A 70,831-nucleotide genomic window follows, 5' to 3' on the forward strand; every position below is an offset into this window, starting at 1 on the left:
TGCTGAAGCTTGGTCTCGGTCATCGTCCTGACCATGGTGCTTGAAATGAAGGGGGGAGTTGTACAAGAGTCAAAAGGACGAGAGCAGGATGAAACTGGCTGTGTGTTGTGTATGGCTGTGACGTTAGTCGGGAATGATGACGACTTTTTCACATGATTCCGAAGCGCGGCCAAGCATAAACTCATGTGGCTGGGGGAGTGAATTGGGCATGGCTTTTTTTGCCATCATCATCATCATCATGTTTCACAGCGAAGGATTATCTCGTGTGTTTGAAACTTTTTTCTCTCCTTTGCGCCCTTCACGCATCGTGTCTTCATCAATCAGGATCGCGTGACTCCGGGGGTAATACATCCGATTGATTCACGCGATGCACGTGTTTTCATGTAATGTCATTTGCTATTTGTTGATTGGCATTTATGGGTGGTCCGTCATGGTTTTAACGGCAAGCTGCTTGATATCATCTATTCGCTTCTATTTGTTTCATTTTGGGCATACAAGCTGTTTTGATTTGCGGCTATTTTATAAACTATTTCAACGGATTCCATCATTTAATTTTATATTAAACTGAAATATGTTTTATGTTTTTTAATTTCCTGTATTTTAATACTTATTTTGTTTTAATAATTTACCCCGAGACTGCTAAGGTATTGATAATGCCACTGTTTTTGATTCAACAAACTTTAATAATGTTGGTTTTGGCTGCAAAGGTTTCCATTGCATGCATATAAAGTCTAAATTTCTAAAATTCAGGAATGGGACTCCAAGCTAACATTGATCCTCCCTCCCTTTTGCGGATTGGATGCTAACAGCGCACAAGTGGATGAATTCACGCCCATCTCCAACATGCACAAGCTCTAAAGCACTCTTGATGACAAAACCAGCGGTCTCATTTATCATAAGCTCGTTGGCTGGCTGCACGGTCGAGAACCGTTCGAACGTTTTCTATGTGCTTGCTCGGTACCAGGATGATGGTTTACGAAATTGTGGTTAACCGTGTGCATAAATTATTCGCATGACGATGATGTATTGAGGCGTTTGGAGGCTTTTCGATTTTTGGTACTTTTTTGGTATGATTTACAAAGGATTTAACGCTAGAAATTTCAGAACATTGAGGTCTTTTGATTGGTGATTACATAATAACACAGTTTTGAAGAGTTCGTACATAATTTTAATGTTGGTTTGGAGTTTGTACAGTAGAAAATACATAAAAGGCATACATAATAACCACAAACAAACATCAAATATTCTAAAGAATTGTAGGAACCGTTCCAGTTAAAATGGCTTTACTGGTAGTTTAAATGTGAATTAAATTTTACTTGCAAATTTTGAATGAAAATCGTTGAACCCTTGTTTCCTTGTGGCTTATCTCATCTGGTTTTTATTGCCCTTTTGTTTTTTATTCATTTCAAATTATTTTTAGTGATTTATGGAGGTAATTATCTTGAATTTGTTTTTGTTTAGTTTTTTTTTTCGCTCTACAGAAAACAATTTTCTTCGAATGGAAATAATTGGCTTACAATGATTTAATCTTCTCTATTCTTTTACCTGCCTCATTTGTAATACGTTTCCATAAGGGAAGTAGTTCCATTTAGCCATCGTAGCGCGGACTAGTAAAAGGACCTTTATGCTTATACATTACATTTTTCTAACCGGTGTGTTTAATGGTTGAAGTTTTTTTTTGTTTCGTGTACGATTTTGAAAATATTTTCATATTCATAGACAGCGAATGCAAATCGGAGGAAGAACACATAAAATAAAAAGGAATCTTCCCTTAAAAAAAAGGCCTTCTGTAAAGGTATCCTTCGGTTCGGTTTTGGGGAGAATAGTATCGTTGTTATAGCAAGTGGAAACAATTTTCTGTCTGCTGCTGCCTTTACCAACCAATTTACACGCAGCAGGTGACATGTGGTACGGCATTTGTGAGTCCCGAGTACGTGACTACAACGCTTTCTCGTTGGCGCATAGTTGAGGGAAGCTGCTATTTACTTTCCTCATTTGGCGCTATTTTGTTTTTTACCACCGGGTGTTATTATGTTTGCTGTCGACTTACATTCGTCATCCCGCTCCACGTTTGCCTAGCCATCCTTTCCGGTATTTCAGAATTCCAGCGTCATCTGTTTTTTTCTCTCTCCTCCACCACCGACCAATAATATGCTGTTCGGTTTCCACAACCACAGATCAATCGTCTGCTGTTCGATGGAAAGTAAAAATGGTTGTAAAAAACGGAAACCGAAAGCATCTTCCGTCCTGTTGAATGGTGGCTGCGCTGGTGTTTCGTACGCGAAAGGCGGACCACAGTCACTGACATTGCCCGTGGCAGTGTGAATGAGTTCACATCCCTTGTTTTAACGTTCGCGCACGTTTCCTTCCCTGGTGGAACATCATCCCGCCGACAGATGGTTCACGAATTATCCTTCTTCGTTGAGTGCGGTACATGTGAGCGGACACATATGTTCCGTCGGATCCACCTGTCCTTGGCAGACAGACCGAAGGGGAAACGAGGACATCCTAGCCCCTGTCCTTATGTTCGTACCAACTGTGTGGCTACACACACTAGGAATGGCGGGTTTGTTGAAGCATTTGAAGTAGCACGCGTATCGTTTTCCTCCCAATGGACAACAGTGTTGTGTGCAGATGGTTTTGTAATGCAAGGATACGGAGGAGAAGAAGGATTGTAGTCACGTTAAGTTTTTAACACCAGGATGATAATTGAATAGAGTTTCTACTTTGTGAATTGTTTAATGTTTTATGGATGTTCAATTGTGTTAGGTATTCTCAAATTTTACAGTAATCAATTTGAAATTTATAAATATCCTTGAGGCTAAAATGGTAAATTCCCCAAAATTTCTTAAAAAATATGGTAAAACATAATAGATACCAAGAGATGACAATTAAATATTAAAATAAAATAGAACTAATGCTAAACTAACCGAAAAAAATACATAAACAAATCATTTTGAATCTTCATGACATCATATTTTTGAATTGTTGTCCACAAACTCCAAATTTCTATAAAATATTGAACTTCAACAGCTCATTTCCTGTCATATCTCATATCTCATAACAGCATATAAGCTGCTTCCAATACATCATTACATGTTTCACAACAAACCCCAAAGCCCCAGTGCCGATCGTCCATTAATGCGGTTTCGCTTCTTCCTTGTTTAATCGTTAATTTCAGGGCGATCAAATCATTCCAAAAGCTGCTGTACGTCTGTCCAGACTTTGCGCGTGCCAATGAAGTACACCTGCGGCTTGGGCTTATGCTCAAGGTGAATGGAGATTATGAGCAATCGCTAAAGCACCTGCAACTAGCGCTGAACGATTCGTCCACGTGCACCTTAGCGCAGCTTGAGAGTAAGTAAAAAGAAGAAAGGAAGCCGCCACAGAACCCGCCAGAAGCGCCGTTCCCGTACGAGCGACATTTTGCTGCTGTTCATGTGTTGTTTTTTTTTTTTGTTTTTGTTAGTATATAAGCAGTAATGTAAGGAAACGATAAGCAAAAAAGGCTTTGGTAGGATAATGTGAAGAAAATTCATAACTTACAGACGATTAACACCTTGTCTGTTGTGGTGCATGGTATCGCCATTATCGCCACAGCAGGACACACGTAATCTATGCAATCTTAACGATCATTAAACAAAGTTAATGACAAAATGGCATTGCTCCAAATAGAGTGTCCTTATTGCGCATACGTTATCAGACCTCACGTAATTCCCCACTCTCGAAGCGGGGTGGAACTTAATGAAAACTGGAGGTGTGCAATTCAATTAGGTGAGGAAAAGGGCGCATATCACTAGCGCCCCGTTATGTCGTAATTTAACGTACATGAACTCATCCCTTCAGCAAAGGTATTTCCCGAATTGGTTCTGCAAGATGCAAGATCCTACCTGTGAGCGTGCGTCTCGCTTTATTTTTCGTTTGAATTTCCGGAAGACGTTGTCATACCGAACAAAATGCCGTTTTGTACATGCCATTCGCTTCGAGAACACAGTGTGTGTGTGTGTGTCATCAGCTGTCAGCTGGATGTGCCGAAGGGCAAAAACGGTGAATTGTCTTGCCGAGGAAGAGCTTTTTTCCCCGGGTTAATGAGGTGAAAAATGTGTCTTCTTCAAGGAGCGGTGGTGCAAGGACAGGTATATAACCTCAACATTGGTCTTCGGTGTATGTGTGTGTGTGTGTGCGTCGGTGAGATAACACATGGTGCGAGAATCGTCAGAGAAATGCACCGGAATTCGCGAACGTGTAAATCCCTGATCCTTTGTCGGGTGGACGCAGAGGATGTCCCCCGGTGTAGGGGGGTATTCGCCCATCGCTGCTGTGATGATAAATCGCACAGTGAAGAAACCTCCACCGCTGACAGGTGGTCTGACCGCAAGCGCACAGCACACAAGGGCGATCGTGTGTGAGTGTGTAGAGACAAGACGAATGAAATAATGTGCTCCATTTTGGGTTGAAAAGGATCGGGGAAAGAAAGAAAAAATAAAACAATGGACACATGCTGTGTGCGTTCCTCTCCATGGAGTGTTTGGGTCTAGGTTGTGGTTTTGCAGACGATTTGAAATCGCATTTGCAAAAGCGGTTGTTGATGCCTGCCGGCAACACCAACACGTTTGCAGATGATGTTCATTGGCTCGTAGTTTTCTTTTTGTTGTATTTCTTTATATATGTTTATGTATTCTGTGAAGATCGTTTCTTCTAATTTTTTTTTTGTAAAATACAACTGTTAGTTGTAAAAGGTTAATAAACAAGTATTGTTTTATTGGTAAAATAAAAAAAAAAATTGGACATTGAAACTCCTTATCAACTATTCGGCAATGTGTAAGCCATGTCATTGCTTTGCTTTATGATGGAGTTCTTCATTTCTGCTACCCATAGAACAATAAACTATGGCCCCTAGGATGGATGCAATAAATGCGTACCTGTTCATCGCGAATCCCTCAATATTATAAGACCGTTTCTCGAAGGATACAGTATTTACAATGCAGGATCTTTCTTTTCCCGGGTACTGTCATGAGTTGCAACCACCCGAAATCTTGCCACAATGGATCCGTTGATGGTGTTGGTAAGAATTCGTAGGTCTGATTGCCTGCATTTCCCCTGTGCCTTAGGTATGGGATTAAATCGCACCCAATATTATATCATATTTGAACGATGGAAATGCTAAAAATTGTGTTGTTTTCCCATTTCTATCGCCCTATACCCTCTTGACTCACAAGAAGAAGAAGTTCTGTTTTCTTTTCACAATTAAATAGCAAAAAAATCCATTGAAAATAAACACACACACACCACCACCAACAAGTTGAGGGTCCTGGTTTTTTTCGTCCTAGAGATTTTTTTCCTTACCTTTAAGGATGGAATTCTCTTGCCAGCCTTTGAACACGATCTTGCCCACAGCTATGGAAACTCAAAGGTGAATAGACGAAATCCTTCTTTTACCTACCCTCACAAAGCTTAGCTAGACCCTTTGTGGGTTTTTTTTTCATATATTGGTTAAAGCAATGTGGAATGAAATCATCAGCTGCCTGTACGAGCAGCATGAAATCGGCTACAGTTGTACGTCTCGATCCTCTGTAAAGCAAGCTGGCATTGTGTTGGTGAGGAAGCCTCACCCGAAATCCCTCACAACCGGCCTCAGTTTCATTCCGTCCGGTGCATAAGCAGGTATGATTCGGTCGCATGTTGCCCAGAGTGTGTTGCGTTAGGTCGTTGATCGTTCGTCAATAAGGAATAAGGGTAGGACGGAATTCTTATACTACGAGTTCGTATAAGTTAGCAGCAGAATGGAGAAGTTTTAACCACCCCGTTTAAAGTGCACAAACAGTATGTGACTATCGGCACTAAGGGCAGCGATCCCTTCCGGTAATGGGGGTTGTTCTTGTGTCAGCAAACACCACGACCCACGGTGAAAGAACAGGGTGCACGAGTGAATGTTAAAGTAAACTTTCTCACGAAACTGCAATACAGGAGCGCCTGCCTAAAACACCTTTCGCAACCCCTTCAGAGCTAAACAACAGGACATAAAAATATGTACTGTTGCATGTTTTCTCATTGACACTGGGCGCGCGAGTGTATTTCCGTGAGGGTTGGTGTAAATTTATTCGTCCATTAAACGAGTGTTATTAGTTAAAGCCTTTCGCGTGTGTGCTGCACCACGCACAGAGGGAGAGAATGCATATTGGTACTGGTCCTTTCCTGTACGTTGTTGCACACTTGGGAGTGTGTGCGATAAAGCACGTGCGTGCGCTTGTATTCTTATACTTTTGAAACATAATCTTCTGTGCAGTCTCTATGTGTGTGTGTGTCGATCATAAACTGTGCGCTTATGCGATGTTGGGTATCCCCTTTTAAAGAAAAACTCCACTGCATAATGGGAAACAATTTGTAGTGCATAATTTCCGTTTTTGTTGCTATTTCTCCCCCTCCCCCTTCTCAAACACGGAAATGCTTTAAAAAACGGTCCTAAACGGATTATATGTTTACCAAACTCATAATCAACCTTTTCCCCCTTTCGTTTTGATGGAAATGGGTTTAAAATTCACACACGCTCAAAGTGCACTAATCAGTACACCATAAGCGGCAAAAGGGGGAAAGTGTTGTTTGGGAACAGCAACGAGAAACCCCTGTCCAAATGTGTCTACACATTGACATACCACCCGGTATGACATCACCTGTTGCACTTTTTTGCACAACTGCATTTAAATTTTAGTTGGGATTGTTTTGTTTTTTTTGGACACACGTGCACATTCGAGTTGAGGAACGAATCAACTAAAAAGTAACGATTGCACTGGTGTAAAACCCGGTGGAATCCCCCCCCAAGCAACAACACGGGGGAGATGAAGATGGTTCTGTTGATGGTCAATAAAAGAAATACATTTTACCCAAAAAATGGATACTTCTCCCCGGTGTGAGTTATATGGCTTGTGCGCACAAATTGGAATCGGCGGTGTATCTGTTTCTTGGTTTGCATGGTTAGAGTGCATCCACGGTGGAAGAGTTGAATGTCCGCTCGGTTACGTTCTTGCTTGTCATGGTTTTTGTTTTCGGCATGATATTGGAGATCTCTCTTGAACGTTGTTTTATGACGCGTGCCAGCGTTTAAAGATATTCGCGTTTACCTTCCTTGATCTTTCGCATATTTGTTAACGGCGATGTTTTGTTTTTGCTTTTTTTTCTACTCCGGTTTCTTCACCACAGTACGCTTCCACATTGCCCATCTGTATGAGGTGCAGAACAAGTACAAGTCAGCGAAGGAGGCATACGAGCGGCTACTGGCAAACAAGCAGCTGACGGCGTCACTGAAGGCCGACATCTACCGGCAGCTGGGATGGATGTACCACACTGTTGATCTGCCCGGCGACAAGGTACAACGGGAGCGGTTCGCTATCCACTGTCTGCAGAAGTCGATCGAGGCGGAACCACGTTCGGGTCAGACACTCTACCTGCTCGGTCGCTGCTTTGCCGGCATCAACAAAGTGCACGACGCGTTCATCGCCTACCGGAATTCGGTGGAGAAAAGCGAAGGAAACGCTGACACATGGTGCTCTATAGGGTGAGTGCACCAAATTGTGGAAATGGGGAAATGTAACATTAAGGTTTTTTTTTTTGTTCGCTAACATTCCAGAGTACTCTACCAGCAGCAGAACCAGCCTATGGATGCACTGCAGGCCTACATATGTGCCGTGCAGTTAGATAAATCACACTCAGCCGCCTGGACCAATTTGGGCATACTGTACGAAAGCTGCAATCAACCGCGGGACGCGTACGCCTGCTTTCGGAACGCCACTATCAACCAGGACCAACAGAAGGACCGCACTGTGAGTGCTGGTGAGAAGTCCACGACGGTACCGGCCACCACTGCCAGTGGTTCTACGAAAGCAAACGCATCTGCAGGCCAAAGCGGAACAACCGGATCTGGCGGAACTTCAGCAACATCAGTAAACGCTGTAACAGCTGGTGGTGCATCGGAAACCAGTGGCACCCCGCCGACGGGAGTACCGAACTCATTGTTAACGGTGTTGGGTGATTTAAGCAATAACAGCAACGGTGGCAACAACAGGTCACAAAACCTTACCCAGCGTATCAAATTCCTGCAGCAACATCTTGGCAACGCTCCTATGCCGAGCATAACGTCCAAACGGCGGCAGTTACCTTCAATTGAGGAGGCCTGGAATCTGCCCATTTCCAATGAGATGAGTTCGCGACAGCAACAGACAGCCCAGGCACAGCAACGCCAATTTCAGAAAGGATACGGACAGGTGAGCTTACTCTGTTTGCATGTTAATTCGCCAAGCCATTTTTAACTGCTGTGTGTAGGTTTACGATCGAGTTGTTGAAATGAACGACACCGATAGGTGGCGCGCAACGCGAAGAAGAGAATTGTCAAGGTGTGCTAAAATTGTGTACGGCGTGAACTAAAACGTTTTTTGAAATTGTGTTTTACCATATTTATTATTGGAATTTCTCAATGTGATAAACACAAAAAAACAAAGCCACGAAGTGTAAAATGTTTGCAATTCCGGATAACTTAAGGAAGTGTTTCAAAGTTGCAAAATATAAATGTTACTGCAGCATATTTTAGTACAGGTGGTTTTCGATTTCGAACTCTCATCTCACTTCATGGTCGCTTCGAACTCACTTGTTGGAGACTTCGGGTCTGCTTCTGAATTGCTAGAGAGCGGATGTGAGAAGAAGAAAGAAGGAACGATGAAGGAACCGTGTGGCTGGCTGGCTCTTTCTTTCAATGGTCATTCTCTCGCGAGAGTGGAGATGGAAGAGTTCTCGCACAATGGCTGCGATTCCACCACTGCTGTTTTTGGCAAGAGCGAGAATGCAAGAAGAGCAGTGGATCGAATGAAAGGGATGGGAATAAAATCTCAGAGAGAGAGAGCGTGGCAGTTTGTGTGTTCTGCCGGTGTGAAACGTAGCGACACTGGTGGTTGCAGGGTAAAAATTGTAGCTTGGGGAATTCTCATCGCCTCATTTTACTAGCCGTTCTTTTTGATTTCCGCGGCTTTAGGAGTCGGTCGTTCTTTGCGGTGTTCCGATTGGAAAGTGTAATATTTTTGATCAGTGATAGTTAATAGAGCTAGCAGCTGTATTGAGTTGTGTTCGCAGTACGAATTAGTAGCATTTCGATGGGTGTTTTGTATGAGATTGGTTTAAAATGTAGCTGAAACACGTTCGGAGACCACATGGCCACAGACCATGCGGTTTCCGTGAGGATTAAAGTGAGGTTAGGTGGCTAGCCGTGTGAAACGAAGGTAAGGTTCAATGAACTCTCCGGCACAAACGTCTCGCCGGTTGACCTTGAGAGCGGGCAAATGATGCCACGATGGGAGAGCGTGTCGAAATTGGTATTGCGCGGTTCCACATGCCAAAATTCTATCTCTCGATTCACTTTCGGGGTCAATGTACGCATTTCAAGGTGACGCAAAGTGCCACACTTTATCGATCGATTGAAGCGTGTGCCATTGTCACCCCAAATGCAAGATCAACCGGAGTCAGGTTTCGCTAACACCACCTCCAATTTTAATACGGTGGCGCTTTGATAGTAACCTGGCTACAAAATCATAACCTCAAAAAAAATCCCACGTGAGCCCCACGTGGTGTCTACTTCGTAGTGGCAAGGTTTAACTTACATGCGTGCAATTGTTACAGGGCGCCCAGTACCATCCGGGACAGCAGCAGGTCGGGAGCAACAATGGTCTTCCGAACAAGCGCTTCAAGCAGGAAGATGGAAGACCCGGTGCGGCCGCTGGTGTGGGACCGGTGGCGGGTCAACCGGTACCTCCGTTCTATCTAAACCAGCAACAACTGTTGCAGCTGCAATACCTGCAGAACCAGAGCAATCTGACCACACAGCAGCAGGCAATGCTGCAAACGCTGACCAACCAGTACCGGTTGATGCAACAACACCAGCTGCGTCTTCAGCAGCAGCAAAGGAACCAACAGCTTCAGCAACAGCAGCAGCCTTCGTTTCAGGGACAAGGACAACCTCAAGCGGGCGGCGGTTTTGTGGTGGCAGCAGGAAATAAAACACCCCAATCGGGTATTGTACCGCAGACGGCTACCGGGTTCGTGAACGATGGCCACTTTTCGCCTGCTACTGGACAATCCCAACAGACGGCTGGTATGCCGTACAAATCAGCGGGTGGCACGTATGCACCGTCCGGTTTCCCCGTCCCTCCGAGCAGTCAGCCATCATCGGGAGGTTTTACGCAAATCACGTCCACCTCGAATCAACAGTCCGATATAGGTAAGTTTGGGAAAACGCAATGGAAGAGGAAGGTGATACCGTATATCGATGCCAACGTTCTCGTTGTGGGGAATCCGCGAGTAGTATATTACCCCACTCCTTATAATGTTTGGTAGAGCGTTAACGATCGAAATGAGAGATCTTGCTTGATACTTGTCTGGCAGGTCTTTTGAACTGATTCGTACAGATGGTCAATTATCCCTCGGGGACGATTATCATATCAATTTTATAGTGTTAACCACTCTGTACCATTCGGTATTGGTCATGTATAAGTCAAGCGGTGGATTTTACTTTAATTTGAGCATCTGTAACGAAAAGGATTACAAAACAAGTTACTAATTTAAATTCATGTATTGCAAACTTACAACCAACACAAATATTGTCTATACATTCCTGGTTCTACTAATCCGTATCATTGTGTTCTTTACCCACAGACATTCAAGCTATTCTGGATGACAAAGCAACATTTGCTGAGTCCTTGCTCAAACAGCTTAGCTCGTCAGACAGCAAGGATTCGTCTGTCCCGTCGGAAGTCACCAACACTACGACTACGATGGCACCGAACAGCAGTACGAAGTCCCCACCGATAAAAGCGGAAGCGACCTCGACGACAACGGTACCCGGTGGTGCCGCTAGCGTCAAACGCCAGCTACTCAATGCCAAGCAGCAGGACATCAAATTGGAACCAGTCGTAAAGATCGAGAAACTTCCCTCGCCCTCATCGATCACGGACGCGTGTTCTGGCACGGTTGGGGGTGATTTTAAGATCTCGATGACGGCGAAAGATATTCAGCAGATGGTACGAAGGCAACGCAATGCTGGCGAGCTGAAAGATGTACCGGCCGTGTGTTCTGTACTAACAGTGGAGGCACCACCACCCAGCCCACCCGACTGTCCGTCGACGCGGTTAACGCGCGAACAGTTGCAACCCCCCACACCGTCCGTGTTTCTCGAGAACAAGAAAGACGCCTTTAGCCCACAGCTGCAGGAGTTCTGTCTCAAGCACCCGATTGCCGTGGTAAGGCAGCTGGGCGCAGCTCTCAAGCTTGATCTCGGGTTGTTCTCGACCAAGACGCTTGTGGAGGCAAATCCTGATCACACGGTCGAGGTACGGACACAGGTACACCAGTCGCCGGATGAGAACTGGGACGGCAACAAGAACTCGAAGGTTTGGGCCTGTATCTCACATCGATCACACACAACCATTGCGAAGTACGCGCAGTATCAGGCGTCTAGCTTTTCTGATAAGATAAAGGTGAGTTTGTGGAAGAAGTTAGGTTTAATTTTTAAAAATATTTCTTACTTATCATGATGATAAAAATTTCATTAACTTTCGTTCTTCTGAATGAAACCTTGGAGAGAAAAATGATTAAAAATTTACTGAAGATATTTATCCGCGACTTTTGTTTGTGGTTTTGTGTTGTGAAACTTCCTTCTAATGATATCTTTGTTGGTTTCCCTTCTTTCTACAGGAGGAGCGTGATAAAATTGCTGGAATCTCGACCGCATCCACTAACTCCGATTCCGATTCGAAGGACTCCATATCGAACAGCAGTGCGTGCGGTACGGCCGGTACCGGTGTTGGCGGTGGCAATAGCTCAGCAGCCGGCAATGGCAAACGGAAGAAGTGTAAAAATGGCAACAAGATGTTACGCTTCGGCACGAACGTCGATCTGTCCGATGAGCGCAAATGGAAGGCTCAGCTGCAGGAGCTGCAAAAGTTGCCACCGTTTGCACGTGTCGTATCGGCCGCGAATATGCTGTCGCACGTCGGTCACATGATACTGGGAATGAATACGGTGCAGCTGTACATGAAGGTGCCGGGTAGCCGGACGCCGGGCCACCAGGAGAACAACAATTTCTGCTCGATCAACATTAACATCGGGCCGGGTGATTGCGAATGGTTTGCGACGCCCGATTCGTACTGGGGCGGCATACAGGCGCTGTGCGAGAAGAACAACATCAACTATCTGCACGGTTCGTGGTGGCCAGCACTGGAGGATCTGTACGCGGCGAACATCCCCGTGTACCGGTTCACCCAGCGGCCGGGCGATTTGGTGTGGGTTAATGCTGGGTATGTATCGTGAATGGAAATGGAAACGAAAACAGCAAGTTATAGCGTTGCGCTTTATTTTTTGTCGTTACACAGCTGCGTCCATTGGGTACAGGCCATCGGATGGTGTAATAATATTGCCTGGAACGTGGGTCCACTGACGGCGCGACAGTACCAGCTGGCCGTCGAGCGGTATGAGTGGAACAAGCTGGAAAGTTACAAGAGCATCGTACCGATGGTTCACCTTAGCTGGAATCTCGCCCGCAACATCAAGGTGTCTGACCCGAAGATGTTCGAATCGATTAAGTAAGTGTTAGCATGATGAGATTTATCAGAATGTTATGTGTATTTATCAGAATGTGTATTATTTTTATTTAATACTTTATTTTTTCTATGATGATATATTTCACATTAACTTTCGTTCTTCTGAACCAAACTGTTGAGGCAAATGTAGCTGAATTATTTTGCTAATAATTTGGAGAGGCTACTAATGTATAAGAAGGTATTCGTCATAATTAAATGTTTCGTTCTTTCTTCCCTTGCAGGACCTGCCTCATGCAAACGATGAAACACTGTATGCAAGTGTTGGAGTACGTAAAATCACTTAACATAGAAGTTCGGTTTCATGGTCGCGGTAAAAATGAAGCGTCCCACTACTGCGGGCAATGTGAGGTAAGTGTGATGTGTTCGAAAGTCATGTTATGCAGCTTCATCTTGACGTAACTTGGTCATGCTTGGTTATCGTTTCTTAGCGTAATCTGGCTTCTAATTTATTAGTACCTCGAGAGGCGCCTGTCGTTTCTAGCTTTTTTTATATTTTATGCACTCGTCGTTGGATAGTCAGTACTGTGGAACCGGTCTACCAGACACTACAGGAACACCACCCCATTTCTGACTTAATATGATTACGTAACCGAATATTAAGTCCTTGCTACACGAGAATTTGGCTAGGATTTAGTACATGTTCTTCTCGTGAGGTCGTTTAATGGGCCGCTCTAGTCTAAGATTTTGCATCACAAATGGAATTGACACGTCCTAAGTGAACCCACTAGTTTGGGAAGTTACCGGGAGGTTCAATTTCTTCTGGTGCTAGAGAAATTCTTTTGCTCTCATAGGCGTTCCTGATCCTATCGTATTTTAGTGTAGGACTAGGGTGCATACAGGCCGAACATTTTTTTTTTATTTACGATTGATATTTACGAGCACCTTTCGGTTGTATTTGAGTACCTGTTAACCCGTCGCATGTTTTCTCATCTCCTCCAGGTGGAAGTGTTCAATGTGCTGTTCATTCGCGAACAGGAAAAGCGTCACATCGTACACTGTATGGGTTGTGCGCGTAAACAATCGCCCGGTCTGCAGGGTTTCGTGTGTCTCGAAGAGTACACGCTGGACGAGCTGATGCAGGTGTACGATGCGTTTGTGATGCACAGTCCACCGCCACCACCGCCGATTGCATCCGCCGTGCCATCGCAGTCTCCGCAACACCAGCAACAGCAGCCGGCTTCATCGCCGGCAGGTAATAGTGGTTCGCAAATAAATGTAAGCTCCTCTACTGCCACTTCTACTGCCACCGCCGCGTCGTGTTCATCGTCGTCGTCCGCTTCCGCAATGGGTGGAGCGGCCGGCGGCACCAGCGCTGGTGGATCGGTACCGGTGTCTTCGGTAGCTTCGTAAACCCTTCACTTCTCCCGTACTATCACCCAACAAGAGATGGGCACTGCAAATGCACTTCTCGGGCAATTTTCGGCCCCACCAAATCCATATGCAACACAGGCGTGTGTGCGCGTGCGCCCCTGAGACTGGCTGCAAAGCAAGGGAGTGTGAGCGCCCCGCGCCCACACGCTTGTAACGATTGTGTAGCATTGTTTTAATTCGGTAAGTTTAGTTTTAATTTAGTTCAAATGTACGCAAATTGTGTATCCCCTGCATATATAGTGGTTTGTGAAAAAGTATATAGGAATTCAGAAATAGGATAAACGGCGCAATTATGTTAGATACGCCGTTAAGAAACGGTCGTTAGGAAACGTAACGTTTGTGAATTTCCACACGGAAAAAGGTAAACAATATTGCATATATAGAAAGGAGCGAGTGTGAATCGTATATCTACAGGGTTAGATTTTTTTGTTGTTTGATTTTGCGAACCTAAAAGACTTTTAAAAGTACTAAATTACAAATTATACGCGCTGGTTGTAGTAAGCGCCTTTGTGCGCTGAGATGCGTTGTATTTCAGCGGCAAAATTAATGAATTCGTTAAAGGAAACACAAAACACCCACACAAACACATTTAATGAAAGTGATTGTACATATAACTAAACTCCCAATCCCGTTCAAGTGAGCTAATAGTCTGTCGAACGGCGGTGTGCATAGGTGGCTGCGCGTGTATCGGTTGGAATTGAACAATCTGTGACCGCCGCAGCACTGCACGCTGGTAGTGATAAGTTTTCAGTTAGATCCGAAAGAAAGGAAAACACACATGCAAACAAATATCCATCACAGAAAAGGGAGAACTTTAGCCAAAATGCCTGTATTTGAATAGTGCAAGGAATGATGATGACGATAGGGTTGAGAGGCACACGGACACGAAATGTTGGATATTTTTGTATGCCTAGGTTCTGTAATTGCAATTAACCACCACCACAGTCTGCATCTCTGAAATGGCAATATACATTTTTTTTAAACCTCCAAGCCTTTCGTAGACGAAGAGAGAGAAAGTTCACAGAGCGAGTATATGTTTTAGCGTTTAAGTAGTTAATTTATTTCATCCTAATTCCGTGTGTGTACGTGTGCGGCCCTGTGTATGTAATGCGCTAACGATTGGCAGAGATTTCATGAACTGCCATTTTATGTTTACTTTCGTCCTATTATTCTGTGTTCATGTAATATGTTTTGTGCGAATGCTCAACTAAATGATGGTGGTACCCTGTACCCTTTCACACTTTTTCGCCCAACTTGTTGTGAGCTTTTAACCCTGGTTTTGTGTGTGGTGGATTTATTTGTTATGTGTTGGCGTTGATTGTGCGGTGAACGATCATCCATCTTAGAAGAAAATAATTGCGTAATGGGTGATTTTGTCGAACCCGCACCATTATTGTACGATTGGAAGAATTTTCGTTATCGGTTGCCTTCACGTGAAACGATGCGTTTAGAAATAGTTTGTCTTAATCTGTACTGTGTCTGTTTTGTAAACGGTGTATTGTATGTTTCACTTCGTGCGATAATGACCCTGCTTTTACGATTCAATGCGTTTTCGGATCAATAGCCTTTCTTTTATAAAGCCCTGAATACAAATAGTGTAGCCTTCCATCAGTACTCCCAAAGCAAACGTTTCACAGATGTTACAGTGCGTTTGGAAGACATTGCAACAAAACAGAAAATAGTATTTGCACAAAAATCGATAAACAAGGCAGTAATATTTTATACCACGTTTACGTCACTTGTTTCATTGCACATCATTTGGGTGATGGATGGTAAAGTTAGTAAAACGAGCAAAAGAAAACCCAGAAATGCATCATTCTTTCGATGGAGATGGACACGCAAGAAAACTAGAAAAGACGAAGAAAAGTTTGAATAAAGAAAATAAAAAAACAAACAGCAACAACAAATTAAACTCAGGTAAAATTGTTGACGGAGCGGGATTAAGTGAGGGATACTAACGCGCATTGCAATAGTTTTTGCGTACACCATTTTCCCACTTTCTATTTCACTTTTACATAGATAGAGGACTTAGAGTAAAACAAACACGACCTACAACACCTCCACCCAGAAACGAGACCAATAGTGTGATTGGAAGAATGGTAGACAGAGAAGGAAAACCATACTGAGTGTAAATGGAAGGAAATTGTAGCCAAATCATTGAACAAAACTGAACAGCACATCGCAACTAATAAGTTAACATTTTTGATAACTCACTTATAAAGCGGTAGTGTAACATATTTGGTGAATGTGTGCGTAAATTCTCAAACCACATGTTGCAACAAGATTCAGGCCCGGATATTATGCACTGCTGAGGCGCGAGTTTTAGAGTTACGACGAATATTTGATACATATAGGGATACAGCAACAACGGATAAGGATATACTCAAGATTCTATATTTTGGAAGTGGAAGCATATCCGAGGGAATAGGTTTGTGCGAGGCGAAGCGAAAGCATGCTTTGCGTACGACTGAGTGCCTAACGAATGTGTGTGCCGACCAGAATGTTGAAGTTGATTTATCTAGGGTCCTGTTTTTCCTGCTTCATTTGGATTAGTTTTGTTTCAGCACCACCGACGACGACTATAGTTTGCGCTCTCGCCCCTTTGGGCTGTATTAGTATCCGTAGTTCACGATTTCTTCCATGCAAGCACATGCCAAGTATTCGATGGAGCATACTGCTTAGTGCTTTTTAACGGACAGTTGCTGCTTCTCTTCCCAACTATCCCGAACAACGGCGTAGATGGCCGTAGAATGTATTATATTGCGTAAGGAAGTTCGTTTTAGTTCGACGAGTTTGGAGTAAAGTTAGGGGGTTTTTTTATCCATCGCTTTGATGATGCGTGGTAAAAACAAAAAAAAAACACCCGACTTGTTTGATGATCTCAACAGCAAGAGGAGGGACATACACGAACAGCAGCAACCTTACGGATGGTGTGCGTTCTGTTCACTGTTCTTTGGTTTTGGTTCCTGCGACGCGCTCTGCCTAGGCCCGTCCAGGATGGGTTTGCGGCAGTGCTCAGCAATCCAAACACCAAAGTGGAATGATCGTCACAAAACAACGTTATTGTTGTCGTCAGTCTGCAATGTTACCCAAGACGTCTTTCATGTGTATAGTTTGAACGTTTCCTTTAATTGTATATCTTGAAAGCATGAGGAGGAAAGTGTTGAAAGTGTTTATCGTGAAAGATGTAAACTCTATTCGATTACGCTATTAGTAGATGGTAAAAATAAGAATGTAGTAAGATTTTAAAGTATCGGACGGTTTAAAGAGAGAGAGAGAGAGAGAGAGAGAGAGTGAGAGATACACAAATGCTTAGTTCAATGTTGGGGGTTTGTGTTGTCCAGGAAGGGGTGTAAAAGCTTCGTCTACAAACCAACACCAGCTTATTATTTCTATGATCACTGTTCTACTGTACAGAAAATCGATGTGGTGCTTGAATAATTGATTTCCTTCTTTTTAAACATCATTGTTGTCTTTATTGTCTGGTTCGTTTTTTTTTAAATAAACTTATAAAAAACTTTATTTTCCGACTATGTGTTCAAGCAATCAGAATCAGAAGTACCTACGGGAAATGAATTTTAAGTTCTGTTTAGTTCATGCAGTTAAATCCAAATCTTCGCGGTGAGGCGTACAATATTTATTGTATTTGGACACCGAAGACTAGCTACAGCAACAACCAACAAACGTTTTTTGAACATTGTTTTAAAACTCCGTAAATGAAAAGAGCTATATTTCGTGTGGCAATCCATCACACACCTCTTCCCAACATCGTTAAGCCGTGTTTTTGATGGTGATGATCCACAAAGGAAACCTATTTTATGCGCGTGAGCTTTACGGGAGGAAGGTCATGTGAACGTGCAAGCAAAATCGGGATAGCAGGTGGTTGGTGGAACAGATTTGTTAGGGCTACATTAATGAAACAGAACATGTTATCATCTCGAGTACATAAACATTGCAAGGTTCAGATTTTAACACTAGTTTCTATCGGGCTCAGATCAGTGCGCAGAACAGAACCATTCTACCGGCCGGATAGACAGGGGATGCTTTTGGATATTTACATTCTTTTACTTCTAGCTATGAAGAGAGACATTCTTCATACCACTTGGGATGACAACTATAAGCTGGGACGCTTCCATTTCAGAAGATCATCTAAAGAAAGCGAGAGCGATCGAGCCCCAGCAGTGAGCGCTAACGGTGTTTCGAATTTCACTTTTGAGCTCTCATACTTTGCATGTTTCTATTATCTTATCTTCTATCTCCCTCCTAACGTTTTGTAAAGCACACATCGCCGCAGTCCCCCTTTTGATGGGACAAAACAAACCAAGCAGAATGAAATGGAAAATACGAATCGAGTTGATGGATGGATTCGTTACACGCGTTTTTACTGGACTAAGTAAATGAAGGCATCATCATCATCACATCCCCTCCCCCCCACAAAGAATAACGAACTCCTTCAAATACAACCACGAAGGACGTACGATGAGATGATCACCTTTTCGTCACATTTCCGGTATCATTTTGTTCGTCCTTTTGTTTTGTTTTGCCCTGCTCATTTTTATTATAGATGGCGGCGGCGGCTAGCTCAAATGAGTTTGATAAGAATGGGGGTGGGGAGCACAAATGATCGAAATTGGTCGCATCAAATTGAACTGTCGAAATTTGCATCTTGACACACAACATTTCATATGAAAAAAGACTCTTCTCATTACTTTTTTTTATTAAATTAAATTTGAACCACACAAACTCATATTTGGTTTTACTTTATACACAATAGGCCAAGCTGAAGAATGGACATCGAATGACCAAGGAAACCCTTCAAGGAGGTTGCTAAGGAAGAGTTCTTATTGTTGAAAAAAAATATCGGGGGATTAAAACGATCTGTTGACAGTGTACTCACTCGCTCTCGGTATTGAAAAACGGATAGTTCTGATTCGAGATACGAATGATCTACTTCGTTGCGATGGTGGTGTGCAAAATGTTCTGCAATTTCATTGGATTGTAATTGGGCTGAATTGGTGTTTTTGTTTTCTTTTTAATAATTGACAAACGCGGTTCTGTTATTGCATAAGTTTAAAATATGGACCACAGCGCCATGCAAAATGTGTAAAACTCTGTACAAAGTGAAACAAAACAAACAAAAAAATCTTAAATAGAATTCCGCAAAAATTGCAAAATATATGGAATGAACCAGTAGATCACTGCCATTTTGTACCAGAACACGCGGACTAATGGTCCACCCGCTTTGGGCACGCGGGGTTTTTACCAATGCTGTGCTCGAAATAGTGTTTGTGTGAGGGGCGCCATTGCGGGTGGGAAAGGATACGAAACATCCAACTCCCTCCCTTTTGGGTCCAGCACTTTGCGCTGCTGATCCCTTTCCCTTAGTGGGCGACCACTAGTTCCCGTGTGTTTTGGTCAAAAAGTAATCAATCGTGTATGAACGTGAGAGAGTGAGAGAGAGCGCGTACGACGTGGAATGATTGTGCAGCAATATAGGAAAGGAAAAGAATCATTAGATCCCCGAGGACATTAGATTCGCGTTTTTTTTTTTACGATAAGCGTATTGAGCGCGAGCCAATGGGTTGCTGCAAGGAGTTTGGAATGAATGGGGTGCTGAATGGAAAATAAATGTAATGCAGGTTTATTGAATGTGTGTGTGTTTTGCGGGTGAGAACGGACGTGAAGATTGAGGCTTTCCCGCGACCCGTTTTTTGGAGGTCAAGGGGGTAGTATGTTTGTGTACAGATAGTATAGAAGGGAAGGATTAGGCATTAGGATATCGGACAAGGAAAAAAGGGGGGATAGTGGGAAGAGAAAGCACAAGAATCCAAAGCTCGTTTGAGTTCTTTCACGAGAAATGTATAAAGTAAAACAATTTAATCCGTTTATATTTTCTAACTTTTCTTCATACACCCACTCCCATACACACACGATCACTTTCTTCTCGAATATCGGGAACTTAGACATTTTTTATAGTGATCTGTGTGTGTGTCTTTTTTACAAAACCTATTGGCAAGAGCTCTCACCCTACCGCTTCACATACAATTCGCTTTAACCACCCACAATTGGCTGCTCCTTTACATGCCGGGGGTCGTTTCCAATTGGCTACACCACACTGCTTCTTCCACGGACTTCATCGACCACTTCAGACAAGAATTCAGACACAAACAAAACACACGGCATAAGCAAAAAAAGAGGTGCTATAAAACGCGCATATATTAAGCTCATTCGCCCGCATACTTAAGCATTGGCATTATCTCAATATCTGCAATACATAACATAGCTGACAAAACGTAATGTCGAACCTTGTACTGAAAATTAAAAGTTCATACACCCGCAAAGGGCTATATGGCTATGGGAGCTCCGGCAGAGGAGTTCCAGTACCGAAGTAGAACGAGATTGGAACATAATTGTCTTTCAAATGAGATTAGCACACGGATGAAATTAAAACCAAAAAGGATGGAGGGTACCAGATACGATCACATTTAACACTCACATTAGAACAATTTCTTTTATGGCACTTGTGGTATCGCAATACGTTTCGACAAAAACAAAGATGCAACTACAACTGGATTGGTTTGCAAGTTTAATTTCCTAACTTATGTGTTTTTGTTTTGGAACTCTTTTGATTCTCTTTGTAAACACACACCTCACACCAAAAACAGCAGTAACTTCGATATAAGAAAGCAAAAATATGATAAAATAATGAAAAATTACCTCAAATTTGCCGAAAACGCAGGAAGTAATGCAAACATAGACGCAAGCATTATACGATTATCACTCCACCAGTTCTGGGTACAAAAGGAAGTGAGCGAGGAATGAAATACGTACGTATAAGTATACTCATACGCGCGGCGTATGATTGACGTGAATAAAACTTTATTAAATTATTACCAAAAAAAAAGCTCTACATTACGAACAAACACACACGCAGAATCAGAAAGTTGTGAAATTTGCAAATCAATTAATTCGGCTAAAAGCGCCGTGTGGTGGCCCCCTTTACTTGGCTTAAGGGCGCTTGGTGGGGCTTACACTGAACTTACTGGAAAAAAAGAAGTCGAAAACAAACGAATAATCGGAAAATAACATATTCCAATAAAAAAAAATTAGCAAGTAGGAATGGCGTGCAAGGGAAGGATGGACGTGTAACACAAATGGTCTATTTAATAATTGAATGTGTCGAATGTCGTAGGCAACAGAGAGCGGAAATTCGAAAGGCAACACGAAACAAGCTAGCAGAACATTTTAAGACAATTATTGAAAATAAAAACAACCCGTTTCACGGGGTAAGTGCAAGGCAAGGATATGGACCGAAATGTATGCGCTCCATTGTACGGAGCATATAGAAGTGTAGGACGAGGAAAAACTAAGCCAACAAAACAGATATGAGTAGTGCGTAGCAGCAGTAAATTAGAACGAAACGGTAAGAAGAAAAAACACACCCACACATTAAGGCAAAAACAAAAGAATTACATAATCGTGGATCGATTAAAAACACAGTAACCTCATCCGTAAGTGTGTTGTGCGCACCCACGTGCCACAATTGTATTTGCACCCGGTGGTCACCCCGAACACATTGTGAGCAGTGCTCTCTTGTACAATTGATTACCGAAGAAGGGAGAGATTAATTGCGGTAAACTTAAATAAAACTTATACTAAAACAATTAATAAAAAAAACATTGGATGGAAAGTGCAAAATGTAAGCGCAACAGTGTGTTGTTGAAGCTGCGTGTACGGGAATGGATAGATGGCGTCGTTTTGCTCACAGTTTCAGTATCACAAGTGGAATATGTATGGAGGATATGTCACACGCAACACACACACACCTCACGCGATCGTGTCCATCGGTACTCGGACAGGGACGGATACTTCGGCTTCCGCGTGTGCGTGTGCAGAACCAAGTGTCATTCAAACACCATTTGCCGACTGTGCGTTGGGAGTATATATTGTTTAGAGGAAGAAAAGGAAGTATTTTCTACCATCAATCACACACCACCGACACACACGCACACACATACAATTCAATCATCACACCAAAACCGAATCGTCCTCAATAAGAATGAGTGTTTATAGGAGCAGAAAAGTTAGCGATATTGCAAAAAGGGTAAAGGCAAAATCGTGCAGATGCTGGTTGATCGGCTTCAATATATATATTTGTAATAGTGTCGCACATCGTCAACCACAATTCCATTACGTTGCACCCATTTTGTTAGCAAAAACGAACCTTTCTTTTATTGTAAAGGAAAACATTTCAGTCTAATAAACTTTGTTTCTTAAAATACATATATATTATATAAATTCAGGGAAAATGTTTCCCACTCCGGTTAGGATTCTGTCAGTGCGAGAGTCTTAACAAAAAAAAAGCAAAACAAATAAAACTCATGTATGTGTATAGTTTCAAAAGGATCGTGTATTACAACAAAATTTAGTTCTAGTTTAAATCAATTAAAACAACCACACTCACACAGCACCGGTTGCTGGTGATCATCTAGTAGGCTTACATCGGTAACTAAGATACACCTGAGTTCGATTTGTGTTTCCTTTAGCGAGCCAGCGACGAGAACCGTATAAGAGATCGGCAATATGTGTAATATATCGCTAAAATGTATTGGTAGTAAGTGCAAACAAAAGCGAAGCAAGGTAAACCGGACACACATACACACAAGAACTTTGAAACAGTGGAACTACGTAATGTAAAAATATTCTACGAAAGAGGAAAAAGAGAAGGAAAACAAACGAGATGAAACAAATGAAACACTTTGAAACATTACATCCCGCGCTGTGTGACGTTTATTGGTGGTTTGTGCAGTGAAAGAAACATAAGACTCCTTGTTGTTCCTTGTTTATCCTCTGGAGCGGGACGATCGTACACCGAGGAATGCAGAGGTAAATTGTTGGAATGGTTGCAACCAGAAGAGACCGGTCGCGTTTCGACAGTACCGGAACTGGATGCTTTCGATGTCGGATGGGCTCAGCGTATTGTTGCCAAAGTCTGGTTCGTCGTACGGTTTCTGTGTTTATGAGAAAGATCACGGTAAGGTAAGTGCTTTAGGCGACGGTTAACTGGCTGTGTAACGTTGATTCTATCGAGTACAGAAGTAGTATTTGTCAGTGTTGGGTAAATCTGATTTAGAGTCATGCATCTGAATGAATCATTCTTCAAATCTCTATTCCTAAGATTAATGAATCTTTTACGATCCCAGATTAATGAGCTGCAATGAGCTTGTCTGTAACGGGCCTCGGCAGGACATGATCCAGAACGTCATGACTCTTGAGATTCGATTTCTGTTTTGAATGACTCATCACCACAGATTCATATGAATGATTCTTCTCAAACGATTAATTTAGCAATACGCTAGTATTTATTGACAAAGTTTAGATCACCTGAGTCACCGGAGTATCCTGAGACAATTGTCGTTCATTAATATTAATCTTCGGCGAGGAGTCATTTCAATCATGGACCGCCTCAGAGTCAGATCAGATACATGCAACATTTGTTTTTTGAAATAGGAGTGTGGAGGCGCCCTATACTTTGTATATAATTGTAATGTAGTACACGCGGTCTCACAAAATAACTACAAAACCCCTTTGCATACTGAATTTACCTGAAGGGTGAGATCGCCCAATACATTTCTTAGATTAAGACTCACAGGAGATATCAAAATCTCGCCCATTCTTCCATACATATTGAGTCAGGCCGGATTAGAATTCGTACTCACCAAATGCATCAACACCGGGTATTTGCGATCCCTTGCGCCCGCATACCGCGTATAGTGCATGATGCTTCCATAGTTGTAGTCGATGTTGTACGTTTCAACATCTCGCTCGAACTTCGCAAAGTTGGTTTGGTAGAATGAGTCCGCTAGCAGGTGAAACAGTTCGTACCCTGGTTAGAACCTTCCCGTGAAACCCGCAATTCGCATTGCAAAGAGCTACTTACATTGATACCTTGGCTCGAGAGCACTGCGGTTAACGTAGATGTAGTCGTCCCGATCGGGACGGCTCACCTCGTGCAGATAGCCCAGAATGTGCATCATCTCGTGCATGGGTGTGCCACCCGACAGACAGCCGGGTGACTGGAGGTTCATCACATTCTGTCTGTTGTCCACGACGCGTCCGATCGTGGCGTAGCAGCCAGCCTTGCGATTAGTTATCTGCACATAGTAGCGAGTGTCCGGTGTCCGTGGAACGAACCTGACGCACGTTTTGGTGTGGAACACGTTCATGGACCTTTCGATGATGTTTATCTCTCGCGGGTCTTGCAGGAGAGAACGTTCAGGAGCCATTGTTAGCCATGGTTGGTGATGTCATCTAGCTAATAGACATATAGTTCCTTGATAGATACCTACTGAATTCACCGGGTGGGATGTAGTACGGCACGATCCCGTTCGGCCAAACGGTGGACGTATGCTCCTCGGCGATCGACAGTCGGTCCTGGCTCTGCGGCTCCGTTGGCAGCATGATGTCGCCCTGGTAGTAGTACCCGAAGCCAAGCTCATGTGCCGGCTGTTGCTGATACCGGGCGTCATAGTTTTGCACCCGTCGACCTGTCAAAGCATTTGGAACGATCAGCTCACCAGCGCAACGTCTGCGGGGCATTCGTAACGGTCATGCTGAGGCTCTTGTTGGCATTAAACTGCCCAACATTATCTCTTTCTCGCTTCACTTGGGACACGCTTGGAACGCGTCCTTGGAGGAGGACGTTTGGTAAATCTTCAGTGGACACCGGCGTTGTTCCACTTACCTACTTCAGCACTTTCCGATCGACGCAGCTGCCCGGAGCAATGTTTCGCACCGATCAGCAAACCGATCATTAGAATCGTTCTAAATAGCGCGTACGGTGCACTCGCGGCGCTCATTTTGTTTTTGTTGCTAAAACGCGTGTCGATCACTAAGTGTTTAAACTGTCAAAATGGGGGTTTTTATGACGCGCACCACTGTCACCACTGTAGCTGGTGTGTGCTGAAGCGTTGCAGACTATCTGGTGTTAGATTTAAAGCGTCGTTTGATATTTATATATGAACCCTGCCCTTTCTTGTTCTTGCTTATCGGAAAGGGCCACAGCAATAGGCCAGGCTGCGAATGTGTTTAGTGGTGGGAGGCTCTGCAGGGAGTTGTGCAGAGTTGTGCACTGTGGGTAGGCTGGAATATCAAATCAATAGGGTTCATTAGTATTCGAGGAAATGGTAAGGAAAATTCTCCACCAATCAGGAAAATTGAGTTACACGGTGTGGTATGAGGTTATGCAGCTCGTTTTAATGTAGAAAAAATAATGTGATTCAATTTTACAATTTCTATAATTCATTACATACTATCACAAAAGCTTGCAATGGCCGACAAACTAAGCAAAACAAATAAGAAAATAGTTGGTGTCGGACATGCTTACCTTTTTGTTCCGTACTGTACGCTCAACACTTTAAGCGTAACAAAAAGTGCGGTGATGCGGTGACACACATATTTTACGCATCGCCGTTCAGCCACATCCCATTTGAGACAACTACGGCAAACAGCGGAAACAGGTTGGTGGAGCTTGGGTGAGGGGAAAAGTTACGAAAAAGAAAGGAAAAGGAACAATTACGCTGCAAGGAGAAAAAAAATCTCTACGGAAACATTACCCAGCAAACATAATCAACGGTTAGCCCGCGCCGTTGGGTACTAATGAAGACGCTTTTTACTTTCATTGTCAACATTGCTGTATCGCTTAGACGTGGGGCGGACTGGTTGTAATTTTCACACGATTCTTAGGCCGCTCGGTGCCGATTCCGGCAGACTAGCGTTAATAATTGAATCAAGGAAGCAGGGTAATCGAATGTTACCGGCCATCGATTGAATAATTGCGATCAGTTGATCAACTGGCGCGTACTGTTCGACGCACGGATGCCCGAACCATGCCCGCTTCTTGCTTGACTGGTGCAATAGTGTAAGCATTGTTCGTAATAAGTGTGTTATCTAAGGCTCGAGCCATTTGACGGTCACCACTACCGCTAACACCTTACGCCATTATCGGAAACACTCATTCATTCAGTCTTTTTTTCATTTAATTATTATTTTCCACTTAACAAGTCGTTACGATAAGGCGTGCAAACCCGTACTGGTTAGGTATTTAATTAATAGAGTTAATGAAACATTATTTGCCTATCTTAAGTGGAATTAATGACGAATATATTATGTTGTGGGTACATTGTTCCTTCCTTTGTTGCTTCGTTTTATTGCTGTGCCGAGAAATTTGGCAAGTCGTTGTAATAGGTTTCAAAGGTTTGCTGGTCTATGGCTACTGTGGTAAGCATACGGTTCGACTTTCGACAGGTTCATATCTCTTTGATCCAGTGCTCTTCTTCGCTTAATGTCAAACGGATTGTTAGCGAGCACTGGACTGGTTGGGTATGAGTTCGGTATGCGCATCACCTATGCATGAAGGGACCGGAAAGGAATGTAATCTCGTAAGAGGGCTATGCAGAGATGCTATTACCTTTATCTTTACCTAGGTTGAGGCGGCTCAGTGGTGTATTGGTAGCGGCGCCGATCTTCACACGACAGGCCCAGTCCAAAATCCCATCCGGACCTATCCCTCGTACGCAGGAATTACTATTCAGCTACGGATAAATTAAGTCAAAGAAAATCAGAAATGGCAGGCCTAGAGATCCTCTTGAGGTTGTTGTGCCGATAAAGAAGAAGAAGAAGCAGACCGCGTTATCTCTATTCGTTATCTTTTCGAATAGGACACACAGAGAAAAGATAACCGATAGTCGCTCAAAGCTGTAAATAGCTAATACCACATGTATTGCGGTAGATCAACAGCTTTAAATCTTTTAATCAAACGGCTAAAGTTCGCCCTAATATGTGTAGGAATTGTTAATTTTGAGTGGAATTGCAGGGAGCTCTTGTAGAACTGAACTTGAAGGTATATCTTTATCTTCTTGACGTAACGACCTACTAGGTCATGCATGCCATTTTTGACTTTCTAGACTTATTTTCCCACGTAGCCAAAAAGGCAAGTCCTCGTTACGGGGTATTGGTCCGATTGGGATTGTGGTCCGGTCCGTTCGTGTGAAAACCAGCGCTGCTACCATCATGCCTCGGTCGAACTTGAAGGTATATAAGGTAAATAGTAGTTATAAGCTAACTACTAGAAAGTTTTACGGTACAAATTGTTACAATCAAAATTCAAAGAATTTCGCTACCTTTTCGTCAGTAAACTAAAGTTGTCCATAATTATTATAAAGTTGTCATAATTTCATTAATAATTTAAATTTATTCAACAAGAAATACAGATTGTTAATACTGGAAAAACCTGAAATATTTCTTGTACGCATACTTCACCAAAAGGATTTTTTTACTTTTTATATCAAACTTTACCAATTGCGCAAACAACACCTTATTGCCACGAAGAAGACGTTTCGTTTATTTAGCATAACGGGTTTGCCGTTTGGTGCATTGTTTCGTTAAGGTTGAGATAATGACTGACATGGGGGTCTGCAACACCCTGTCAAAATATATGGAAAGCAGTAGAGCGAGTAACCGAAACCGTCTTGAGATAGCACAGTATGCACTTCTGCATACACTGATCGTACAAGCGCAGATTAATGGTATGCACGACGGTGTTAGCTCGTTTGAATTCGTTGCAATTTTTGGCAAACTCTGTTTTTTTTTTAATGTTTGCGGATGGTTGGATTACGGTAATACGTTTCGTATATAAGCCGCAGGTAGATGGTCGAATAAGCATCAGCAACAGTTTAGCCTTCGTACTGGAACAAGCATCGCAATGGCATTCACACCGTTGAACTACCTCATAAACGTGGCGTTGGCTATTTGCCTTGTGCAACTCAGTGTCGGGCTAAGTGTCTCGAGCTACACCAAGCCTAGTCAGGAAGTTGGTAAGTACCTTGCATGCTTGCAATTGGAAGGATGAAACATTAATAAACGCCTTACAGGGCTGCGGCTGAAGGAGTATGCCGCGAAGAAGTATCCGGGATACCCGCATGAGTATGGATTCGGCCACTACTACCAGGGTGACATCCTGCTGAGACCGGCCAAGGATAACCGCATCGCCGTTACCAGTCCACTAAAAATTGATTATTGGACCGGCGGCATAGTGCCCTATGTGATCCAAGCCAACTTCAGTGAGTAGCAGAACCAACCGGCAGATCGCGAACGCCTATATGCAACAGTTCGTGTATTTTATTTGTAGCCGATGGAGAAATGCAAACTCTGCAGGCCGCTTTCGCACAGTATGCTGAGAAGACCTGCATTCGGTTTATACCGCGCACCACGGAATTACAGTACGTGACGATCTCGAATAGGCCCGAAGGATGCTATTCATACGTTGGACGTAGCCCCGATCCGGACTACAACCAGCTCAACCTCCAAACTCCCGCCTGTATGGAAAATGTCGGTACGCCAGTGCACGAAATGATGCATACGCTCGGATTCCTGCACGAACAGTCACGCCCTGATCGCGATCTTTACCTTGATTTCTACCCCGAAAACTTGCGCTCGGAGTACCAAGGTGAGAAGATGGAACACAGCGTGAGTGAACATTAGACCCACTTCGAATAATTCTTCATCATTCGTTTCCCAGATCCTATCTTCATTGAGGTTAACTTTGGCAAGTATGAAGGGCCTTATGGTACTAGCTACAATGTGCCATACAATTATAAAAGTGTGATGCATTATTCGCGTCTTGCCGGTGCTGCTTCGTTCATGAATCCGGTGCTGACCAACAAGAAGCCATTCTTCGGCGACTTTGGCAGTGACGCTGGACTGACGGAGGGTGATGTGAAACAGCTGTTGGCCCGCTATTGCAAGAAATAACGGAAAACAACTGCGCCTGATTTGATTTGTCCTGACATGAAATAAATTTTAGTACACGACTGCGTTTCAATTCAACTTCTTGGTTACATTTATTGATAAAGCCAGAATAGGTCAAGATCTCCGAAGTTCTAATGAAAATGAAGATCTTCAAGTTACCGATAGATAACTGAAGGAAACATTGTTATACGTTATTATGCAATATTAATATTTAATGTAGCAATTTTTCACCAAAGGTGGCCTCGATGCTACGACGACCTGTTACAGCCGCTGCTGTGCCAGGTTGGTGGTCTTCAACATTTCCCGGTGCGTTGATCTCAACCGCCACCTCAACTTCCTTCCGTTCGCGGCATGCACCTCGGCGGACAAGACCACTCGTTTGGGTCGACTCTCTTCGCGAGGTGTCCTGCGAGTCTTTCCCCAAGAACCGGAACAGATGACTGACCTCACGTTCCAGGACGGAACTTAAGCTGTGCCGGTGTCTCGGGTTACTGCGAGCGACTTTTCGCTTGGCTTCCTCCTCCGACATCAGCTGCCCGTCGAGGAACACGATGGTCGAATGTCGCCGATCGGGTCCATTGTACAGTTCCTGCATGGTATGCGCACTTACCTCCGAGAGGCATTCGGAGAGACTGTGACGGTGTACCGAAGATCCTTCGCTGGCAACATCCACCGGGACGTCGTACTCGTTTGGCTCTGGATCATTTTGAGGATCGTCCCCCGTAAGTCTTATGCGACGTACCTTAGCCGAACCATTATTACTCGCTGGCTGGGACCAGTCGGTGCCATTGATACCTGTTCGCTTACGGATCGTCTTCTCATTCGCAGATGATGGAGTGGATGCTGGAACGGAGGACGTTTCACTCCCCGTCGCGGTTGCAGCGACTTCCGCGGCGGCCGCTTTCAAACGTTCCGCGCGTTCCTTCAGCACCTCACGGCACTTGTTGGTACAACCGCCGACCCATTCGGAGATGAGCACCCCTAGTGCCACAATGTAACCGAACAGCATGAGCAGAAACATGCCTTCCGTGTCGGCTAGCGTAAGGCCACGCTCGGAAGGAGCGGTGGTTTTTAACACCTCACCTACTGAGGCTTCCATATAGCGTCCTTCCTTCGTTTTGACCATCTCCCACGTGACGTCGTTCTTGAGTTTGGTGATCAGACCCGCTTCCTGCATGTAAAGAATCGCATTGTTGATTGGATTGCGATGGACGGAGTTGGGCGGGAACACCATCGACACACCGTACAAGGCGAAGCACTCACGGCTGACGTGTAAGCCGTACCGCTTGTTTTGAAATCTGCGAAGGTGGGAAGTGTGTTTTATGAGAAGAGGAAAGAAATCCGCGGCTATTATGTTACGTACTGATGTGAAAGGTTTGACTTGATCAGGAACTGTAGTTCGTTCTTCGAGCCGATGAAGGCATACGAGATGAGGAACGCATCGGTCACGTTCCGGATGCCCTCGTCGACGCTGCTCACAAATCGTAGATCTTTCAGCAGTTTATTCGTCTCCTTGTGGCTGGAATTCAGAAACCAACGTTCCCAACCACCACGATCCAACGTACCTACACGGTAGAACCCTCGCTGGAGCTGATCCACACCATCGACGCGCTCCGGTTCGACGGGAAGCGTGATGAAGGCGATGATCGATCCCGTGTAGCAAGCCGTAATAATGATCGTAAACACCCAATAGATACCTTCAAGAGCATGATCGTATCGTATTAGTACGTGCGTAATGTCTTTTGCATATAGCCGAGTTACCGATCAGCATGCGAGTGGACGTCTTCTTCGTGTTGCTCCACGAGTTCTCGCCCTGGAAGGTGAGACTGTTGGTGAATGTACCGAACACATACCAAAACATGTTCTCGATCTCGCTCCAGTTACCGAGAAGATGTCGGAGTGTCATTTTGTCGGAGAATGCGAGTGGGAAAATTGCCAGCAGGTAGATGAGGATTACCGCTACCCACACAGGCCACTGAAAGGGTCCTAAGATGGCGCGGTATCTGAGTAGAAGGATTTGAACTGTAATGTGAGCAATGTCCAGATGTATGAAGCCTTCATGCTTGATATACCTTGGCAGGGCACTGGACATCAGCGTTAGGAAGGCAGCACAATCCGTTGAGTGTGCTACCGACATCTCAGTAGCAAGGTTCCGCTCGATCGTCACATATATGCCGGCCAGACCTAGATCGGCCTGTCGCCGTTGAATCTCATCCACAACGGCGTCACCAGGGCTTGATGGGAATAGAGTTAAGCGATTAGAATTTCTTGTCAGGATATCTGTGATCTAATTGACGAGCAGTTAGACAGGTACTCACCCCATCTGTAACTTGGCCGGTTCGACAATGTCAAAGGTAAAGTTGAGGTACAGCGCCATGGCACGCATCAACCTCATCTCGAGCCCTTCCCATTTTATATTCACATTCCCCACGCCATCCGTCGACAGGCGCTTGATCACAAACGGTGGCTGGTGGGCCGCCATCACCGTGAACCTGTGGCCCGAGAAACCTTTGCGCAGTTTCTTCGGAAACAGATTCACATTGTTGCGCGAGAATCTGTTCCCGATCCAGGAGGTTAGAACCTGCGGCCTATTAGCACCGAGCCCATCGATGTACAGCTCGTGCGTGTACAGTACGTACGGTTGCTCGTTGTTGATGCGTTTGTCCACCGAGTACGATTCGCCTATCACGAGCAGATTGATGATATCGCGCGATTGTTTCGCGGCCAGAAATTCCTGCAACTTCCATTGGCTCGAGCGGGGTATGAGCACGACGTGGCTGTTCAGCTGCGGGCCGATTACCTTCCGCGTCATCATGACGTCCGCCAGGAAGATGATGTAACTACGGCACTGCGGCCCGAAGGGTTCCAGAATTCCCGGATTGTCCAGCGTGTAGTTGGGACCGATGCGACCGGTTATGTAAGTCGTGGGAAACTCACTGAGCAGTGCCTCTAGGATGTAGTTCTCCGTGGTACCCACGTACGTGTCGTACAGGACGATCGGTATGCAGCTGAACAGGTACTTCAGGATGATCTTGTTGAGAAGTGTCACCAGTGAGAGCGTTTGCCTATTGTCCATGATGACGTGTGCGAAGTTGCGCTCCCATATTTGTTCCCGTGTTTTCGGGTGTCCGTAGAATGTGGGATCTACACGCCGCCGGTCTCGGGTGACGGTGGGCCTGCTGAATTCTTCGTAACAATCGGCCCACACACAGGTGGACGAATTTTTGCTATCCTCCTCAGCCGGATGGTCGTACGCACCGGTGTAATAAGCTTCACTGGCTAGCTCAAAGTATCTGTTCGATTGCTCTCGACCCTTGTAGCTGATGAGCTGTTCATTGAAACGTTCCGGATGCCGCTGGGAATTGAAGCCAGTTGTGCTCCGCACAGCGAAACACCACAGATAAATCACCGATGGAAGTTGCTGTAAGAACATGGCGGGATGTTACGCGCAATAAGACAGAACAAACTACTAAAAGATGCCCACAGCTGGAAGTGCCGCTTTTATACTCGTCCTGCAGGTGCGTGACTGTGTTTTGATATTTATGAAACTTACTGACCCTTTGACCGCAACCTTTTGATGGAATCGGAAAAAAGAAACTCAGAAATGGGAAAAGGGTCGTTCCGTTCATGGTCAACATGTATGACTGTGGGATACTCTTGAAATGGGTATTTTTATAGTAATTTCTCTTCTTATCAAGGGTTTTGTTAAAAAAAAAATTGATCAACTCTTACTCCTTTTCAATTAAGTGCAAATTTAGAAGTAAAATCAATGTTAGAAGTTTAATTTCGCACACTGTGATATAGTCATAACATTGCATTTTCTTTGCAGAATTCCACTTTATAGAAAGAATCGGTTGCTTTTATATTGATTAAAATTTTACTTTATTTTATCTCATTGTTTCGTACTCCAATACACATACTAGCGATTACTCATCCGCTGCTTTTCCACCTGCTCGTCGTTCATCGTTGTTGAATTCCTAACAGCTAACAGTAACACAAACGGACAAGGTAGACAAAAAAAAATACATTTTCGGTAAAGACCTAAGTGAGGACGCACCCACACGCATACGGTGGCGTTTGTCAGTAATAAACGAAAAAAAGCGGGCGCACTAAATTAGCTTTCGCGCGTGTGTGACATACGAAAAAAAAGAAGATGCAAACATTTCGGTTTTCTTCTTCCGATTATGCCACTACCAAGGAATGGAAAAATGGTTGCCAAACATTGTCAACAGAATTGTAATTGTAAGAACAGAAGCCACTCGACATCTTATTGCCCTCTTACAGGGTATAGAGAGCACACAGTTTCACGCTTGTATCTGACCGTGCAGACAGTGCTGGGTACGGGGTTTGCCCATTTGTTTGCAAGAGCCCAATAGACGATCTATTTACAGAAAAGAAAGCATTCACTTTATTCCTACCACTAGCTGCTGCGCTTTGTGCCTTCCTGTGTGCTTGCACATAATTTACTGCCTATAAACCTATAAATATTGTCACTTTCGGGTTCGCGCTTCGGAGCGCGGTTTAGCACAATACTGTCTCTAACTGTCAACGGAACACGCTAGTTGCTGCCTTGCTTACGAACTGTTGTTTGTGTTTGTGGGTTGAAATAGATGCAGTACCTACGTAGCGATCGCCTCTGTGCCCAGGGCAGGCACCCCGTTACAAAGGTATGCGTTCCATCGTCTCGAATATGCGTGTTTTGCTTTTATTTATATACGCTTTTGCATTAGGTAAGAGAAGACAAAATGAAAGACCGGAAGTATAACCATTAACCGAAAGCATACCGTAACCGGAAGAAAGAAAAACTTCCCAAAAACTCGGTATTAGAATTAGAATACAGCAACAACACGATGGAACTGGACACCAGTGTAACAGTGGGCGTTAGACGATACCTCTCGACGTGACGCTATAATGTTTTGTTTTGCATTACAGTTTTGCCAACAGTTGTTTATATTGCTTTGCATTTCGTTTTACAGTATCTTGTTTTATCATTGTCAGCGAACTTGACGTTCCCTGTTTTGCTTTGTTTGTTTGTTTGTTTTGTTTTGTTTCTATCTCTTCTTATAGGATTTTTGTGCAACTTTCATTACGTTATACTTTACTTCTTTTTTGTCATTTCTTATTTTCACTTCGTTTATAATTCTCGCTCAACAATGGTGCTTTCCAGTTGCAAAACTTTTTTTTTTGTTATTCAATTTTTTTTCCTCTCATTATGGCAGTGCACTTATATCCAGTCACCGAGCGTGTTTTACTTCCATCTTGCCTGTGTGCGTATCATCACTGCTGTGCCACATTCATAGATTCGCAATCAACAATAGCCTTAAATAGTGGACGAAACGTAACGGAAATTGTGAAAAAAGAGCTCAGTAGAACTCTGCAAAGATAACGCAAATAATATAGCTTAAATGTTGCATAAGTATTACTCATGCACCTTGCGTTTGATGGTGGCAAAAATTAAATTAAATTTCAATTTTTTTTTACAATCAATCTTTTTGCTGTCCGAAATAAGTGCTCACGTTTAGTTTCATTTGTAAAGGGGCCAAAACTATTTACAACCAAAAAACCATGCCAGAAGTGGTATTCACACACTTGTCGGTGCTGTTTAACGTGTTCCACACCGTTCCACCATTTTGCTTTCCACTAACGTCGCCTACTAATGTTCGTCCGTAGTTCTAATAATTTATAGCTGAATAAAATAGTATCATACACTAGAATTAGTATCTAAGCCGGTAGGCATCTTTCCACGGCGTTGCCTTCGGTAGTTCCTACCCTAAAACAAAAGGGAGAGCGCGTGCGATGTAATTAGGGTGATGAATGTTCAGTAGGGTACAAATACAAGCTCCGGTCGGTCCGGAGTCCGACAGCAGTGGGTGTAGTTGTAGCAGTGATCGACGATAATGGCGTATGTTTTGCGTTTAGTTTGAAGGAAGCACACAGCCGCAAATCCTTATCAGATGGTTCAGGGAACGTTCGGTGCCGTATTCCGCGTGTGTTGCTGCTGTGCAGGGCAGTGTTTGTCGGCCGGGTGTATTTTCGCCGGCCGTATGCTTGGGCGCAATCGGTTTTGTGGTTCGATTAGTTTTCTTTTAACTGACAGATTAAATGTGGTTGCAAAAGAAAAAAATCCTTCCATCAAATGGCGCCATGCTTTGCGAGCAAACCGGCAAAGAAAAAAGCCCCCAAAACCGCGATCACACGTGCCCGCACGCACACATCACCTCGAATGACTTAGTTGGTGTCGGCTACCTCGATGTCGTTGTCGATGCGCGACGAACGGATGCCAGTTTTACCGGTCCACGGGTATATGTCCGGGCAGGGTTGGCAGGTTCGCATGTACCGGACGCCAGATTTGTGCCACAGGTTGCATACCTTCGGGTTGTTGCAACGCTTCGGACGATCCTGTGTGAGGAGACGATGCAGAAGCGCCAATTAGTACTTGGCTGTACAAAAGTCGCATTGGTTAAAGCATTCTTACCCCATAGTTGCACTGGAAGGGCGTGAAGGAGTTGATGCGGTTGAGCGGAGTTGGGTCGCGTACCCACTGCAGCGCCTGCCAGTTCGTGATGATGAACACATCCTTCATCGAGTTGATCGCGTCCAGGAATTGTATGAATCCTTCCTTGTGGTGCGGCTGCGTGAACCAGGCGGCATGGTAGTACAACCCGAACGGTGCCCGGTTGGTCGTGTAGTGACGTTCGAAGTTCTTCATGATCATCTTGTACACACCCTCGGCTTCTGGCGGATTGGAGCAAGCGTCACCCATCGAGCAGCGACCACCGTTCAAATCCTGCCACATCACCATAGGAACCTCCCAAACACCTGTCAAATCAACAACGGCAAACAAAACGGGTCAGTACAGGGCACAGATCCTTCTGGACATCTCCTTACCTGGATAGCTCTTGGTTGGACAGGGCGGAATCATACAATCGTGGAAGATCTTGTAGTCCAGCGTGTACGGCCAGCTCGGCGGACGGTTTTCGTACACCGGCATCGACGAATCGTACGTGAAGTTAAAGTCGTGCAGCATCTTGAACATTTTGTTGCCACCGATCGACAGGAACGGTGCACGCATACCGCGCACATCCTCCAGCTTGACGCCACCGTACGCGGAGAGAATTTCACGCTGGCCGGCCACCTCACGGGCCCACTTCTTGGGCGAGAACGATTCACCGAAGCTATGCCTGTTGTAACATAATACGAAGCGCATCATTAGTATCTTAGTGCCGATCAGCGCTGCATATCCATTGGAGATCACTTACGAAACTGTGTGCGATGCCATCTCGTGTCCGTCGGCGTACAGGTTCTGCACCTGGCTGTAATCGGTCCATTCGTGCGATACGTAGAACGTCGCCGTGATAGGGCAACCGTTCGGGTTAACACGTCCCCGCTCGAACAGATCCTGGTAGAGCTGCTTGTTCAGATCGTTCACCGAATCGTCGAACGTGAGCAGTACGATCTGGGGCACTTGCTCCACCGGCAGTTCCCCAGGTACGTCCTTTCCACCGCAGTAACAATCGGGCAGCAGACACACATCCTTACGGCATTTGGCAGCTGTCTTGTCCGGCGTTGGTTGCGGGTATAGCGGCTCTGGACGAGTGGGCGGATGACGATAAATATCGACAAACTCCTGCGCCTTTGAAACGATGTTCTGCGACGGCTTCAATGTTGGTCGTGCACGTCTGAGGAAAAGGCCATTGGAGTGTTCATTGATGATGAGAGTAGAGGCGTAGATTAGGGTAAAGTTCACTTACGGTGGGTGCGTTCCTCGGTTGGCCGAAACGGTCGACTGCCCATCGGTCGCATAATGCGAACTGCCACGGTTGCGGTTGTTGTTACTATTACTGTTGCTAACTCTGCCCGATCGTAGCGTATTGAGTGTACGCGTTGAGTGAAATGACACAAGATAAGAACAAAATCAGTATCATCATATGATAGGGCGATTCGAACGGTACGATCGTGGCTTAAAGTTTTACGAGCGCCGAATATCAGCTGCAAATGGTACTGCTCCGTATTAGCATACGAGCCTGTTAGGGAAGCTCATGTCGCGTGATGAGATTAGTAAAGAGTTTAGATCCCCGGCAACCCGGCTAGTGCAGTGATGAGAGTGTCGATACGACTACCGGTTATAAACCCCCGAACAGAAATCAGATCGACGAGCGAAGTTAGGCGAGAAGAGAACGAAACCAAGCTACATCGAACGGTTAGGGTAGCGAATGATGTGACTCCAGCAGACGAAGTATTTGACACTTGAGGATGTGGTAAGCGTTGCCACCTGCTGGCAAGTCAATTGCCGCCAGCAGCAGGTAGGTGAGATGGCAAAGTTTACCAAAGATATCCTCATAAAATCCTACAGAACACCAGCACGCCGAGACAAGGCAATGGATAAGTACGTTAGAGATATAACTACACAACACTACGGTGCAAGGAACGTAAGGCGCAATGAGGTTGCAACAAGGAAGAAGAAGGAAGTAATAGGAGAAAAGGATCGTCGAAGGAACGACAGAGGGTAAGACACACTATCTCACCCGTCCTTTTGGGCAATATCTTTTATACGAATACTGGAAGACGGATAGATGATTGGTTGGGGAAGGCTGTGATCATCGTGTGTCCGAGGACCATGATCGTGCGCCGTAAGGATATAAGGGTGTGTGTCCATGCGCATTGTCACAGAGACATAGAGGGCAGTGGGAGGTGGCATAGTATGGAGCGGTGAGGTGATAACGTGAGCGTGTAGATGTGAGATGTATCAAAGATGAAGTTGATCTCTGTCGGTTGGCGATCAGACAAACAGAGACGGTAGAGTTTGAAGTAAAGGAAGCTTCTGGTCGTCCGGTCGTTCCACTTCCGTACACTTTCAGTAAGATAAGAATCGCAACATAGGCCCTTGGGGGGGGGTTTTTCGGGTTTTTATCAATGAAGGTACGTGTGAAGGTTTCAATACGCGGAACAGGAAGTAGATTCTCCGGTTTGGTTGTTGCGCTAGGCGGTGCAGATCAAATAGCTACTCCTAGTTTAGTTAACGTCCAACAAAGTGAGGGACCCATCGGCCTCTAGGTGTATGTCAAACGAGACTCCAGAGATGTCTGCTTGTCCTTGCTTATTGCCATGTTTGTGTAGCTCACTAGCGGGTTTGGAGGCGATGCACATGCCAGCACGAGCAAGCGAGACCATCACGTACGAGACTTTGGTTGTGCATTACGCATCGTCCGCTTGGGCTTGCGACATCTTTTTTTTTTGGGGGTGGAAGATACGAATTCTTCATTGCCGGTGTACGGTGATGGTGTTAGTTAGCAGACATTTTCCATCGGCTAATCATGATGGCAATACGGTGTCCTTGTGTCAGGTGACGTTTTTTTTTTATGTCCTTCTGGTGTGGGGCCAACATGCGACCCATTCTCGCGCGTTAAGCATCCTAAAGCCCTGAAGCAATTGTCCCTGACAAATCCCGAGCGTTTAGTTCACGTGTGATAGGAAGCACTTATGCGCACTACGAATTATACTAAGCTACCTTTGTTTATCCTTTTGCAATAATGATGGATTTATGGCTTATGTCTTTAGGGATCCAAAGCACTTTGTTGAACAAATTGGAAACGTTCCACGTTCGTGGAAATAGGTTTAACATCTTGCATATTTGGATGCTTACTAACTTTTTTTTTTGGTTTTTTAATAAGAATTTTAACAATTGATCTACGAATATTTCCATCTTTAGTACAATTATCTTGAACACATCATCCATCATTAGAAAATGTCTACATACATACTGACTACTCTAACAATACCACTGCATACAGGATCAGTAATCAACTTCTAAATGGCATATCACTAAACCCTGTTACACCAGTGTGGCCTGTCTGGAGCTACCAACATACATGTAAAGAAACACCGCTAGTTGCATGATCTAACCAAACCACTACATCTTCCACTACCTAAACTGTTCTCTACGTTGAACGTCTTGCCTTAGACCGCTTAGTACACGTCGCCCAGTACACTATGGAAGTACAACGAAGCATTCGGACCAGTTTCCGAAGATCTTAGTGCGTGTGGCATACGTTTAGCGATCAGAGTAGTGTGTGTGTTTTTTTTTTTACTTGTTTGCCATGTTGTCATGTTTGAAGTTTGCCTTCGATATTGTACTAAAAACACAATCGACCATCGTGAAAGAGAAGCTGTTAAATGTTTCTGGAATACTTTTTTCAAAATACAGGAAGATACTCGAGAAAGAGAAAACAAGAAATAAGCAAATCAACTTAAAGCTGTTGAAGAAACAACGAAGGGAAAAGAAAGGTTTACCATATGAAGTTACTTTACAACAGACAAGCAAGCCGTTTGTGCTGGCATTATTTAAATCGTATATCTACTGTGCTATAGCGGTTAATGAAAATAATCGTTTCGTTTACGTTGATGGCGCATTACAGAAGTTGATCGTTACTCTTTGGGTCTTTCGATCGTTTTTTTTTAGTTGCAAGAAGTGGAAGGCAAACTGCAGACTACTGTAGAGGGTGTGTATGTAAACTTAGTGATGTACTAGGATGAACAGACAAATGTGGTAGCAATACAACTGCTAGCTAGGAGTGAGTAGAGCGCGTTGATACTGTCCGAGCCATAGATGGTTCTAGTTTGATGTTGGCTGGCTGTTGGCTTACATCGCCATTTTTTTTTTTGGTATGTGTTTAAGATCAGTCAACGCATTATAAGTAATTGCAGGTGGTATTAACTAGTGGCTGCAGTGAGCGGTGAAGTATAACGAGTTTGGTATTGTTTCGAGATTTGGCGTGATAGAAACTTGACTAATCAAGAGTTTGGGGTTTTGTTTTTGTTTGAAGTTTGTGGTAGAAGTTGCTGAGCAGCAATAATAGTACCTCGAGGGAATCTCGTTGCATTTGGCGGACAGTGAGTTTTCTGTACATTGTATACTTTTTCCCGCTGCGGATGGTTTGCTATATCGGCGTGGCAGTTGTGCGGCTGCGATCGTGGTCTTTATGGCATTATTGACCCTGGAAGCGCGCGGTGGGAGCTTGTTTACGGAGTACGTCGTTGGCGGGCGGATTGTGGTGGTGGTGGTTGTGAGGGTTGTGGTAGTATTGGTTGTGGGGGGAATGGAAGGAGTTGAGGTGGCAGATTGGGGGAACAGGACAGAGCTACTGTTCAAAATGTAGCTCTTACCGAGATCCTCACTGATCCGAAGGCTTACGGCATCAATGGAAGGATTGGGGGAGGAATAGGAGGAGGACAGAGGCGAAAGGGTGCTACGTGCACTGTTGTACGGGTGTTCCGAATAAGGTTCCGGATACGCAGCACCAGCCGTAAGGTTCAATCCTTGCGTTGTACTAGGGTAGAAGCGCGATGGCACGGCCGAATGGAAACTACGCTCGGTAGTGACTGCCGCAATGGCGGCATAATGTGGCGTCGTGTATCGTTTGGAGGCACGTGCCATCGGCCTGAAGGTGCTCCGTAGTGTCGTTGTACTAGTGGTCGAGGGCGGTACGGAAGTCGTCGTGGTCGTCGTTGTTGACGTGGTCGTGGTAGTGGTCGTCGTCGTCGTCGGTGGCGTTGTGCTAGAGCTAGTCGTCGTACTCGACGGTATGCTGGATGTTTCCAGATACGAATAATCGGCCAGATCTTCGTCCACGGGCTCAACATCGTCTTCTTCAACGTCGTCCTCATCGTCATCGTCGTCCCGATCCTCGTCTTCCGATGTGTTGCCACTGTCCTGATTGTAGGATAGTAGCTCCTTCTCGGTCGGAATGTTCATTTCCGGCATCTCGACCGTGGCACGGAATTTTTTCGTTGTCGATTCCGGCTCACGACTGCTGTTGGCGACAGCAAAAGAACTATCTTCAGTGGATGTCGAATGGAAGCGCGTATAGTATACCGGTTTGTCCGTGATTTGGACAACGCGAATCGGTTGCCCGGTAGTAACTGACTGTTGTGGCTTATCTTCCTTTGCGGTACGATTGAAATCGAGCTGCTCGTAACGACTCTTTACATGTGCGATTTTAGAGATTTCGCGATCGGTCGATTGGTATTTCGTACGATCGGTCGTCGGAATTCGGTTTAGATAGGCTGAGGAGGATGAGCTCGAACTACCTACACGATCGTCATACTCGGTAGCAATCGATAACACTGTACTATCGGACGTTCCACTGTACTCTCTTGTCGGAACTAAGCTACTACTAGCAGGGGATGTGTTCTGTATACTAAGCGCGCCATCTATCGTGCTCGATGCTAGAGTATAGCTTTGAGACGTTGGCCGCAACCTTGTGTAGGAACGTCGGGGAGACCCTCGGCCACGGTTACGGAGATAGCGATACCGTGGGGTAGTTGTCTCATCGTACGATTCCGAAGAACGTACAAAGCTGAACACGGGACGATACCGACCCCGATACACCTCGGTCGATCTGGGCAAAGAGCTGGTGGTAGTGGTCAGCTCCTCAGAGCTACTGCTGACAGAAGTTGATGGGACCGTCGTCGACGTAGGTGCACTAGTACTACGAACGGTAGTAGGCTCCTCACTCGTACTAGTCACGGTCGTGCTTGGAGGAGCAACAGTCGTCGTAGTAGTAGTAGTAGTAGTAGTGGTTAATCGAACCGTGGTCGTACTAGGTGTGGTAGTTTCGCGCAATATAGCAGCCAACTTCGGCACAGCTGTGTATTGGAAGTAGCTCTTTACCGTTGGACCACCGACAGCCGGAATTTCGGGTGTGGTCGTACGATACAGGTTCGAGATAACTCTCGAAGTAGATGCAAACGGTTTATCGGAGGACGTGGTTTGACGCTGAACCTCCAAACTTTTGTACGGTGATACTACCAACCGCGTCGGCGGATTAGGAACTGGGTCCAGTGTTTTGCTAGTTGTGCTATCTTTGAGGACAGGACTCCGCGATGGAAGAGTTTGTACTTTTTCAATAGATTTTCTACCCTCTAGACTGCCAAATGGCGCCAGAGTAGTTCTCGGCGGGAACCGAGTCGGAGGTGTTGAAGGGGTGGTAACCGTATCGAAAGAATCCTCCGTATTTGTTTGTACTCGCGTTTGGAGCAGTGGATCATCCGCGTCACGTTCGTGTTCTTCCTGTTCGAGCAATGTGTTGGTCTTGGGACTCGACAGGATTTTCTCCTCTATCAATGGGACCCAGTCGCTTGAAGCGGTTGGAACAACGCTTGGCCGTGCTGCGAGCCGATTTATCGTTGTCGTCGTGGTCTGTACATCACGGCTCTTATAAAGAGCAACATTCTCGTCCTGGAACTTCGAGTAACGAGGTCGGACAGTAGTGCCTAAGCTAGAACTTAAAACAAAACGTACATTACTAGGGCCACTCCCGGTGGCCAATGAAATGGGGCTTACGGTAGGAGTTGTGGTAGTAGTACTAGGTATCGTAATCGTAGTGAATGGAGTAGTTGTTTCGGACAACTTTTCCGAAGTGGTAGTGGGTACTCCACGTGAACTGCTAGTAACAGCATCCGACAGTGTAAAGGATGTATAGTTAGGCAAGGGTTCCTGGTTTCTTGGAACTTCAATGCGCTCACGGTAGCCAGAACTTGGTGCAGTTCCCGGCAAACCAACAAACCCGGAGCTTAGCGTAAGGTTATAAAACCTGTTGCTGCTAAACTTTTGTTCCGAACGCGTGTCAACCTTCGGCACCCCGGTACTGGAACTAAACATCGAAAGAGGGCGTTGGTCATTCCAGTCTTGAGAAGTGAGTGTCAATCGAACGGATTTGTTGAAACCAAACGGTTCCGGACGTGTGGGGACTACGGGAGCTTGAGTGGCAACAGGAGTAGACCTGGATGGGAACGATCGGCTGATAGGCGCTTCCGGAGTGGTTGTTGCGATCGTGGAAGCTTGCGTCGCCGAAAGCGTCGTAGCAATGGCTTTCAGGTATGTGTGCTGATTGCGCGATCGTACACTGCTCGGAATTGCTTCCTGATACAGATAGCTATCGTAATCGGGCAGCGGTTGTGCTTTTGCCGTAGTACTAAAAGGCGTCCGGAAGCTAGCCGGTTGGATTTCTGAGATGATAAACTTTTGCAATTTTTGGCGCTGGGATTCTTGAGCGGTAGAGGGCAAACGGGTTATTGGGGACACTGTGGTAGTAACAGGGGTTGTGGTAGACCTTTGAGTGGTAGTTGTCGTAGTGGTAGGGGTTGTCGTAGGTTTTCTAGTGGTAGTTGTGGTAGTGGTAGAAGTTGTTGTAGGCCTCCTAGTGGTAGTTGTGGTAGTGATAGGAGTTGTCGTTGGCTTTCTAGTGGTAGTTGACGTAGTGGTTGTTGGTGGCAATGTGCTTGTCAGTGGGACAAATTGTTCAGCGGCACCGGAAGGCGAAAACTCCGGCCGTGTGTCGTACGAAAAGGGAGTCTCATCGTAAACATCGGACGTCATTGCATGTGCGTTTGCAGATGACGCCGAACGAGGATCGGACTGCGTGTACGTATGCGAGAACACCGGCAGAAGCTTTTGGGTAATAAACTGCTTCTTGGAATGATCGTTGGTCGAATCCGCGGCGGCACGAGACGGTGACCCATAATCGTACCGAGTTTTGGACAGTGTCGAGTACTCGTCATCCACCTGGTCGGCACTATCCTCACGGGCGTCACTATCGTCGTCATAGTAGTGATCATCCGGGATCGGATGGAAGCTAATCCCGGAAGGGACCTGCTGGTCGTACTGAGCGGACGGACGGAACCGTGGATATTGGTCGGCTGTGGTGGGGGTGGTAGTGGTCGTGCGAGGTAGTGTGGTGGTTGTACTGGGTATGGCGGTGGTAGTGGTTGTGGTAGTTGATGATGGTTTGATGTATCGTGGAACCGAGCTAGTGCTACTGCGGTACCGTGGCTCATAGGGAGACTGTGGAGACGGCGCAAAGGACACAAGGAAGGGAGAGGGGGAAGGCTCAGGGGTCGATGAGGAACCCGCGCGTGCTGCGAGTGTTAATATGATTGATTTGGGTGTTGTTTTAATACTTTGATCGTCCAATTGTGATGATCTGTTGGGATAAATAGCATCGTAGATTGACATTTTAGAAACGGTTTCAGAGAGCGAGAGAATCGTAATGTAAACGTTTTAAAATACTTTATCGGCCAGCGAGGCATTTTGTTTCATAAAAGCGATAACTAACAAAAAAAAAACATATGTACACCTTTGTGAAAATGGTTAGTTTTAAATTATAAAACTCAAATGGAAAAAAATATAACAGAATAGACACGATAACACACTATAATGGTTGCAGGCATTATCGTACTAAATTTAGTCATTGTTAATAACAGTTGAGTTAACGAGTTTTGTTCGGTTAACTAGAAAATGATTAAAAAGTAATGAAAAATAACGCAAGTTGGGCTGTTTTTTTTTTAACTGGTTAGACAAAGCATTGAAAAACGCAACATTGGCTGTCGTTTGCCAATGGGGTTACTGGTAGAAGTACATAAATTTCTTCCATGCGAAGAAGCAACAAACAAAAGTTTACAATTTACAACCCTAAACAACACAGGATGTGGGTTTCAGTTACATCAACAATGAGAAAATGTATTTTTTTTTCTGGAGTCTTTTTGTTGTGGCTCAAGTAAGTTGAGATTCTTCAAGATTCTGACCATTAGGGACATGTAAACGAATCAAATATGTGAGGTAGGGAAACGAAGAGCATGAAATTCATTATTTTGGTAAATGATGATCAATGAGACATGCAAGAGGAATGAATAAAGCGTAAGCGGCATTTTTAAAATACGATATCGGAAATCATAAATCTACTCGCGTAGAAGAAAAAGCAAAAGGATTACTTTAAGAGCAGTGGTACAGAGTAAATAAAGAGAGTAAATAGGTGAAAGAGGATAAAACTCCGTTCAATAGATCGTGTTGCCACAGTGCGATAAAAGAAAAACCGGGGGAAAAAAAAGATGTCTCAATTCTCTCAGCTACATTGGGAGTATGTTGATTGAATCCTTTACTGCAAGGAAGACAAATGATGCTACCGATCCCACTACGCTACTACGAAGATGTGGTATCCTGCTGAAATCGATTCTACCGTGTGTGGTGTTGTGTTGTGTCGACTGTGAAGTGTGTATTTGATGCGAAACCGAACTTCCGGACGGAAGGTTATGAAAATGTCCCCGACAGTGATGGTAGATTGCGTGAATCTGCCCGCAGCATGTGTGCCGTTTTGCTTGAGATGATTTAAAGAACTTTGTTTTGTTGCTTCTGATTTGTTGTATGATGGCTTGTACTTTTTGTTCATATGATAAAAAGAATGGCCCGCTCCAATTATGCGATATTTAACGGTGAGTATTTGTTTAACGAACGAATCATCTAATGATGGCACTAGTGAGAATAGTAAGAAGCGGTAAAGGATTGCGGCCTTTCGTTCTTTTCGGCTCTACCTTGTCGTATAGTACTGTATTGGAGCAGGTGTGGTGGTGGTGGTAGTGGTGGTGGTGGTTGTAGTGGTTCTGGCTGTGGTTGACGACGGCAGCGAGAAGGGCTCGGGCGTCGTAACGAAGGCCGTCTGATACTTGGGGCTGTTGTACGCACGGATCGTGGACGATACCAGTATCGGACGGTCCGAGATTGAGTTCAACTCATTTCTAGTGGGTTTATGGCACGAATGCGCGCGTACCCGATCACACGCGAAATGGGCGATCGATAGGGAATAGTGTAATCAGATAGATCCAGCAGGAGAAATAGAGAAAGAGAAAGATGGTGTGGTTTAGATAACAGGGAAGATTAGAGATATCGGGTTCTAAACAGGGCCGAAAAGGTGGATCGGTGTCCTACTGGATTTGCTTTGCGGCAATGCCAAAAGGAGGCTCTATTCAGGGAACGATCTTTACTCATTTGGGGTGCCTAATAACCTAATTGCTTGATCTTGCTTTTTTTCTCACTAAAAGCGTCTAAGTAATGGAGATAGTAGAAGAAATATATACGAATGCTAGCACTGAAACGGTACTAGATCCGTAAGAAAATACCTTATCTGTGTATTGGTTTGCTTCTGATTGTAACGATCTTCTTCAAGCTGCAAAAAGGAAAGAGCGTTAGCATCGGGAATTTGAGCGTCCGCCACTATCGGGAATGCCTTAGAAATACCTGAGCCACTAGAGCATCGTCATAGTCTGCCTGGTAGGAAGGTCTCTGGTAGGTAGTCCGTGGCGAAGTGACGTATGGATCTCGCTGAGAAGTGGGAGCGACGGTGGTGACCACTGTCGGACGGTACGTGGATGAAACGACAGGTTTCTGGGGTTGCGGTTGATATTCTGCGGTGATACAGGATGCACCAGCTCAGTAGGTTGCTTCGATCAATCATTTAAAAACGACCGCATAAAGACGGTGCACTTACCAACATCTCGGTACAATTCAACGTCGTCATCGTAAACGGCGTAGTACGAATCGTATGCAGATGGTTCGTAGTTGCTGGTGTTGTAGTAATTTCTGTTACTCTGCGTGAGCTGCGTCTTCTGTGGTTGCTCTGGCACATATCGGTTCTGTGGGGCTGGTGACGATGTTTCAACTCTGCAGAGTACGATCGGAAAGAGTGGTTAGTACACAGTGAATCAGATGTCAGATAATGGTATGATGGTTTTGCACCCAGGGCAGACACACTCTTCAACCATCATACCCTTAGCTGCACTCGCACACATAGCAAACGGAGGTAGTTTACAAAACGTTCTGTCATGTCTGGTTGAGTTGGCTTCAATAATTAATGCTTGTGAAGATTCCAATTACTAGATGTATACTGATGTTCCTAGTGTACTCTTATTAATTCTGTCATCGGATAACTCATAAAACAATGTTCGTTTGAATAAGGAAAAGCGACAAACACACAAAAATATATGGAAAATAAATGATCGAACTATAAATATATACAAAGGAATAAAGCAAATAAAACGCGTGACTATACAAGAGTATACAGTTTGAGTGCACATAGGAGACACATAAGGGCAGTTGTCCCCTGCCCTAAGCTGAGAAGTACATCCATCACACACAAACACACACCCAAAACACACGCGACCAACAGGCTAGCTGTCGGTGTCCTCTGCCCAGCTATAAAAAGGACAGAAAACGAAGGGTGGACTGTACCTGTTCGGTAGGCGTTCATCGAGCTCCAGTTGCGGTCGAATTTTGGTCGGTCGGGTCGGACTGGCATGTCTGAAGCCGTTGGTCGTACTTGGTTCCGGTGTCTCGGTTGTGCGCCAGCGCTGCTGGCCACGATTCGGTCGGATCGTGTAGCGTTTGCGCGACGTCGTCTGGGTCGTCGGTGGTTCGGGCGTGGTGGTAGTGGTAGTGACCGTCGGTTGCGTCGTAACGACCGCTGGTCTACGGGTCGAAGTCTTGGTCGTGATGCGGGTACGCACCGTCGTAGGATAGTAGCGGGGTGTAGTCGTCGTCACTGGCGGTCTAGCGGTGGTGGTCGTGGTCGTAATGCGGCCTCGATCACTGGAGACACTCTCCTCGAGATGGTTGTGCTGTACAACCGTGGGACGTAGACGGTGTCGTATCGTGTACGGTCTCAGGGTGGATTTGTTAAGATACCGCGGTACGTCACCTAGCGGCTTAATACCCTGGAAGACATCCTCCGGGAACTTGATGATCGGCGGAATGTCCGAGGTGGAGCTGGGGGAATAAGTTGTCACTGTCGGGGGACGCCACGTCGTTGTTTCGTAGTTGTAGTAAAGATTACCCGAAACCGAGCCCGGTGGCTTGGGTGTGGTAATATTTTGCATTGGCCGTGGAGCCATTGTTTCCGTCATTGGGGTGTACTTTGATTTGTTCACCGGATACCGATACTGATACTCATCATCATCGTCCTCATCGTCTTCGTAGTACTCATCTTCATCCTCTTCTTCGTCCCCATAAGGACGTTTGCCGTACACGGGACGGCGGTTTAGGTCCAGCGTGTTCTTCACATACTTCTGACCGCGCTGGTCTATATCGTCATCTTCTTCGTAGTAGAACTCGGCCGATTCTTGAGGTTTTTGTGCAGACACTGGGCTGAGTGGAGACGAACCCACGGGACTGTAGTATACCTGTTGCGGCCCGTATCCTTGGGACACTGGTTGAAGTTTGGTGTTGTTGGACACTGGCCGGTAAACTACCTGACCTGATCCAATGCGAATGGGCGATGGTTCCGCATTTGGCTTTACCTGTGCGATGTGAGTGTTCTTGATGGATTCGTAGAATTTGCTGTACTCACTCGGGCTTACTGTTTTGGATAGTTGAGGCTGATAGTATTTCGGTGTGGTCGACACCGCGATCGGTTGGAAGCCGTTCGTCGACTTGGTAACAAATTGAGCCGAGCTCGGTTTAGGCGTCGATGCCTCATAAATAGCCCCGGAAGGTTTACCCCCGTACCCGCTGTAGACCTGTGGTCGGGGAGCGTTAAGATAGACGTTGGGTTGGTACAGCTCCAGGCCGGTTCCCGGCACGATCTTTGGTGTGGTAACGGAGAATCGAAGTCCGCTCGATTGAATCGCATTTGAGATGCCCTCGTACACAGGGGCCGGAGTACTGGGACCAGCAGACACAACGTGAACCTGCTTCGGTTTCGAGTGATTTGGTTTAACGGCGAAGCTCTCCTTCAGCGGGCTGGCCGTGGGTTGGTTGTTGAAGAATCCCCCGACCGAGCTGAAGGCTATGTAGGGCGTCTTTTGGGTCGGTTGGGCCACGTTCGACAGCTGCACGTTGGCTGGTTTCGATTGCTTTGGCGTTTTCGCGTGATTGTTGACGGAAATCGGCGTCGAGGAGTAGGTGTTGCCGAAGTGGAAGAACGCAAAGTTGTCCGGTATCGTTTCCTCATCACCGTCGAGAGGTGAGGCGGGCGTTGTGTACTTTTTGTTATTGTGGCTGTTGACGAATGCGGCCGCTGTGAACTGCGTCTGTCCGTAGTTGGATTGGTGTGGTCGCTGCTGCTGTTGCTGGTTGGCTAGCAGCAGCGGAATGATCGTGTCCTGGGGTGTGATCTTGGCAATAGTCTTGTAGTTCTGCAATCCGGACGGTTTATGCGGTTGTAGGACCTCGACCGGCCGGACATTGTACGTGGGTTGCTTGCTTTTGCTGTACGCTTCCAGATAGTCGTTGTAGGTTTGGGTCAGTTCCTTCTTGCTGTACGTTTGCGGTTGGAAGTATCGTGCGCCGGGTTTAAAATACGTCGAAGCAGTAGGTAGCACGGTGTACCCGAACGGATCGAAGCTGCTCGGCGAGTAATTATTTTGGCGGGAAAGCGATGTGTCCAGCGACCGGTACTGCCAATTTCCCAACTGACGAAGTTGGCGTGCCGCACGCTGACTTTCACCACCACTGGAAGGTGCCACACTGTCGGGAGAATTCTCCGGCGCAAGCAGTTCTTGCACCGAAGCTTCATCCATGTTGGATCGTTTGGCAGTTTTTTTGTTCGATTCGTCATCGGTACTAGCGACGGCCGTTGGGTCAATCTGCGTCACCGGAGCAGTAAGGGGAGTGTCCGTTTCGGTATCAGTCTTAGTTTGGCCGACAGTGTCTCGCTTCTTGCGATCGTGGGCTTTGCTGTCAGTAGGGGCTGTATCGTCTAACGTTTGCAGTGGCTCGTCATCGTTCTTGTCAACACTGTTGTGTAAGGTTTTTGCGTGCGTTCGTGAGTGATTGGCACAAAAACAGTGCGCAGTGTATGTAGATGTGCGTATAACGAATAATAGTGTGTTTCAGGAGGAAAGAGAGAATAAAGTTTAAAGTATTTGGTCGAAACTCGCAGTGGATGGGAAACGTTGGACAAAGTGACACATGAAGTTGATGCATGAGGAGAGTCGAGCACACTTACCTGAACGGCTGAGGTTGAGCACTGTACGCAAAGGAACCTACTTTAGCCTGAGTCGGTATAGCATTGACACTCTGTTGCTGCAGGATACCGTCACGATCGCGCTGCACTTGCGATACCGTGCTTGGCTGTCCGCGGTAGACACGCTGCTGACGATCCGATTCCTCTTCCTCTACCGGTGGAAGTGTTTCGTGAGCTTCGGCGTAAAGCTGCAAGGAGAGAGAGATGTTAACATCTCGCAATCTTCAACCAAAACCTTACGCACAACATACCTGGGCAATGTTCTCCTGGGGTGAGTTCTTCGGCTGTCCGCGTGTGGTAATGACCGGGTTCGGGTTGGCCGGTGGTGGCGGTGGTGGTGGCAGATTGTGAATCTGTTGGATGCGTGCCGGTGCGGATGGTTCAGCCGGACCGGAAGGTCCCGATGGTCCCGACGGTCCCGACGGTCCCGACGGTCCCGATGGGGCCGATGCACCCGATGACGAAAAGCGCACTCTGCTTAGCACCTGCGGAACGCGTGGCGTAACCGTACGGCTGGCCGACGGTGCCGACGGTGAGCTGAGCGCGGGCAGATCGCATCCGACGTTGCGTGGCCAATCGCAGGTCTGCAGCTCGTGGCTGTACATCAAACCACCGGTACAGCTTTCCAGCAGTGCGCCTCCAAACACGCACACGTAGTACTGTGAGCAGTCGCTCGGATGTGGATAGTAACCGAACTCTTCCGGACACTCGAAATCAACGCTGGACGAGGTCGACTGTCTGGGGTTGGAGCCAAGCGCCCGTCCCTGGGCCGCACTCGTACGGAACGAGCGTTTTGTCTGTGCGAATACATTATCTGCGAATGAGAGTGAGAGGCAGTGGTAGGGTGAGTATTGGTGGTGAGCTGTACAGCGAGCGTAGGCACTGCTGCGGTGCTGTCACTGTCAGGGTGAGAAGGTCATCATAGTTGCTGTACAGGCGAGAAACAAGTGCGATATATCCAGCAACAGCTGATCAGATCCGCATGTTCCCTAGTCATGCGTGAATGGCAACTGTTCGCATGGAACACCTTCCAATACTGGTTATACACCCAGCCCCATGATCATCTGTCAGCAGTTTCTCCGACACACACCGATCAATCGATCGTATCTTGGCAATAGATTGCTTCCACACAACTGCAACACTACGAATCGATCCGATCAAATACTGGATAGCTACAAGGTTCCCGGGTCGCTACGATGCCATACATCGTCCATTGCACTGCGGGGTGCAAATATGAATGGCTCGTACCGTCCATTCCCGCAGTCCCGTCCATTGATCACCCACAAACCGCACGAGGCGTTGGTGGAATTTATTGCCAAATTTATGGCGGGTGGTACAACCGGAGGCATCATCGATGCCGTTGCACTGACAGATCGCAACGGTGCGAAGATTTGTGCGAAGCGATAAAATGCTTATAAGCGGTTGTGATCATTATCGATTGTGGCTGTCTGCTGCCGTGAGTGTGTTTTGCTGCAAATGGTTGCCGGCGAGTTGTGACTGAGCGGGGGCATTCTGGGCGTAGTTTTATAGCGATACGAACCAACCGACGGGTGTATAAACAGAAATCGATTTTATTACCATTTTTATGGTCTATTCATTCGGCGAAAATGAGTCGAGTTTGAAACATTAGAACGAAGGTTATGTTGCGTTTAAATGGAACGAGTTAGTACATTAGCGAAGAATGTAGATCATTAAATGCAGAAATGAACAATGCGGCATGCGCTAAATAAAGATTCATTTCTTTTCGTGACTAAAATTTCGGGTAACTTAAGCTTTAGGTCAAACGGCTCGTAAAACCCGGCATCATGGTCAGTTCCTTGAAGTTTTAGACTTTTTTGGAGAGTTTTGGTTAAAAATCTTGCAAGAAAGCTTTCAACTCCTGGCAATTAAATGGCCCCAAACTGTTTCACCCTCCCCGCAACCGCAACCTTATCCCCCGCGAACTCTTGGAAACATTCGGACATCGGGTCTTCAATAGGCGGCCCCACGGTTTTACTGCTGTCCGAATAATAAACATTGAAGGGTAAATAAATTCCACCCACTACCCAGCCTAGAATGCAATAGAATCCAACGCATGTCCAACAAACAAACGATGCTTTTGCCGGGGCCTGTCCATTAGCGTTGAGTGTTGTGTCATTTGAATAGATCCACGACTCATTGGACGATTCAGGCGGCAACTGTTGTGCGGATGAGAATAGGTAGAATTTATATTTCCCTCCACCCCCCCCGGAATCGCCAGAAGACGCGCCAGCGGTAGGAGACGAACGGTGATCACGAACAATCATCCGGTGGCATTGATCCATGGGAAGCGAGCTGGTGTCGGATGAAGACTTACAACTTAATTGAAATCATTAATTCCTCCCCGAAGATGTTCGCCGGGGTCGTTGTTTTAGTGCACGCCCGGGGGGCGAAAACGTACAACGTCGATAAAGGGGTGTAAGATCGAAACGGCATGCAAAATGATCCAGCGGATGAGCGCTGGTACAAAGGCAACCCAACGGGCGGTTCGATTGGTTGGGCAACACGTTACGTGACCACGGTCGTTGGCATTCGTGTGGTGTGTGTCGTGAGTGATCATCCTCAACGGCTGTATCCTGTAGATCCCGCGAGTTCAAGTTCAAAGACACAGCACCATCTGGGAAGCAAACTCCAATCCCTGACATTCAATAACGCTTGCCGAAGCCGTAGGCCACGGGATAAATCTTCCTCAACGGGTTTCGACGCCTACATTGCCGGTGCCGTTGGAGCGAATGGTATGGCGCCATACGGTTTTGGTGCGTTTCCGTGGAAAGGTATTCTCTCGTTCAAGACGAAAGTGCCTAGTGTGTGTGGGGATGGGCTTTTGCGTAGGTGCTTGGCACGACCCTTTCAGAAAATGGGGGAAGTCCCCCATAGGATAGGTGGGATTCGTTGACGCTGGTGTGTAAATAAATTTGTCCCGCGGGAATAGACACGATTGTACGGTGCAAGTTGCACGCGCAACGATAAGAGCATCGGCGACGATTGCAATGTCATCCCGCTAGGCGGAACGCTTGTCACCGGTCGTAAAACATGACCGCCGCGATCGGTTGACAGATGGTTTTCTATGGAGTTCTTGGGGATAGGACCGAAGTTATGTTCGCAGCGAGTTCTTACATTACCTGCGCGCTCCAGCAGGAGAGTTATTGCTTTGTGAAAAATTAGCAAGAATAACCCAAGGAGCTGATCTGCTGGAGGAACTGTTCATGGTTCAATGTTTTTTTTCTTCAATATGCCATCCCGTTAGGCAAACCTTTTCACGATGAGCTTATCGTGTGCTCTCTGGCCATTGGAGACGTCTCGGATTCTGCTACCATGCCATTTTCGGTCCCGGTACCCGCGTGAATGGCAAATTATCTTCGACGAGCGATCGGTTGTCCAACCGTCCGAGCGAACGAGTGACAGGACAATCAGGCGACAGAACAGAACCGTTCTTGGAGAGCGACCCATTCCCGGGGGGTGTTGGTTTTTTTTGTTCGCTTCGCCAAACCCAGTGAAAGGTAACCCTGGGTGGGTGGACTTCCTGGAGCAGTGACCCAACAGCCGGTGACTCAACGAAACCGATCAGTTGTTTTATGGAATTAAGATTACATCCCGCCCGGTTCCCGAGCGTCGCCCGTTTGGGGTGCGCACCGTTAAATCTGTTGCGGAGATTCATTACGGCCGGACATGGGCTTGACAAACGGGCGGCTGTCACAAGCAGGTATCAAGATCGAACTCCCCTTTAGCACGGAGATGCCAATGACCTTGGACGGAGTTTTTGCAGAACGCGGTGCGTGTAGGCTTTCAATTGCTACCGAAAGACCACGTTTGGCCAGCTGGGGCTTTACGTTTGCCCGTTTGCAAATCTTGCCATAGCACCGTGGTCTACGCAGTGGGTGGACATTCGCCATGTGACGCGTAATCGAGCTTGATTGGGTTTCAAATGGGGGGGGAGGGAACGGTCGTTCGGGGCAATTGTTCGACCCGGTGCGACTTCTGCTCGTTACCTCGAGAAAGAATCGGTTACCGATTTTGGAAGCGAGTTGGTTGACCCCTTTTTATGGGGATGAAGTTTTGACGGAAGTTGTGCAAAGCGATGTAAATGAACCGCTTATTGCAAGTAACGGACGCTCTGCATTTGCCCGTGGTGTCCAGTTACCGATTCTTCCGTTGCTAAACTGTTCGACGGTGAGCTGAAGATGCTGGCCAACGCTGATTGCCACCTGGGGTGTCAGTTTACGATGGTGATGTTTCGTTTCTTGCAGGTGGACGGTGTTGTAGCGCAACGCTTGATTTCGATGTAGAAGCAATTCGCACGTTAAAAGTCCATTCAATGTGATGAGATTTCGACTCATCGGTACATTTAGAGTGGATGATTAGAAGGGATCGCCGAGATCGACCGATCGAGTTACGATCGGGGCAACGCGGTTAAAATGATTATGATCTTTTGCAATGATGTCTTCATGCGGTGAATGAATTGCGCGTAGGTGGTGCAAGAAGGCGAATTAAACGTAATTAAGATGCTGACCTGTTCTTGTGCTAAACATTTTAGGGAAAACACAGCTCTGAACGATTTATTTAAAGCCTTTTTGTCCTTAAAGAAGCATTTATTATCTTGCTAACAACGAGCACACACACAAAATGGTTCACATTAATCTGGCGAGCAGCTCTTGCGTTCTGTGGTCATTTAAACTTCTCACCCAGCAGATTAGATTTATGGGCCTTCCACCGCGAGTGTTCCGAAAACGGTGTGCCCAATCAATCCACCCGCCATTCACATTTGACATTTTCATTTAGCTTACCAAACCAACCGATCCACAAGCCCACCCAACTTTTCCCCGTGCGGGTTAATTGTTTCGTGCCCGAGAACGGACACAAACCCGGGGGACACAAAGCGAAGAGTGTGTGAGTCATGCAAGTGGCAACTTCATCGCCGGCGGTGGTAAAACATTACCGGGCCGTTGTTGCCCCCGACCAGGGGTTGGCCAGTAATCCGCTCAACCGGAATCAATCCGCTGTCGGCAGTTCTGTGTTCGGTGTTCGGTTTGTTGGCTAATGAGGATTTGGTGTGCATGCTGGACACGTACATAAGCATAAGACTACCGGGGGCAGTGGGGAAGCGTCAGAACCGGATCAAGCACGAATTATACAACACGGCGTGTTATTGCGCGTTTGCATGCGGCACCACCGGGACGGACGGAAGGTTCGTCGCTTGCGGCGAGTCTTTCATTTCGACGGGTGCTTAGAATGTCCAACACCGAGCCAGTGTTCGCCCGCGCAATCTATGAATGAGGTAGATCATCCCAAAAGTTAGAAAGCTTAAGCTTAAGCCGGTATGTGTCAAATAATCGAGCAGATTTCGAGTGGCGAATCGGTAACGGGTTGCATCAATCACATATGGACATAGATTTTTGACATAAAGAATGACATTAGGTATTCTGTACCGAGATTTTCAGGATATTTATTTTTTATTTTAGTTTAAAATTGTATCTACATTTTTTATATACATAGATACTTATAATAATTAACCTTATTTATACCTCAGTCAATTAAGCCGTCTCAAAAAAAAAGCCGGTTCAAAAACCTTTATGAGCTTATTAATCCTACTCGGTATTACATGTCTTTCAAAAGATTGGTTCAAGCATGTTCAAACCGTTTTTTATACTCATACTTATGGGAATACGTAAATACAAGCTAAGAAATTTCCTCAAGTATCGTGAGTCAAAAACAATTTTATGTGATTTATAAAGGATGAAATTCCTTTATTTCAACATTAAAAAAAAACATTCAACTTAAAAAATTATAAATTGTTGAGTCGAGCGAAGAACTCAAGAATTCAATCCGATGCTGACAACTAACCCGTCACCCGTCACGCCACATGTTAAAAAAAATCAAAGGATTATATCTCATTCGCTCTTTCGTTCTCATTCGTTTAAATACTGTGATTAAAGAAACATCACAGTTTTATTGTGTTGTGTAAGTTGTGTTCAAAGTAGGTGGTGTAGTTGGTATGCGATCCGTACGTAGCTAAATTTGGTGTATAAATAAAAGGAGAAATCACATGCATGTCGCATTTTCGAGTGTTCAGTGTGTTAACTGACAAACGTTCGAGTTTGAAGCATGATCCTTAGAACGACGTTGCGAATATATCCGAAGCATTTTACTGTATCAACGATGAAGAACATGGCAAGTGGAAGACACTGATACGGCCGGACTCGAAGAATATAATCCAGATCATGACGGTCATGGTGCGGCACTAAAAAAACTTTTTTAAACAGTGATTGACCATCGAAGCAGCCTATAATGCTGATAGATTGATAAGAGCTGAACGAATTATTTGCTGGCTTCCCGTCAGTATGGTTATGACGTTCTCATTACGAGCGATGATTGCTGTACCATGAGTAAGCCAGAGATCGAGAAGTATAAGGAACGGACGTTCATGGCTTTGAAGAGAAGAACTATAACGAACTAACTGGCAACGCTTGGAGTACGGAGGTTTCGTTGAACATGTATTTCCATACACCTTGCGCTGTCGTGTGAAAACTTCTGCGAATCATTCCCCTCGTGCTATAGCTGTATTAAGGAAGGACACCAATCAAAGAAGCATACTTCAGCCAAAGAAATTGTATAGCACTCTCAAGCATCACATTATCCAAAACTGACATTCCAAATGGTGCAGGTAATTAAGATCTCTGTTTGTTCTTAACAGCACAAGCTTAATTTTAAAGCAGTCGGTGAATCTCGAATCTAACAGAATGCCAGGGCCTTTTATATAAAATTCCATGTACAACGGTAAACCGCAATGGGCTTAATTAAAGTAAAGGACTACAAAATGTTAGTTACTCTAGATCGCTTAGTTTGGGTTCCGTGTTGTTGAAGTTTGACATCAAACGGTAAAAATGTATAAATGCAAGAAACAGTTCCATGAAGTAGAAAGTAATACATCACCATATTTTTTAAAAGGATAGAAGCTACGAGGGTGAGCTAAATTAAATGAGCTTTCGCATCACAACGCAACAACAAACGGTATGTTCATCTGTATGCTATTATAATCGAGAGAAATAATCGGAGGACGCAAACTTCGGTTCAGTTTTAAAGCATAATTTATGTTTCGTGTTATTTTCAAGGCAATATTTAAGTGATGTTTAGACTTTATAAACTGTGAACTGGAAAACTGCAAGTAAATTGAAATAATAATTTACCTTTTTTGATAATTTTTTTTTTACTGATTTTTTTATAAAAATAATTATTGTTAAACACCAGAACACCAGAAATTAAAAAAAAAACTTATTAATCATGCGTATTTATGTATTTTTTTTCCTTTTTTAACATCCTAAGCCTATGGGAAATATGGCCTAACCTAGTTTAAACCTGCTAGAAAAATGCTTTGTTTTGTTATTTGTCGAGCAGCTGTCGAGCACTTTCATAAGCAAAACAATCTAACCATCGATTCCCAGGCTTATCTGGCTTGGCAGTTTGTATGGGGAGCTGTAAGCTTTTAAGCCTGGAAACGTCAAAACGTATACAAAAAACTGGCTTATCCCGTGATCTACCCCAATAACGGAACCTCGGGGTGCCTTTTGCGAGTGACTGATCGATAGAAATGCGCACAGTTACATGGTTTTGTTTGTTCTGTTTTATTTCTGCTTTTGTACGGGACACTGCACTGGGACGTGGGTTTTTCTCTTGTGGTGTACGGAGTCGGCATCATAGATCGGCGCGAAAAAAAAAGAAGCAAAAAGCCAACGTGTGCCCAAGAACGTAAGCATGGGCGTTGGAGATCATGTCGTCGCAAGCTCGCGGGAACGTAACGATTGCTCATTTTGTTCGTTTGAGCGTAATTTGTTGTTCCTCCGGGCGGCGTTTTTATTTCAGTTCGGGGGAGCTCGATTGAACCGTACGGGCGATCGTTACATGTAACCAAAACCAAAGCGAACGGGGTCGATTTTAACTGTCAAACATAAACTGCATCCGGTGCTGCTGTGGTGCAAGATCATTGCTCCGAAAAAACCCTGCGGGAGGCAACGCAACTTGAAGGGTCCACACTTGGACGGGCTGGATGCAGCATGATGTTCTTTTATATACGCTGTGTGTCTTCAAGTTGAACGCGGGCGGAATGGGTTGATCTTTGATTTATTGACGACTTTGCTGGAAACATTGGGGCATTTTGTGTGTTTCGTTTGATATTTATGCAACGGTAACAGCAGGACTAACTTGTACCGACTCTCGACGGGGACACTACCCGTGTAGTACCCGCAACGCTATCAGCGAAGAGTTGACAATCTCGTCTGTCAAACCTGCGAGATAAACCCCTTTTTTTCAACGTCAGCGTGAGAAAACGTGTGGCAGTTTGGGTGGATGGCGCTAGCGCCATTCGTGGTTACGTCAGCGAGGATCAGGTACGTGCCGACTTGCGTTTAATTGCTCACTGGATAGCAAAACGAAGGGTAGAAAGACGGCGAAGGCGAAAAAAAGGTCTCCTCACGCACGCTCACGGCGCTATGACACTAATTCCTTCGTTCACTCCAATTCTGTCACACTTACTAGTGGAGGTGGAATGTGTGAGGCGAAAAATGAGATTAATAAATGCGTTAGAGAACATGACGGTTGGTAGCTAAAGCGGGTTAGGGAATGGAATTCCTCCGTAATGCAGCGATGGTAAGCAACAGTTGAAGTAAGGGAAGCCATATAATCGAATCAAGCTATGCGACGTTGTTTAAGGAAGGATTAGGCATCATGCATTGTGGGCTAGTAGAGAGTATTTTTTCCGCCGCATATTCGATTGGGAACTTGTAACGGAAAGGAAAAGCATTCGTTAATCTTTGAATGGTTATTCAACAGATTTTTCTAAAAATGAACATACATTTTTGGCAATCACTGTCAGAATTCAAGGAAATAAATTCGTAATGTTCATTCCAGTACATCTTATGAACATTATATCTGAGATCTCTACACATATTCTGTACATTCATATTCAAACACATTCATCTAACATTTTCATAGAACAAACTGAAGTCAAGAAATGAAATATAATTACATCAGGAGCGTAGGAATCACTAACAAATAAATCCTTTAAACTGACGTCCTTCAATATGATTGGTAACGAAACGATTGTTAGTAGATTGATTGAATCATGGTTTTGTGTAAAATGGTAGAATTTCTTCCTTGTTATGGCGCAAACCAACATAATTATTTTCAGCTTTTTACTTTAATATCGAAGTAATGTTTGTATAGTTATGTTACACACTGTACTATCTTCATAATTTGATTGTTTTATTGGTATTTGCTCAATAAAACAAGAAATTACAGAAGATCTTCAATTTAAATTGTCCTAAGCTTATGTTAAATTTATCCAAAAGTCACCTTTAAAGAATATCAACGATTAATGTAACCCAAATATTTGGACTTCCAATTATCAAAAAAATAATTATAAAAGCTTGAATATTCAAATTTCTAGCTTCATTGCGTTCATGTTCAGACTGTGCACCTCATGAAAAAGTGGTCTCTACTTCCTGAGTACCTCGTTGTTATATCTATCCACGTCACGGTGGCTGCTTCTTTACAACTCCCATGCCGTATGGAAATGGACAGCCAAGACTGTCTGTTTCTAAACACAAACAAGTGCAACCGACTTGCAACTTTATCGACACAATTAAAATTCAATTTTCGCTCTGGTATCAATTTCAACTACAAACAAAGCATAGCGCTGGAACTTCCCACCGTCGAATCTATTTCCCAGACCCGTCTGGCGGGTTTTCGCGAATGTTTAACCGTTTTTGGGCCGATTTTCGTTTCACGGACGATTTAGTTTCAATTGTTGCCGTTTTGCGCCCGACTGTATTTGCATTGGGTGCCGGTTGGTGAGCGCTGTGCCGACCATTGTATTCGAAATGGTTTGAGAAAAATGGTCGAAACCGTTTGCCGGTCACTTCCTTGCCGTTTTAATAAATGCAAAACGGAAGTGCTTCACACCTGTTTGGGTTTTGGCCCTGCTGGCGTGGTAGAAGCAGAGGGATGGAAAGTGTTCACTTTGTGCATTTAATACACTTGGACGGGCTATTGTTGAAACAATGTTAGGATGATGATTTGAAGGTCCGGTGCAAGGTTTATCCTTGGGCTGCGTGGTGAGGAGCGAAGATTGCGAAGGAGATGGTACGCCGAGGGACACCACCGGGTACTTGATGTAGCTGTTTCCACTGTGATGTTGCACAAAAGCAAGAACCACCATCGCAAAACCGTGAGTTTAATTAACCAAGGTTCAATCTGCACATTTTCCATATCGTGCTCAGGGCCGAGAGAAATCGCACCGGGCACACCCCGGTATGGATACATTTTCTGGGCAACTAAATCGTGTCTGGGTTCGCAAAAATCACCGTGCGCGCCTGTACAATACCAGCCTTAAAAATCCCCCCAAGGAGGTCTGCCAAGGAGAAAATTCTTTATGTCCATTCGGACATCGAGCTCTGGTGAAGCATATGGCTTTGGGAACGATTCTTGAACAGCTCGCTAACAACAACAAAAATTGGACCCGATCGTTTCGGACTTTCGGGGTCGATCGTGCGGCGGCACAGAATGCATCGAATGCAACTGCTGTACTGCTGTGGGTTGCGAAATCTCGAACAATCATTTTGCGAACGAATGATTGGGTGGGGCCTTTACTGATTGGGCGATTGGCGCCCCCGGAGTGGCCTGATCTCGATCCTTACCACCTTCCAAACGGGTACGGTGAAGTCAGATCGTGTGTAGCAATAGGGCAAATTGAAAATATACCGCGCTGGAAGGAAAGCTCCAAATCAGTTACGATTCTTGCAAACGCTTGCAAACGAACAGCGCACCGGTGGACATGTAATTGATACGGGAATTCGAACCGTGCTGAAGGGCGCCAGGGTTTAAGACGCGTTTTTTTTTTGTTTGTCGGTAAACGAATTCGTATTGCTTTGCAGCATTAAAAACCAAGTTTGACATGCCCGAAGGTAAATGTTTATGAGTGCATTGTTCGGTGGACAAGACTATGTTGTACTAGCCTAGCTGAAAGAACCGTACGCGGTTGTCAATGGTTCGCGATGGAGTTATTGTATTTTTCTTGGTTCAATTGTGCCGGTGGAAATGGAACACGGAGGAGATTTTGGGCACCCGTTCCGAATGCGAAGAAAACCTTGTCTTTTCTGTCCATAAGCAAACGGAAAGTGTCAAGGAAGTAGCTCCAAGTTAGGTTATCTCATCTCACCCGTTGTCGATTACTGGCCGAGCGTGGATGTTAGCATGGCCGCCGGAAATGGCAGAGGTGCGTAGGAAGTGTTTTATACGCGGTAATCATGGCTGTGAAATATGACCGTTCGAATGGTCGATATGTATTTTTTATTTTGCGTCATACGCTCATTAGTTTTTATGTACCGCCTCTCACAAAATATTGTGTGAGTTAAAATTTTGATGTGAACAGATCGTTTTTACATTCTTAGTGCTTTTATTCGCATGTATTTAGTTATTATTTATTAAAAATAATGTCAATATCATTGCAAATAGTTCATTAAACTAGAAGCTAATTAAACCTTATAAAGTATATTAAATGTTATAGCTTATCTCCTGATACTCTTCATTTATCCATTGCACTTCATTGCTTCGCTAATATAAATCTCGAATTACAATGTTTCAGGAAATCGAGTGATGTTTATGTAAGGATTACATATGAGATAAGTCTTTTGCTTAATATCTTTTTGATCGGGATTCACAAAAGATTCATGGATCCCCTCAGGGATTCCCGAAAAGAAGGTGATATACAAAATAAAATAACCATTGCATACTTTCAGGCGGTTGAAACTAGGGACACGATCTGCCCAAATTTGATGTTGCTGCAAATTTCTTAAAAATAAAGTTGCTTCTCTTCAACAAAATTATTCCTATCAATTCTTAAGTTTAAGGAGAAAAATGAGTTGTTTACTTTAGTTTTGCATAATGCATTGTAGTATGTAGTTTATTTTCTTGGAAAAATAAGGCTCCATTTATTGCAATTGATATCTTGTTTTTAATTTTACTTTATGACCTTTCGGTTTTTATGAACATTTTATGTTGTTGTATTTATTTTATTTATCGACATGTTAACCTTTGGTTCTTATTTATTTTATTTATTTCCGATGCTCTTTGATCCTTGGTACATCTCAATTCAAACATTAAGTCGAGCCGGTTACACACCATCGCCATGTGAAATCGTTGGCGTCGGAAGAATTAAACCGTTGTTCGAGCGCTCCATTAAACTATTCTACATATCTTTAACCGAACCCCTGTCGACCCTGACAGTTTAATGCAACAATGTGGAAAATAAAGCAAAGTGGAAGCCGATCTGTTTGTCTGCTTTCCGTTCCCACTGTGTGTCGCTGAACCGGTGCGCATATTGTTTTATCGGGTTGGATTAAATGTTCCTCCTATGCAAAGGTTCCCACCGATAGTAGGTTTTATCCCGAGCAGAGATCGAAACCGGACCATCAAATACACCTTCGCCCTAGCTACACAACATGACCAGAGAGACATGTTGAAAGAGTACTTTCCGTTTGCTAAAATGTCTCAACCATCGGTAGTAGAATGGGTTTTTACCTCCGTCAACCGCCCTCTGCAGTGTAAACTAACTCCACACAACCGCGTTCGACCGCACCGGTCGGGTTGGGCACTGGCACAGTCTCAAGGCTGACCAGTCGCTTTAGTCGCTTTGAGTTGTGTGGGGACGAAAGGGTTGAATTTTCCCCCGTCTCGGTGCAGCCCGAGATCGACCGTGGTGCGGTGATACAATTATCGCTCCACTTATATGGCGTTGGTTTGGCCAGCCCGTTACTGGGTACCGGACGGCCCGGGTGAAATATTATTCCAACCTCCAAGCGACTTTGTATCTCTGCCCGCGTCGATCGTGATATGGCCGGTAAATGGTATCTTGTAACAGAAGATCCCCCGTCCGCATCCTGCATCCATCCCTGGCGCCGGCAGTTCGAATCGGTGGTCCGATTGCAAGGACCTTCGCGTGCAAAAACAAAATGCAATGGGGCAGGACATGAGCGCGTGACTCATATGTCATTGTTGGGCGTGTGATAAACTGTCCGGCACATGCAGTGCACGAAAATGAGGTTATGCAAGCGCGCGTGGTTGCAGCGCCGGAAGGAAATGATCTACATAGAAATTGGGGTCGATAAAGTAGTTATCGTTAAACAAGGGATTTGTTGGTACTTTGGACGTGTACACGTCGGACATTATTAAGAAATGGTAATTATTATCTTCTCATAAAGCTTAATAAGCACTCATGAAAGGGCTGGTTTTGGGGAATGCAGATATTTGGATAACGTTTAATTTTTACTTCTCTTAAATAAAGAATACCAAGGTTTATAGAGAAAAAATGAACAAATAGTCGTACAACATCAACATGAAATCAATAAATGTTGAGTTATCTCAATTGGTTAATTAAAATGGGTATTTTTGATGTAAATAGTGATGTTTTTATCCTTTATAAACATTTTTCCAAGTTAAGAGAGTCAAACATCAATTTCTATAAGCAGTTTTGTGAAGAAATCGAATGGTTGATAAAATAAGCATAACATAAACAAAGGTTTTAGGAAAATTTCTGACTTATATATTAAATCATCAGCCATAATTGATATCGTTTAAAGCTAATTGCAACTCTATCAGCAACACGTATCAACAATCTTCAACTACGGACTTATAACATTATCAAGCTACAATTCCGCCGCTTAACATCCAGTTAGAAAACGCTTTCGTTTTCATTTGCTATTCGCCCTATCATTCACCCTCGCCGACAAACATCAGGCCTGTGACCCAGATTTGAACATCCGCGCCGGGTGGGGAAGGTCCCCCAATTCTGGAATCGTGCGACTAATGCTCGACTAATGCCGTCCAGCAGATCGGCACGTCACGAGCAGTGTTGTGTGTGGTTTTTATGTTTCTCGCGCAACTGTGATTGTTTGTTTTTGTACCAGTGAGCAAACAAGCTGCCAGTGGTTCTGCTTCAGTTTATGAGCCACGCGAGTGCGAAATGAACAAAAGTGAAGACAGAAAAGAAAACGTTAAACTAGTGCCATTCGTGTGGGGGGCGGGGGTAGGTTTTAAATAGGCTCGAATAGGAAGAAACGTAGCAACAAGGAGAAACAACTAACAGCAAACTGCAACCCTAAACATGAATTGGTAAAGGTCTCACCAATGAGCCCCCGCTTACAATGGGCTCTTTGTTCGATCGGTCCGGCAGTGAGCTGCTTTCTGTCTGTTTTGTCTGTCTGTATGGCTTGCGTAGCGCAAAAAAAAACAACCCATCATAAGGTGCAAAGCAACAATGCACCATGCGGTTGCAGTCGCTTTGGAGGTGCGGGCAAGAAGAATTCATAAATGAAGAAATTGCATTCCCATTGCAGTTGAAGGCGAAGTTTGAAGTTTCGGTTTGGAACCGTTTCAAAACCGATACAGAACCGAACCGAGAAGAGTTCCACCCAGATCGGTCTCATCAATCCGTCCGTTGGTTTCCAATGTGAATTGCTCAAGTCCATGCTGATGGACAGAGGAGTGAGAGAGCGAGAGAGATTCAGACGTATTGTGTTTTGCTTTTGTGGTGCAGCCGGGTTTTGATTGATTAAAATAGATACTAGCTAAAAGGGAAGGAAAAAGGATTGGCATCTAGGTCGGGGCGCCAGTCAAAACCGTGCCTGTGACCGACGAAAAATCTGATTATGCAACCGAGACACGGCTAGGAAACAGGGAAGTAATTCTTCCTTAGCAGGGCAAAAAAAAAGGATCTGATCGGAGCGTTTTGTTTGATCGACGCAAGAGATGATCTTTCTATTTGCAAATAAAAGTCCTAAAGGATGGGCACAAAGGTATGGTTCATTGCTGGTAGACGATTCCACCTCCTCCTTCAGAAAAAAAACCGGATAAGTTGCATCACACCATTCGTTTGGAATGCATGGCTAACAGATTCGAGGGTTTACCATGCCAAAAGGCAGGCGCGATCGCGTAGGACGGTGTCCGGATAATTGCTTAATTAGTCAAACAAGCTCCCAGTAACGATTCCCTATCCATTCTACGAGCAGCACACATAAGTCTCCTGTCCGAACGGATTGATGAGAAAGTAGCAGCGGTCGGATTGAGCGAACTGAAGGAGCTGGCGTATAGGTCCCCAAGGGAGTTTTGCTTAATGGAGTAGATTGAGATCGCGCGAGATTCCGACGCGTTTGGAGGTGAAATCCCGATCACGTCCAGCGTGGTTCGTGGAAAACAGCGTAAGACCAGCAAAGGCGGAAGTGTCCGTAATGCGTGATGGTAGCATTAGTGAATGAGCTCTTTTACTGTCTAACTTGTAGTTCCCTCATCGTGTGTTGATGTGTGAATTGCATTTCTGGTCGATTTCAAGTAGAATTATTAAATAAATGTGATAATATAATCCTAGAATTGACTTTTGTTAGTAGTAGACTAAATAGTGTCTAGAGAAAACAATTCTTGGAGGACATCAACAAGTTCTTGTAAGCGATGTTAAAGGACTTGCTTTATCTAAAATATTGTCTAAAGGTAGATCTTGTCTGGTTTTCTGTCACTACTATAAGAGGCATCGCGGCACTTATTAACTGGCAGGCAAATATTCATGTCCAATTCCAATGCAAAGATCTAATATCTACTTTCCACAGTTAAAGACAGCGTATCATGAACTTATATTGGTTGCAGTTAGGCTACATCTCGTCTTGGTTGTCCATAATTCTATATCATGCCCATCTTGCGATTACATGCTGGCAATTATTATTTTCCCAATATGGGCACATCTATTGCAACTCCCAACGGGATGGACATTATCGATGGAAAGCTTTGGTGCTTATGAAGTACCCGGACGTGCACTGGTAGTGAGAGCTACATTGTAGCTCGTGCATCTCTTGCCCAGTCTTTCAACTGCTGTCAACTAGCTCTCCAGACGCAGCATTAACTATCCCGAGATCCGATAGCCTCCGTAGCGCGATTGGCGAATTCAGTGTTAATTAGAGAAACATTAAACAGGCACCGTGACAGATCGTCCGGTAACGAGCTGGAGGAAAAAGCCGCCGAGAGCTCCCGGTACTCAGTTCGTTCTGGTCGTAATTAAAAATTACAGCTACCACCGTACCACCAGCAGCGGGAGTCCTAGTCGCCGAGGACACTCGGGCGCAGAGAGAAAGAGGGCTGCTACTGATTACATTCTTGGACATCCACGGTTCGATGTGCTCGGTTTCAGATCGCACCTCGCTTTATTAAAACATAACACGCGAGACATGATTTTGCGATTCGAGTAACTCCGCGATCGGGACCTTGGTGCCGGGCGGTTGGACCGAGCTGTAGGGTGCCTTTGCGTGGAATGCGTGGAATGAAGCGATTGAGCTTGACACGAATTTGCCCGGGCAGGTGAAGAGTGGCCTAGCCGTAACCTAAGCAGATCTGTGCGGTGCATGTCGAAAGATTTGCCGCGCTGCTGAACGTGACACGACTTAATCAGACGCTAAGCAGCATGGTTGCTGGTGTTTGGGAAGTTTGTTTTAGTGTATATGGTGCGATTAAAATGTCACCGGGTCCAGTCCAGTATGCGGGCAATTAATCTCAATATGATGTTGAGTGTTGCATCATAATGCTAGATGCTACTCTTGAATATTTCGATTAGGTTATTAGTATCTTTTTAAAGACTCATATTGTTACTTTCGTTAAACATAAAAATAAACTTCGTCAGTAGTCTCAAAAACGAGTCCGATAAACTTTTTCCATGATCAAACAATCCTCAGATATTATCCAAATGGATACGAATTGTCTGCCCCAAACTGCACATGACATCGGTGAAATAATAACCAAATGAACATGATATAATTTTTCCAAACCGAAGATAATGATCGCACTTTCGTGATTCTATTGAAGTAACATTACGCTGCACATTACAACACACGCCACCATGCTCTTAACCGTACCTCACTGATCAACGGATAAGCAAGGAAAGGAGATAATGGTAACCGCAATGGTAACGTCATTCGGTGCTCCCATTCGGTTGGTGAGCAGCTCGTGAATTGTTTCAACCCGCTCGAGCAGTGCGCAATTTCTACGAAACGGTACGGGGGTGAAAACATCCAGACCGGCGTCATTTGAATAAGATACGCGATCGCGTGCAGTTGCGCAATTTTGTCACTCGCTCGACTTCAATCTCGAGCACAGGTAGCCATTGATCTTGCCAACTTCGGGGCACTGCCGGGGGGGGGGGGGGGGGGGTGGTGGAAGGTGAACAGAAAAGAGCAGGAATTCAGTGAATTAAAGCCCCAAAGAGCTTCCACAGTCCCACTTCAATGAGTTCGAAGAGAAAAATCAGGGCTTAGCAGGAAGCAACGGAGCTAGAAAACGGTGCAGTGCACAAATGTTTCATTTAACCTCATTTACTTCCCTCGCCCGGAGAGTGAAAAACTCCGCACCACGGTTACGGTTACGTTGTAAAATTTGCATAACTTCATCGGGTTTTTCACACCCGCGACAAGGACGCGTCATTCGGTTTCGGGCTGGCATGGTCAATGGTACGGGCATGGAATTGATCAAGTGTTTCGGCCTCAGCATTAATGACGATTGGTGGGGGATTTTTCGGATGCAATTGCCGTTGCAATTTCGAATGCGCGTCGGGGTGCACTATTGGGTGCGTTTGGTGGCAGACGTTGATCGAAAGCGGAAGCATTACTTAAAATTCACCAGCGAAACGTTTTACAGTAGCTTCACCAGACAGGAAGCGATGCACGTGTTCGATAGTGAGAAAGAAAGTGACGCTTTCATTGGCACACCCTGGATGTAATGGTTTACAACACTGTGGGTTTGGTTGTCATTCATTTAAATTTAAATAAAACAGTAGAAAGCCATTCAATGGTAGCTCTAAGGAAAATGTAAAATCGTAAGATATAGAAATATGTAATTGTAACTGATTATTCAAAGGCAAAATTGTTCTAAGCAGTATTTGTTCTAAAACAGTGTTGTCAAACTCTTTATCGTTTGATTGGGAAAATGTTCTTGGACACTCGATATTCTGATCAATTCTGGTGGTTTCAGAATAATTCTAATTCTAAATGAGTTCGAAAGAGACTGGGATACTATTTCCACACAAGGGCTAAATCTTGTGTATTAATTTTCAAATATACTTTTAATTTCACTTTCATCACAGAGAAAGGTACGACAAAGTTTTGAGCTCACTTGAAGAGCGTTTGTACATGATGCAGTTAAGCCGAACTTTATGTTAGGTCTATGCTATTCGCCTAGTCCAATATTTTAGGTGGATAAGTGATTAGAACAACCAACATTTCCATATGATTAACCGGTGGTGCCTGTTTCCAATGAAATTTACAATCAAATGCAAGCTCGAGATGGCGCATGTACAAGATAATCGCTTAAAAAAACAGTAACCTATTTATAAACAGCCATGCGATACGATCTGACAATCAATAATCCTCTAGTTTTCACTTCCCGGCAACATTTGGCCCTACATTATGCATCAGCCTATCAACCACTTTCACAGTTGTCGTTATTTATCAGTCTAAGGGCTTCAAGGTGATTCACAAAAGGACAGAGTCAGAGCAAAGAAGGGCTTCCAAATATTTACCGGTTTCATATTTAACTGCCCTTAAGTTGGCAAATAAGTGATTGTAATCTCTGATTTATTCGCTTCGTGCTCTTAATATGTCTTTAATTGGAGCGGGAAATGAGATGCGAAGCGATTGGTGAAGGCTTGTGTGTACCTCGGAGGGAAATTGAATTATTAAAAACAATACAAACAACCCTCATTGCGTTATCATTTGCATCAATCAACCGAAGATGAAACCAAACAGCAGAAAAGCTGTTGTATCTTTCAGATCTTGATAAAGCGCTTATTGCTGCAAACGCACGGTTGTTTATGCATTTTCGAGCTCTCTTTTGGGAGGGTTGATAATTTTTCCCTGCTTCTCATGGTTTCAAACACCACCATGATCGCCCGGCCCATGTTAAGGTCGGCGCTACTTACACGCGTAATTAATATCCCGGTGTTGCGCACTGTCGTCAGCGACACGTACAACTCGTCCCAAAGCTCCCCAGATTACTTGTACAGCCGCACCACGGTGAAGATGGCTTTGACAGCAAGCTGTCGGGTAAAATTAATGGTCAGTTTGGCCCAAAAATCAACTCCCGGTCGGGTGGTTTCGGGGCGTTGGCTACAGTTTCCCGGCCGCATGCGTCCGCCTCACTTCATGGTTTCGGCTTGACGTTTTCATTTCGGCTCACTTTTGCATACATAATGGCAGTTGCGCATCCGCAGCCTGGGCACCCTTTAGGCGCAATGAATCGTGTGAAAAGAGATGGATCGTTTGCTGGTGCGGGAATTTCGGGGGGGGTGCCCCGGTTTGGCGCACGTGTTGCGATTAATGGCGATCATCAGCGGGTCATAAATTAGGGTCACGTTAAGAAGGAAATAAGTGGCTGGGATCGGTAGAAGCAAATGGATGTGTAAATTTTATGCATGATTTCAGGTTGGTTACTGAGCATTTAGCGGTTTCGTAGCAAAGTGATGGCATGTTTTACATCTGGTGCGAACATCTTTCGGTGTCAGGTGCGGCGTCTTCCGGCGTGGCTATTAATGTCTTCCTTTTAATTGCTGAATTTAAACACTTCCGGGATTGGAGTAACGTACCTGGAACATAGAGAAGAAGAAATGATGGAAATCGGTTAAGATTGCATTGAATACAGTGTGTGGTTATTCTAAATGATTTGTAAGCCTAATCGTACCGCAGTCCTTCAGCTGCTTTACACAGCCGAGGGCGGTCACTTGAATCAGACTTCATGGGTACATTTTTCAAATTATGCTCATATCAATCGATCTTGTAATTACGGGTTGGAGTCAAATTTTAATTTCATTCAACACTATCGCCAGTTCAGCACACATTCCAACCTTTTGCCACAGGCTAAAGTAAATTGGTTGACAACACCGGCACACCGGCCGTGCTCGGTGTAGTTTCAGGCCCACACCATGGTCGATGGCTGATAGGAGAATGCAATCAAGAAAACTTTAATTAAGCCACGAGCTGGCAGTAACACAAACTAGCGAACAAATCAGTTTCGTTCAAGAAACATCGAGATAAAGGGTGCTGCGTTGATAACTGGGGGACAACATTAATTAGAATCATGGCAAGGTTTACAAAAGACTTCAATGAAGGTGTAAGCGAGGAACCCATTACAATTAGAACGATACAATCTATACGTAAATGGTTGTAAACTATTGTATATTTTTTTGGATTAAAGATAACAACTTAAGTAATAACCTACAGCTTGAGTTACATTTGGTAAAACAATGTTAAACATTGTTGCAATTCAATAATTGTGTTTTATTTGTCGAACCTTTCAGCAGGTAAAATTACGAAATCCGAGCGCAATGATTATCGCGATGAAGGTATGGTCGGTTGAAGTTAATTTTAAACTGCCATACAACATGAAAAAACTGCGCTTAGATGACGAAATGCAAAAATATTAAATTCATTCAAACCGCACGAAGTGACAGTGACAAGACGGGAAAGATGGAAGTAGGAAAAAGGTGGCAAAAATTCGCTTGACTGTTCGAGGCAGCCGCTGTCAGCCCGGAGCGAAACTATGTCAGAGTGTACTAAATATGCAAATTAGCACAAAAAAACACCTATGCTCCGGACACACCAGTGCACGGTTGGGGTTGGGACTGTTTTTACTTCTGCTCGGTACTACCAGTGGTGCTTTTAGAAAGAAAAAAGAAGCGAAACTTTGCGCACTAATCGTGTAAACATGTCACATGTCACGTGGTCGACCTTCGAGTTTAACCGTACGTTGGGTAAAGGTACACCAAATTCACATCGCTCACACATTTCTTTGTTTGTGCTGAATGGGGGTTTCAGAAAAAATTAGGCTCAAACAAAAAAATCCCATCAAACGCCCTCGTCAAACTTGTCTGCCACAAATGTGTCACCGAGATGTTGAAGTTATGTTGAAGAAGTGGAAAAATGCGAATGATGTTGAATAATTACAGTATTTTCTTTTCTGTTCAACATCAACTTTTCCTCCTGATCATGATTGATAGCAATTTCATTCGCTCTCACAAATACGCACGCGTCCCCATAGTGAGACATATGGAGAAGAAAAATATACACAAAAATGGTGTGCGTTCCAGTCGTCGATATGACGAAAGCTAATAATTTATAAAATCACTTTTACTTAATC

The 70,831-nt window shown here is 44.8% G+C and overlaps 5 protein-coding genes across 5 annotated transcripts; 2 read left to right on the forward strand and 3 right to left on the reverse strand.

The window, feature by feature from the left end:
* The first annotated feature begins 3,206 nt into the window (after window positions 1–3,206).
* Window positions 3,207–13,985, forward strand: LOC128716064 (lysine-specific demethylase 6A). The gene is made up of 9 exons (XM_053810986.1): window positions 3,207–3,357; window positions 7,198–7,552; window positions 7,625–8,258; window positions 9,661–10,258; window positions 10,693–11,513; window positions 11,731–12,332; window positions 12,408–12,617; window positions 12,857–12,983; window positions 13,575–13,985. The coding sequence occupies exons 1-9, from the start codon at window positions 3,264–3,266 to the stop codon at window positions 13,983–13,985; spliced, it is 3,852 nt and encodes a 1,283-aa protein (XP_053666961.1). The 5' UTR covers window positions 3,207–3,263.
* Window positions 13,986–22,849: 8,864 nt separating this feature from the next.
* On the reverse strand, window positions 22,850–24,865 carry LOC128714426 (hatching enzyme 1.2-like). The gene is made up of 5 exons (XM_053809301.1): window positions 24,751–24,865; window positions 24,356–24,553; window positions 23,947–24,264; window positions 23,726–23,868; window positions 22,850–23,017 (listed from the first exon to the last, which is right to left on the reverse strand). Exons 1-5 carry the CDS (start codon window positions 24,863–24,865, stop codon window positions 22,850–22,852), a joined length of 942 nt encoding a protein of 313 aa, XP_053665276.1.
* A 2,903-nt stretch (window positions 24,866–27,768) lies between these two features.
* Window positions 27,769–28,817, forward strand: LOC128712431 (astacin-like). Its single transcript, XM_053807324.1, has 4 exons — window positions 27,769–27,880; window positions 27,938–28,126; window positions 28,195–28,512; window positions 28,585–28,817. Exons 1-4 carry the CDS (start codon window positions 27,769–27,771, stop codon window positions 28,815–28,817), a joined length of 852 nt encoding a protein of 283 aa, XP_053663299.1.
* Window positions 28,818–29,025: 208 nt separating this feature from the next.
* Window positions 29,026–32,247, reverse strand: LOC128712432 (ionotropic receptor 21a). The gene is made up of 5 exons (XM_053807325.1): window positions 31,133–32,247; window positions 30,887–31,048; window positions 30,576–30,817; window positions 30,178–30,511; window positions 29,026–30,112 (listed from the first exon to the last, which is right to left on the reverse strand). Exons 1-5 carry the CDS (start codon window positions 32,245–32,247, stop codon window positions 29,026–29,028), a joined length of 2,940 nt encoding a protein of 979 aa, XP_053663300.1.
* A 2,795-nt stretch (window positions 32,248–35,042) lies between these two features.
* LOC128712434 (mucin-5AC) lies at window positions 35,043–53,958 on the reverse strand. The gene is made up of 16 exons (XM_053807327.1): window positions 53,763–53,958; window positions 49,855–50,417; window positions 49,586–49,791; window positions 46,873–49,374; window positions 46,133–46,305; window positions 45,883–46,049; window positions 45,765–45,811; window positions 45,180–45,383; window positions 40,328–43,795; window positions 40,106–40,261; window positions 39,674–39,988; window positions 36,566–36,667; window positions 36,074–36,493; window positions 35,703–35,995; window positions 35,290–35,633; window positions 35,043–35,213 (listed from the first exon to the last, which is right to left on the reverse strand). Exons 1-16 carry the CDS (start codon window positions 53,956–53,958, stop codon window positions 35,043–35,045), a joined length of 9,327 nt encoding a protein of 3,108 aa, XP_053663302.1.
* Between the last annotated feature and the right edge of the window lie 16,873 nt (window positions 53,959–70,831).

This window comes from Anopheles marshallii, chromosome 3, assembly GCF_943734725.1.
Source record: "Anopheles marshallii chromosome 3, idAnoMarsDA_429_01, whole genome shotgun sequence".
NCBI lineage: Eukaryota > Metazoa > Arthropoda > Insecta > Diptera > Culicidae > Anopheles > Anopheles marshallii.

Bases quoted from the DNA above. Each gene is read 5' to 3' on its own strand.
- LOC128714426 (XM_053809301.1), bottom strand. From the start codon at position 24,865: ATGAGCGCCGCGAGTGCACCGTACGCGCTATTTAGAACGATTCTAATG. The intron at 24,265-24,355 runs GTAGGTATCTAT...CTCTCCTGCAAG, and splicing joins CATCCCACCCGGTGAATTCA to ACCCGCGAGAGATAAACATC. The intron at 23,869-23,946 runs GTAAGTAGCTCT...TTCACCTGCTAG, and splicing joins TCTCGAGCCAAGGTATCAAT to CGGACTCATTCTACCAAACC.
- LOC128716064 (XM_053810986.1), top strand. From the start codon at position 3,264: ATGCTCAAGGTGAATGGAGATTATGAGCAATCGCTAAAGCACCTGCAA. The intron at 7,553-7,624 runs GTGAGTGCACCA...CTAACATTCCAG, and splicing joins GACACATGGTGCTCTATAGG to AGTACTCTACCAGCAGCAGA. The intron at 12,618-12,856 runs GTAAGTGTTAGC...CTTCCCTTGCAG, and splicing joins AAGATGTTCGAATCGATTAA to GACCTGCCTCATGCAAACGA.
- LOC128712434 (XM_053807327.1), bottom strand. From the start codon at position 53,958: ATGAGTCGAAATCTCATCACATTGAATGGACTTTTAACGTGCGAATTG. The intron at 39,989-40,105 runs GTATCCGGAACC...CCTTCGGATCAG, and splicing joins AACCTTACGGCTGGTGCTGC to TGAGGATCTCGGTAAGAGCT. The intron at 35,996-36,073 runs GTAAGTGATCTC...ATGTTACAACAG, and splicing joins ATGGCATCGCACACAGTTTC to GCATAGCTTCGGTGAATCGT.
- LOC128712431 (XM_053807324.1), top strand. From the start codon at position 27,769: ATGGCATTCACACCGTTGAACTACCTCATAAACGTGGCGTTGGCTATT. The intron at 28,127-28,194 runs GTGAGTAGCAGA...TTTTATTTGTAG, and splicing joins TGTGATCCAAGCCAACTTCA to CCGATGGAGAAATGCAAACT. The intron at 28,513-28,584 runs GTGAGAAGATGG...TTCGTTTCCCAG, and splicing joins CTTGCGCTCGGAGTACCAAG to ATCCTATCTTCATTGAGGTT.
- LOC128712432 (XM_053807325.1), bottom strand. From the start codon at position 32,247: ATGTTCTTACAGCAACTTCCATCGGTGATTTATCTGTGGTGTTTCGCT. The intron at 31,049-31,132 runs GTGAGTACCTGT...ATTCCCATCAAG, and splicing joins CCGGCCAAGTTACAGATGGG to CCCTGGTGACGCCGTTGTGG. The intron at 30,818-30,886 runs GTATATCAAGCA...CCTTCTACTCAG, and splicing joins ATGTCCAGTGCCCTGCCAAG to ATACCGCGCCATCTTAGGAC.